This window comes from Adiantum capillus-veneris, chromosome 7 (assembly GCF_014529385.1).
Source record: "Adiantum capillus-veneris isolate H3 chromosome 7, ASM1452938v2, whole genome shotgun sequence".
NCBI lineage: Eukaryota > Viridiplantae > Streptophyta > Polypodiopsida > Polypodiales > Pteridaceae > Adiantum > Adiantum capillus-veneris.
In genome coordinates, this window is record NC_140937.1 from 41,898,335 (window position 1) to 41,970,423 (window position 72,089).

General features: G+C 42.8%; 2 protein-coding genes across 4 annotated transcripts; both read right to left on the reverse strand.

Moving 5' to 3' along the window:
* Positions 1–6,021: 6,021 nt before the first annotated feature.
* Positions 6,022–47,858, reverse strand: LOC147453739 (protein ZINC INDUCED FACILITATOR-LIKE 1-like). 3 transcript variants are annotated; one of them, XM_086515836.1, is made up of 15 exons: positions 47,725–47,856; positions 35,992–36,094; positions 35,778–35,880; positions 35,641–35,694; positions 35,485–35,547; positions 15,329–15,378; positions 15,180–15,255; positions 13,413–13,559; positions 13,244–13,331; positions 13,071–13,156; positions 12,731–12,838; positions 8,165–8,209; positions 7,279–7,367; positions 6,518–6,561; positions 6,023–6,438 (listed from the first exon to the last, which is right to left on the reverse strand). In XM_086515836.1, exons 2-15 carry the CDS (start codon positions 36,081–36,083, stop codon positions 6,266–6,268), a joined length of 1,218 nt encoding a protein of 405 aa, XP_086371962.1. In that variant the 5' UTR covers positions 36,084–36,094; positions 47,725–47,856; the 3' UTR covers positions 6,023–6,265. The 3 variants fall into 3 exon arrangements, with proteins under 3 accessions (XP_086371964.1, XP_086371962.1, XP_086371963.1); XM_086515838.1 differs by lacking the exon at positions 7,279–7,367 and having other exon boundaries at positions 6,022–6,438; XM_086515837.1 differs by lacking the exon at positions 35,992–36,094 and having other exon boundaries at positions 47,725–47,858.
* A 4,633-nt stretch (positions 47,859–52,491) lies between these two features.
* LOC147453740 (uncharacterized) lies at positions 52,492–53,613 on the reverse strand. The gene is made up of 2 exons (XM_086517184.1): positions 53,064–53,613; positions 52,492–52,751 (listed from the first exon to the last, which is right to left on the reverse strand). The coding sequence occupies exons 1-2, from the start codon at positions 53,611–53,613 to the stop codon at positions 52,492–52,494; spliced, it is 810 nt and encodes a 269-aa protein (XP_086373310.1).
* Positions 53,614–72,089: the final 18,476 nt, after the last annotated feature.

Sequence of the window (72,089 nt, forward strand, 5' to 3'; positions counted from 1 at the left end):
CGAGGGAGAGAGAGGGGGTGGGTAGGGGCGAGTGAGTGTGAGGGGGAGTGTAGGGGCGAGGGAAGGAGTGTAAGGGTGAGGAGGTGGGTAATGACGAGGAGGGACGCAGGGGGTAGTGAGGGGAGATGCCACTGAAGCAAAGAGATATCATGATCAAGGAGCTCATCAAGCTTGAGATCAACATTGTTTTTGTTGTATCCCATCTTGAGGAAGCTTTGTGAAGGGAGTTTGCTAGACATAGAGGAGAGCTTTGTTCTGGTCGGAGAAGCAAACACAGATGGGGATGATGTTGAAGGGGGGTGAACTCCTATAAAGGAGATTTCTTTCTATGATTCTACATAGGCTCACCAAATCCAAAGGCTACCACTAAGGGCGCACGAGGAGTAGCGTCTGTGACCTTCAACCTTTGTGTTGGCTCAGGTGGCCTATTAGGTTTAGTTACTGTGGAAACATTGGAAGAGGGTGTACCTCCAGGCAAAGAGTGAATAGAGACTCCATAACAAGGCATAGATTTGGTAGCGTCCAACCACTCCAACAGATCCTCATCTGAACCGTCAGGTGGAGTAGGCTGTTCCAATTCAAGGTTGGTTTCTAGTGACAAAGAACTATATTGTACGATGGGATCCATGCCTCCTTCTAAGAAAATGGGTTGCATCAGGGAGCCAGGAGTATGTATCCACATGGCATCTTTCCCCAATCATGAAGTACTTTAGTGTGTCGCAGCCATGGTCTACTGATGAGCAAGGGAAATCCGCCCTCAACCTAGGGAAGACGAACCACTACAAAACCCAAGTCAAAAGTAAAGTCTTGTACCTGCAGAGGGACTTTGTCTACTATTCCCACAGGGTAGTCAGTTCTCTGGTCTGCCAAAGTCACTGTAAAGGGAGAGGGCCGGGTAGGCTGGAGACCCAATGCCAACATAGTGAATTCGGGCATCAAGTTGATACCCGACCCACCATCCACTATGACACCGGAGAAGTCGCACCCTAGAATAGACGTGGTGAGACAAGGACTCCTATAATCAGTGAGCAGAGCAGCGGGAAATAAAATCATGTAGGACTCTAAGGGCTCCACTGGTAGGTGCCCGCCACTAGACCCTGCACTAGGATACAAAGATTGAATGATGGAAAGGGTGTCACTTGGAAAATTTGCATCAAGTCGAAGCATGTCGTACAATGACACTTGCTGAAAGGTGTTTTTCAAGATAGTCTCTATTGTAAGATTTTCTTTTTCTACCAGTGGTTTCTCTGGTACCTTGCTCTTTTGTAGATCGGAAACTGCTTCCAAGATAGATTCATCAATATCGGAGAGCAAAGATTTGGATTCTTCCTTGGAACTAGGGGATGGCCTGTCAACAGCTGAAGGCAGGGTATCCATTGTTGTGAGAATGTGTGGGAAAATCCCTCTGACCCCTTGCTTTCTCTAAGCAGGGAGTTAGAAGCACTGAAGTTACAAAGAGCACTTCAAGAGGAGAGGTCCTAATCTCTTAGACCAGAAAAATCTCCACATCACGAGGCATTGGAACATATCAAGCGCGAGCTAGAGAGCTCAAGTCTCAATAGGAGACTAAGGCTATGGTTTGGTGTAGCTCATGCCGCTCTCCAGGGCACCCTCCACATGAAGGCCCCCTTTGGGTTTACTGTCACTTCTGTGAAAAGTATGAACATGAGGACAAGGACTGCTACTACCTCAAGGGATTGTGACAAATACAACAAAGTCTGGGTCCTACTATTCAACAAGGGCCAACACTTGCATCCAACATGGTTTCTCCTTGTGGCCATCCACACCATATGCCACCTTTATTGACAGCCCCTCCTATACAAGGTATACAAAGTACTTTTTGTCTCCTCTGGCTAGAGCACCATGTTGGCCAACTCATCCAAAACCTTTTCCAGGAAGTCACCTGGCCTGAATGTTGCACAGAATTGTTGTCTTAAAGTTGCCCAAGTTGGAAAGTGATTCTCTACAAACTGACTGTACCACTTGTCTGCTAAACCATCCAAGGTTCATGGAAGCAACACCAAATAAGCATCTTCTCTATTAAGACCACGACCTCTACAAAGAGATACAAACCTCCTTGCATGGTCGTCTGCATCTTCTGAGGAGAGTCCCTTGAAAGTAGGAAACTTGATGTTTGCCTTGGCCAAAACAATAGTCAACTCCTCCATGGCCTCTTTCTCATGTTGCTCAATAGCTTGCTGTAACAAAATGGGAGAGGGCTTAATTGGGGAAGGTGACCTAGAAGATGTAGAACCGGATGGAGGAATGGATGATGCCATATGTGGAGGTATGTGTGATGGGGTTGGTGGGCTTCTACTAGGTACCACGGGTTGATGCCTTCTGTGGTAGTACTTCAGAGGCTTAGTGGTGCGCTTTGATGCTCTAATGACCGCCTTCTATGTGTCATGCAGTAACCACAAACCCAACCAAGCTTTGGCAAGAAGACCTTTAACTAGTTGAACACCGATCTAGACTCTACTAGACCAGGACGAGTGACTAGACCACCTGGCTGGACCAGGGACGAGGAAGGACTAGACCAGGACAAGAGCTGGTGGGACAAGGGCGACCAGACCAGCAAGGCGAGAGACTAGGTCAGCTAGACTAAGCTGTCTAGGGTGAAACTGGATCAAACCAGCAGGCTGCACTGGGCAAGGCGAAGTAGGCGAGGCTAGGTAAACCAGCTAGCTCCTCAATTTGTACCTCAACAGAGAGTGAGACTTCATTTGAGGTCCCACCGGGCATGCCAAAAATGAGAGCACCTATAGCGTGAATAGTGTGTCGTGCTCTCTACAGTGGGTGCTCCTCAGTGCAATGTGCATGACATCTCACTCATAATAGAATGAAAACACAGGAAACAATAGATAATAGCAAATCAACACCGAGACACAACAGCAGACCAGAACATATGGACTTGACTATCTCAAAGGAACCAGTACAGACTCTAGCATGGCAGCACACTCAGATCTAGCCCAGAACTCACGGGTACAATGGGGGTGTCGACGAGGCTCAGATGTGCAGGGATGGTACAGACGTGCTGTGTGTATAGACTCACTACTCTAGACGATGACACTCGACCATATATGAAGAAGATGATATGTATGACCCAATAGCTACTACTCATAGGTCCCACCATAAAGGCCACCAACCGCTCATAAATGTCAGCCATCTAAGTCTATCTCCAAACTGAGTGGTGGTGGTGGTGACCTGATGTCCACTAGACCACCGTCCGTATCCCTGCCACGTGTCACTGACCAGCCCAAAGAGTCCGTCTAGTGTAAACCAGACTAGACCAAATGTACTAATTGTGTGTCATGTGAAAGTGACATTGTAGCCTGATATAGCAAGTGCGTGGGTTCTTAAGGATGCGACGGTGTCACTAGTTGATGTCTTAGTAGATTGACTAACTCGCTAGGTACTATGTATCTTCTCTACTCTAATGCTCATATCCATTCTCTCTCTCTCTCTCTCTCTCTCTCTCTCTCTCTCTCTCTCTCTCTCTCTCTCTCTCTCTCTCTCTCTCTCTCTCTCTCTCTCTCTCTCAATCAATCAATCAATCATTTTCCACCTTGATAATAGGTCTTGACTTCAACACAGCTTGTTGGATAGCTCTTGAGGTCTCTTGGGACTATTATTATGAGTTGGAAATTTCCCCTCTTCTTCTTCCTCTTCTTTCTCTTTTGCCATATCTACTTTTTCATGTGACTATATACTAGTTGGCCTCTCACAAAGAGAAGATTCATGCTACCTCCGTTATTGTCATTCGCACACACCAAGAGAAGATTAATTATTTTCTCTAGTTTCAGGTTCCCACGTTGATGGCAATGGTAAAGTGATGCTATTGGTAAATATTTGGTAACAAAATCCCATCATTTGTAAAGGTAGAGCTCATGTGTTATATTGTCATCACTCTAGGTCCGACTTGCACATTGCCACAGGGCCAAATTGAAGTTTGCTACAAGTTTTAGAAATTTCAAAGCTAATATATATTAATTTGTGTCTAGGTTGAGCCTCTGTTGGGAGAAAGAGTTCTGATCAAGGAATTTTTTTGAATGGCTATACATTGAACTTTGTTCATTCTTGGTGCTTTCTAGCCTTGTTATGGTTTGATGTGGTTGTATTTTTCTAATGCTTTGGATTGTAGGCTTAAGTGAACTGAAGATTCTTGATAGCTTTTCCTATTTTAGCAAGTTAAATATGATATAAACATTCTCCACCAAGATCACTTGAGAAATCACTCATAACTAGTAAACGTGCTTTGCTATTACAACTACTTCAATCAATTCCACTACCTAAGTTGGCTTTCTTTTTACATTAGTTATTTGATCAAACAATGAAGAAATGACCACATATATGTCTACTCTTCTTGTCCTCTACCTCCTTTTCTCATCATCCCCCCCGCCCCCCCCCCCCCCCCCCCCCCCCTCCGACAAGCCCCTCAGTGCCGTGAAAAACATCTTAGAACTTTTTATTACTCCTTAGGACTAAAAAATTTTCAAGAATCAATGGCACAATTACGTAATCACAAAGAGCTTGTTTTAGTTGATGACACTAATAGATATGTTCTTACAAAGTTTTTCATTTTTAAAAAAAGAACAAGTACTCAATCATAGCTTAAATGCTGACTGAACTATCAAATTTTATTTGCAATGATTGGCTAATTATTTTAAGAACTTAAGTGCAACAATTAACATAGCTATCTTTAAAGGCATCATTATGGATCGTTGTCTACGAATAAGATAGTTTATGTCATAGACATATTTTGAGCTTGAATGGTAAGTAAGTTTTTCAAGTCTCATTATGATTCTATAATCATGCATCATTACTACTCTCTCTATATACTATTGATTTTCAACAAGGTGTGTGGATGTGTCATGACTAGAGGGATTTTATCATATTAGAATGATGTGGATCATACTCATGAATGAGTCCACATTAGGTCAATATAAAATCCGATTCCCAACCATTGCAACGCACTCATGGGGTGCATGAGAGAGTGGGTAATAATGATACATGTATTTTGAAGAAGAATTTACCAGCACCCGTGAAATTGTGGAAATCTCAAAATACAACTCAAATTTCCAAAATTCCCAAATCACCATTGTACCGGTTTTGGATAAATTTTTACATTTTTGCATCATTTATTATTTTTAACAATAGAGATTGGTCTTTAAGAATCTTAACTAGGGAATTTCACCAAAATAAGCTGAGAAATAGCGGCATCTTGTCCAAGTATCATGAAGCATGTCATCTCAACAACCCATAATACCATTAAATCCCGGTTCTGTCATTTGCTATTGAGGGAGAACCACTCTTCCTTTGAAGAGTTGGCCAAAAAGAAGCCTCTAGAGATGTTCATAAGATTAACAAGTGGTAATTTTGGAATTTTGAAAAAAAGAAAAAGGCCATTATGAAAATTACTGGAAAAATGGGGTGCTTTGGGAATTTTTAAAATTCCAAGATACTTTGGAAAATTTGAAATTTTAAGGTACTTTGAGAATTTTAATTGCTTTGGGATCTTCAAATTCCAAAGTACTTTGGGAATTTCAAGGGTATTTTAGCAATTTGTCCTATTTTCATCATGAGTTACGTTGACATAGCTATCGTGCATAAAAAGGTAATTCGCAAATTTCCATATGTAGTGGGTGTTGCTTTTGTAAATGATAACATCTCCTTGGAATGCTATTATCCTTCACTTGTCCAATGTCAAGTGCTTGTACATGTTTGTGATAGTATGGCAAAGACTTGCATGCTAAATGTATGGTGCTAAATGAATGCACAAATACTAGTTGTCAATGAACACCTACTCTCACCACAAGAAGTTTCGGACAAATTCTCACAATAATTCCCACATTGTGAGTTACCTCAACATCATGAGCTTCTGTGAGGGAGGAACCGCATACCTAGCTAGGTACAATTGGGGGCAAGGGACCGCCAACCCGATGGGGGGGGCGGTGGTCCCCTACCCCCAATCATACCTAGCTAGGTATGCGGTGCCTCTCGAGCAGAAGCTCATGATGTTATTCATTGTATGAAAAACACTGAAAAAGACTCCATTTTCCTACATGAGAAAATTTCTAAATCTTCTTGTGCACCAGTTGATTTCTGATAGGCACACTAGCCCTTCAAATTTTCAAGATTACTGATTTTTTTTTGGACATGTTAATGTATTTTTTGAAGGGTAGCTCACATTGTCACTCAGATCATTCTTTCTTTCTTTCTTTCGTCCAATAGAAGGAAGCTTTTGAGTAATGTCTTGAATTGCAGGTCAATACGTAAAAGAGGAGAAGCGCTCTAGTTTTGCATCCTTCGTTAATGGTTCCGACCTCTCCAACTCTTCTTGGACAGGTTTTAGTAGAGACCTCGGTAGCAGAGGCTCAAACGTTGCAACAAGTACCATCACAACAACGATGTCTAGCAGAAAGAAGATCATCCACATGCCTGCACATGCAAGCAGTGGCATCAGAGAATTTTTTTAAGTGTACATCTCCTCCAAAGGAAAGATGAACCACTAAGAAACCTGGAAGGAAGGATGCATCCATTCGCCCTTCCGCCCATGAAAACCTGCCATTGGATGAAATGTTAGCTAGATGACATCTAAAGGTGACATGAAACGTTACATGGTTTTGGCTATTTAGGGGTTTTCACGTTTTGAAGCGTTTTGTTCATCAACAAGCTTCGTGATATGTTCAAATAAATTTATAAGAACAAATATATCTATATATATATTTATTTATACGTGTGTGTGTGTGTGTGAGTGTGTGTGTGTGTACAAATGTATGTATGTATGCATGTATATTTAGATTATGTATGAGTGCATCCATTTATGTGTATTATATATATGTATGTACATATGCATGCTTATGTGTGTGTGTGTATTCATTTACTTGTGCGCATGTGCATGCGAAAACGGCATCCATGTGATTCTAGACTCCCACAGAGCGACGTTTTTCATTCTCAACGAGGTTGCGCGTTTTGGAAGTTTCACCAAAACGGTTCACAAGTTTTGAGGTTTTGGAGTTTCATACCCATGAAGCGGGTTTTTGTGTCACACTGTGACATCTGCACACATCTGGCAAAGGGAAAACCACACACAATTGTAATGACATGGATAATGTGGTTGATCACCTACATATATTCACCGCACAGACGCAATGGAAATTGGAAACAAAGAAAATGCAAACAAATATATTGGGATGCAAAATGAGGTAATAATATGCACCAAAAAACAAAATTGAAATTCATTGATTGTGCTTCTATTTGAGTCATGGAAAAACCTACAAGACCCCTGCAGACGCAGGTCCTATTGCCTTGAATAGTGAGATGCAGCTCATAGAGATTCCATTCACAAATCCTCGCTGTTTGATCGGCTGAAAAATATGAGTTCAATCAGCCTTCTAGACTACACATACTTCACCCTCTGCCGTCAGGGTCATTTTGGCCTCTTTAAGAAGTAATTCAACACAAAAAAACATAGAAAGGATACAGGCTTAAACATTTGTACACAAAGAATTACATTGATCTAAGTGGACGTATGCTTAAAGCAATACACAAGTAATTAAAGAGGGAGGGAGCTTGGATCAAATCATCACACAGAGGCGGAAGTAAAAGGAAGCCATGTTAATGAATGTTACGAGAGCCTTGCTTGCAACAACAGATGGAGAATGGAAAAGAGAGGGAGATGGATAATGGAGTATGAAGAGAGCTAAAGTTATGTTAATGAATTGACATTGGAACCTTCCTTGCGATGATGGATGGAGAAATGAAAAGACAGGGTGTTGGACAATGGAGTATGAAGAGAGCTAAGATGGATAATTGAGAAGGAGAGGGAGAGACTAGAGCATGGAAGATAGAAGGGCACTTAGATAGCTCTCTTTGAGACTTCACGATGAAAAGTTGATACAAATTTGGAAGGATCACACAATTTGCTCGCTTTCTTGGTAATGACCGACGGACATGTCCTTTGGCTTTTCCTAATGATCTGAAAGGAATTGAATGCATGCTTTTCCTAAGCTTTAACACACACGCACATTTGGATCTAGCACTAAATTGTTTATCTGCATTAAATATCTTCATTGGTATGCTTTTCAGAAGACAGTTACAAATGAGAGAGAGAGCGCCAAAAAAAGGGGCATAATTAACATGTATTCTGAAGTAGAAAACCTACCACCGAGTTGTTCATCAAAATGAATGTTCCAGTGATTATGCAAAGCTGCAGGAAATAAACAACAAGAATACTTCAGGTCCTGGAAGTAAACAAATTCAACCACACTTTGCACTACAAAAGAACTTAAGGATAGCCGTCCTAAATTTACATTATCTTTCTCTCGTTTAGACATACTTTAGTGCTATCTTGTGAATAAGTACTCAACTTGCCATTGTGGAGAACAGTCCAAGCAGGAACATGGTTGAACTAGTCTAGACAGCCATTGAGATGCCAACTAAATTGCATCATATGAGTTCACAAACGAAAGTTATCAAGATAACAAACTAGATTTAAAGAGATGCTTTGATCATGGTTAATATTTAAGCATGAAATGCATTTTGTGTAGCACAATCACGGCAGAAGGTAATTTGGCTATGGATGTCTCTATGCACCCACAGCATAATATAGTTGCCCATCTACAATACATGTTCTTCATCTCCCCAAGAAAGTAAGTGTTGAATATTGAAGCAGCCCTCCTTTGCCTTCAAAGATAGAACTAGAACGACCAAATATTCCCGCCCCCGTCCTTAATGCATCAATAGTTATCTCCATATCTCCACATAAATTCCTTGTCTAAAAAAGTGCAAACCTTGGCACATCATATGGAACACCCCATCCAAGCGGCTGGCATTTAAAAAGTTTTGCGCTGCAAAGCATGGCTGGCACATCTACGAAATGATGTTCTGATTGGTGCTAAACCACATCCAAGTGTCTGGTGGAATGCCTCCAGGGAAGGAAGCACCTTTTTATATGTTATGACGTGTGTGGAATCAGCATCACAGGTCTTGGTGAAGCCAACAACAAGCTCCCTACATATATATTCTAGCCTTACACCATGACTTGAGGGTCTTTGTGACGAGTTTTAGGGTTGGGGTTTCTACGTCGAGATCATAGACGCAACTGATCATTTTGTCCGTTTGGCCAGTCACAAACTCTCTCTCCTCCCCCCCCCCCCCCCCCCCCCCCCCCCCCCCCCCCCCCCCCCCCCCCTCTCTCTCTCTCTCTCTCTCTATCTCTCACAGCTGTGGATACCCACAGGGCAGTAGGTAGTTTACGCAAGCAAGGGAATTGACGCGAGGCAGTAACTAAATCGTACGAGGCAACGAGCAGTTCATGCGAGACAAAGGTAGTACTCGCCAAGGCAATTGCAGTACGCTTAGAGAAACTAGGCTCGCTAAGGCTCTCTCTCTCTCTCTCTCTCTCTCTCTCTCTCTCTCTATATATATATATATATTATATATATATATATATATATATATATATATATATATATATATATATATATATATATATATATATATATATATATATATATATATATATATATATATATATATATATATATATATTATTTTTTTATTTTTTTTTATAAAGCTGAGGCGTAGCTTAAGCACAGGGGGTGCTTAAGCAAGGGGGCTCCTTAGGCACAGGCACAGGGGACTCTCCTTTGATGGACCAACCAGACATCCCCGAAGATCTAGATACATATCAAACCCCGCCCAAAACAAAGGTTACATTTAGGCAGAAAAGTCAGGAGAGCACATTGTCACCCGGTTCTCTCAGAGAAGGGAAACTATCCAAGGTAAAGGATGACCTAATATTTGAGAAGGTGGAAGTGATGATTAAGACGGAGTTGAACCTTATGAGAGGAGGCATTGAGAAAGAGATGTATGCAACTGTGGGTAATTATAGAGAATGCTATGTATGCATATATGAGGAAAGAGTTGGACAAAGAGATGCTCGGTAAGCGTGATGCGATGTACATGGCACTGAGAGGGGCGATGCAAGCTATTGCGAGGATAGAGGTGAAGTGATCGAAGCTGTGACGCAAAAAAAGTTAGATGATGCTATTGCTGCTAGTGAGTTGTGGAAATCGGACATGGAAAAACGCTTAAGTGCAAAAGATACATTGATTGAAGAGCTCAAGGGAGAATTGGCAGTTTGTAAGAGTAAGAGTATTCCCGGAAAGGAGGGATAAATTCAGCCGTTGAGGATGAAGGAGCTCGATAAGATCAAAGAACAAATGGAAACTCTCCGGGAAGAGGAAGAGCAGAAGTTGAAAACAGTCACTTCATGGGCGGATGTCCTCAACCAGACGCAAAAGAAGGTTGTTGAAGCTGAAGAGTGGATTGAGGTTGCAAAGAAGGGAAAAGCCAAGATGGTTGAAGCTACACCGATAGCCACCATTATCAATATGACCATTGAGGAAGAGCAAAAGAGGAAAACTAGAGCCCTTCACATGCGTGTCACAGGCCTTAAGGACATTGGAAACGTGGAAGAAGAAGTGAAAGAACTCTTGAAGCGCATGGGCATTTCAGAAGCCACACACACAGGTCCATGGAGAGTGGGGAAGAAACGAAACGGCGGGGAAGGAAATTCTAAGGAAAGAGCACTCATTTTATGTTTCCCTACTGTGGAAACTAGGAGAGAGCTCTTGAAGAAGAAAGCAACTCTTAATGGGCGATGACCTCACTTTAATGCAAATTGCACACATGCAAGAGCTGATGCCAGAAATCGAGGCTGCGAGGGAGAAGGGAAAAATTACTTTCTATAGAGGGGGGAGAGTAGTGATCTTGGAAAGACGCGCTACATGACAAACTACAGTACCAGACCTATGGGACCAGCCTTAAAATGGCAGTATGGAACTGTAATTGATCAATGAAGCTAGATGTTGGTGCATTTGAGGATAGATTCAAGGGAAGAGACAATATTTTTTACTCTCTGACATCAAACTCCCGGTGTCACACTTCCAAGAGTGACGGGATACCATTGGAGACCACATGTAGACAGGACGTGAGATCAGAGCATAGAGGACGTGGGTTGGGAGGTGTGGCAGTTTTATTCAAGGAAGAGTTGCACCCTTTCATTCGTATTGTTTAGAGAGATGGGCATGCTAGATATATGTGGGTCAAGGTGAGAGCAGAGACGTGCAATATGCTATTTCCCCCCGAGCACATCTCTCTATGCATCATCCAAGGGGCAATCACCATACATGATTTTAGATGAGGACATATATGAGTTCTCTAGGGATGGGGATGTCATCCTCGTAGGGGAGTGGCTTACCCCTCTGGAGACAGCAACTTCCAGATGGATGGGGACCTTCACGCAACTGGAGGTCCTCATCGCAATTTGGGCTTGCTCGGAGTCCGTACCTCACATGTTCTTTGAGCTCCAGGGAGAGGGGCACCTTCACAGAGTCTCAGTAGAGGCTCCTTAGGTTGCAGAGTGTTGCTTTCAGAGGATACGAGTCTTGGGCATCAGTGGGCGGACTTGTGTCATAGATCCTGACCCTGCAGATCTTGAGACACGCCATTGGCGACTTTGAGCTTGGGAGAGCTGCCCTCTGGCTCGAGTGCAGTGGGACCTTGGAGAGTGGTTCTGGAGAGACCCCTTCTCTGCAGGCGATCACCCTGGATCCCATTCTTTTAGTACATAATGCAAGTAGGGCGCCACATACTGCCAGCACGGAGGGAGGCTCGCCTTGCTGCAGCACTTCATTGGCAGGCGGAAGCCAGTTCAAAATGGAGCGCAGGGCCCATGAGGGTGGACCAGGTTGCGCGACACCCCAAGTGTACTGTCTAGCTGTGGAAAGAGCCCGCATCAGCCAAAGAACCCGAAGCCAAACCTGCTGTGCCATGGGGCAGTCCCACAGACAGTGTCGCTGACTCTCCAAAGGATGGCCACAAGCTGCACAGGCTGCCGAAAAGCCACTGTGTACTAGCCAGCTCCCAACTGCTATAGCTCTGTGTGCAACTAGCCACTGGAACAAAGTGACTCTCCTTGGCTGTCCGGAACCCCACAACCGCTCCCAGAAACCTGAAAAGAACTCAGTTGTGAGACCCTCCTAGCAGGATAATAGTGATCCAGGGGAGTCGACCTACACTCCAGCTTGCCACAGAGCTTACCCCCCAGGAATGGTGCAGTAAGAGAGAGGTGTGTTGGGAGCTCATCTGTGGCCTGACACTCTGGTTCATTTGGCAGGCCCGCTGCTTCTGCATCTTCGAGGCTTGCCCAATCCTCCGACAGAGACGGTTCGTGATTTTTGGTTGGAGCAGGTTCACACTCTCAGGGGCCAGTTCGAGAGACTCTAGGGCAGCTCCGACCGCATGCGGGAGCCGCAGAGAGGCTTTCCTACGACTTTGGCGCCCAGGGCCCTTCTTCACCATGGTCCAGGGTGCACCCAGATGGCACTACCGTCCACCTGTGTGGCTCTTTCCTCCTCCCATCTCATGATTTAACCCCATTGTACGTTTATGTTTGCTCACTGGGAGAGTCTCCCCCTTCTCTTGATGTAGCCCTCTCTAGTAGAAGTGGTTTGTAGCCCTTTGGCCAGTTTGATTAACTAATAGAAGGATCTTTTCCTCGGGAAAAAAAACAGACTGCATGTAACGATTTAATCAGAAGCAACTTACCTAGTGCCATCTCCAATTTGAAAATTTTCACAAAATGAGATATTACGCAGTGTTGGCTATTCTCTAGCAACCACCATTCACGAAAACAAAACAAAGTGGAGGAGGAAATACGCACAGAAAGCACATTCTTCATGGAAGCTGCAGGAATGACTGTAATCCATAGACTGACACCATCAAGTCTCGCAATCAAGGGATAGACTGCAATCAAAGCTAGAGTCACAACCTGTTCAAGGGAAAACCAGAATAAGAAATTGTTCCATATAAATAGAAACTCTCAAATCTTGTGACCTCTGCATCATACATGCCCTCTTTTTTCATACACCTCCAATTCTGAGAATCTAACCAAGTGTCTAACATTGAAATAGCCATCAAGACAAATGGAATGTTCATCCTAGGACCTAGATATTTACAACTTGCTTCTGGAAATAATTTCTTGCTGAAGTTGATATTCTTACAGTTGGCACACGAATCATTTGAATAGCTCCAAATTTGTTGGCCAATGGAGCAAAAACTAAAAGCTGAAACATAAGCAGCACAGCTCCTTAAAACAAGCACCCAGATAGGTCAGTCTAGACACATCATGTTGACAAAACTTGTCTGGGTAACAAATGTACAACGCGCCACTCACCAGAAGCAGAAAGAATGTTACCCAGATCTGATGTAGTAAGCCCTAGCCCTCCATAAGTTTCTGGACTTACGCACCATAAAGAAAATATCTGGAAAAAGAAAATGTTATGAAAAGCAACAGCTCATCATGAAAAGTCCGAAACCTATGGCATATTGACTGTAAATCTTACTTCAGAGTATGCCATATCATGTAGACCCCACAGGGAATAAACAGAAATGGCAGCCACCATACCCCAATTCCTCCAAAGGCTCTTATCGAAGGTCTGTTTCTCCTTTCCACTACTATTAGAAACACAATTGTGTGTGTGAATAGTTTCCTGTTCATAAAAAACAGTCAGTTTTCTATCCCCAGATCCTGCAGCACCCAGGTATTGCCACATGGCACATGACTGGTTCTTAGATTTCCCATGAAAATCTCTAAAGTAATATACAAGCTGGATGCTCTGCAATGTCCGGCTTTCACGAAAAACCCTCAAACCACTTAAGAATGTCTTTTCCTTTAAAAAAAAGACATGATTGCAAAAGTTACTGTAAATTACCAGAAGTCAATAAGAGAGTGTAGGGATTGCAGCCCGTTTTTTACATTAGAATCAACAAGGGGACGGACTACTCATGTGTGAGTGATAAAAACTACGGTGGAAAATATAAAATGCTCTTCTTGAGCCTTTTTGCGCTTCAGCCTGCTCAAGGGGAGATAATAACAATCTTGAAAGCACGCTCTACTAATGAAACCTGAATAAAGTCCTGCACTAACCTGCTTGAGAATGTACTTCCCACCATGTTTTTGACAAAAAAGCAGGAATTAAGCCTAGCTACTGATTCTGGAAGCTGTGCAATATGTATGAAGATAGACTCATGCCAATTGCCCAAACCGAAGTGGACTTAAAATCCAACATTAGGTCCTCCAAATCTCAGTGGCAGCATACCCTCTTGATGCCCTTCTTTCCCCGTCTCAAAAACTATGCATCAGGATCCTGTGCTGCTTACCTGTACCCTGGCCCTCTGCATTCTCATCTTGGCTGACCACTTGCAGACAACCAACAAGCCACGATGGGCAATGCTCCACATAACTGTAATTATCTTCTCAACCTGCATGCTATTAAGCCATCTGAAAACCTTCTCTGCCACGTTCACCTCCTCTAGTGTGCATGCAACAGAACACTGCAATGCTCCCTCATTTTATACCTTTCTGTTTTATCCATGATGCGCATAGATTCCAATTTTGCACAAGGAACCGGCATCATTAATCTCATAGGCCAATTTGGCTTTAAGGCAAAGCTCCCCAACCACCAGGGTATCTTTAGCGGTCTGATGAATTATCACTGATATATTTGACATCTCAACGGACTGTCAGACTATCACTATTATAGCTACCTAAAGATCTCAAATACACAGTGATACAGCCCTCATTAGCTGCCACATTCTTTAAAAACATATGTAGAATGCGACTATCTAATCCCCCTCCCATGGAAAGAAGAACTTTCAGAGACTTTGTTTACACGACGTTTTTAGTGAGTTGCGGAAATGCAACACCTCAGCGGCTTCTCTCTCACATTCTTCTTTCTGGAATTGGTGTTTGTGTGATCGGTTTATTATCTATCATCATCTGGCACTCTAGCTTATTTGTTGAACAAAACTCAAGCAGTGTATGTGTATGTGTGTTGGTATTTTTAGCCTTTTTTGTTTTTTTTTTTCAAAAAACAATGTGCCAGTTGGGAATGTGTATGAGTGTTGGTATTTTTAGCCTTTTTTGTTTTTTTTTTTCAAAAAACAATGTGCCAGTTGGGAAACAAAATCTCAATACTCACTAAGTAAAACATACATGAACAGGAGCCAAACAGAGTGCCAATTGGGAAACAAAATCTCAAGACTCACTAAGTAAAACATTCATGGGCAGGAGCCAACCACTTTCAGAGAATAGAATTAGAACTGCTTACTGGAAGCAAAAAGCTCAAGGCAAGTCCAAGAAAAGAGATTGCTGAAATACATAGACATGGTAGTGCATAGGGAAACCTGACCACATTACATAGGTCAAATCCATTGGGAATTCCAGCAAGAGTGATTGCTCCACATAATTAATAAATACCGGTCAAAAAGAGATCCACTTGGAAATAATGATGGATACTTGTCAGAAGGCTGCAGAAAAAGGTTGATAGAAAATGTGTTAGATACTGTTATTGCATGCAGATTATAACAAAAAAGATGCATTAACCTACATCTCCTGCTTACACATCCCATACAACAAAAATCGGTTTTGACAAAACACGTTTATAGAGCATTGATGTGGAGTCTATCTTGAAATAAAACGGAACACACACACACACACAGCCGCACACACATAAATCAACATTCCTTTCAAATTCTGCACTAGGTCTCTCCTTAAGAAAAATTTGGGGTGAAACGCCCTTTTCCATAGGTGAGATGTTTTGGAGCTGCAAAGTTTCCCAATGACATCGCATGACAAGCATGAATACATAGACACACTCTTTCTCTGAGACACACACACAAATTTGGCCCTTCTTTTCTCACAATCACACAAGCTTGTCCCATGCTCTCACCAGTTTTTGCCAACACGCAAGCATCTTCTCTGACTCACACTCCCTCTTAGTTGCATTTGTTGCCACTTCCATTCCAGTCTGATTGCCACTTCCACAGCCTGGTTAAGGGTTTTTTCCTCATCATTCTTCTCTCTCTGCATTGTTTTGCCCCTCCAACAATGAGCACGGCCCACGGGTAAAGTCCTTTATTCCATCTTAGAGAGGATTTTCAAAAGGTCCCCTTGATCTGTTACCATATTATGGTAGTATTGTGTGTGAACGTGTACACCTAGGACCCGCCAAGGCACTTTTTCTCACCTCGAGGTTTTTTTACCCCAGCTTGGATACGCACTCATCATTCTAAGGCAAGCCTTCTCTTTATATTCGCACACTCAATGATACAACTTCCTATCTTGTGTGATCTTGAGTTTCTCCTTCATCTCCATCTTCATGTTTATTCCTGCAGCCATATATCCAACAATTGGTATCAGAGCATGCTTCGGCATTTGAGGCAGCGTCCCTAGCACACCCCTTGCTCGCTTTTTCTTAGATTGATTTAATTTTTGGTGAGTGTTTGCACAATGACATAACCTCGGGTCGGCTAGTAGAGCTTGGTGGCATCATAATTTTGGTTCAGGCTCATTTGGAGCTCCGTTTCCACTACTGGCAATACTACTCAGGCAATTTCTTCTTTTGTGCACATTGTTCAAGAATGCACATGTCGCAAATGGGAGCGCATAACAATATAGAATACATTCGGATAAATAGGATTTATCACTTAATACTACAGCCAAAGGATATAGAGAGAAATAAATAGAGAGAGAGAGAGAGAAGATCGACACAGTACTGGGACCAGAAGATGGGCTGGTCCCCCCCCTTAAAGAGAATTCTTTATTAGGGAGAATCTTTTTACAAGCACAAGAACCGGAGAAAACCCCTCCGTTCTAAATCTCTGACTCGATGGTCGTTCCTTCCCGTAAGGGAGATCCGAGAGACGAGCTCTCAATCCTTTTTCCGTCTGTACTCTGAGTCGAGACTCCGCAGACAATTTCCGAATTCTGTTCCCGGAACTCCCAAGCGTAGGCCGAAGCCTTCTTGCTTCTCCTTCGCGATGAAGCACCTGCAAACACACACGCAAACACGCGACAACAATTCGTATGGCGAATCCACAATAGATACCTGTCGCTCTTGCGCGGGAAAAGCGACTTCCGTGCTTCGTAGTCTCGCGATCTCTTGCATTATCTGGCGGCAGAGTCTTCTCTTGCTGACGTTGGTAACTCCTCTTTCAGTGAGGGCATGTGGTGCTTTTATAGCTCCTTGGCCACGGGACGAATAGCTGCTCGCATAGAGATCGCGACTGTTTTTTTTTTTTTTTTTCTATTCTACTCGAAATAGGGAGAGAGAATTCGCTGGCTGGTTTTGTTGCTTTATTTTTTAAGTGGCTGCCCACTTATTAAGTAGACGGCCGGCATATTTTAAAATCGGTCTGAACCTACCCAAAAACTCAATAAAACCTTATAAGTTTAAAACAATGCTTTTCACAACACTTCCCAGGCGTCCCTGGAAATGCAATGCAGACATAGTTTCCTCGCGAGAAAGCGTTTGCTCTTCTTGAAAAACTCGTTAAAATTTTCCGCTTTTTTTTTTTTTTTAAAAGCTTCTCAAAACCCATCTTTATTCTTGTGCTTGCGTCTTTACGCGTATTCCTCTTTTCCAGTTCGGATTTCCTCTCGACTATGGATATCCCCTTTCCGATGCACCCGTCACCCACCTTGTGACGCATCAGGAATACCCATCACCTAGTCCTTTCCTACCGAACTTACGGTACAATCTCCTTCACCATGCTCTGTCACCCATCCTATGACGCATTAGAGATGTCCGCTCCTGGATGGTCGGATACTTCTTCTTGATGCTCCCTGTCACCCATCGGATGTGACGCATCAGAAGTACCCGTTCTTGGTGGCCTTACAAATATTCCCGTTCACAGTGCTCCCGTCATTACTTTGAATGACACACTAGGAATACTCTGTACTCGGATGTCTCCAGTGAGAAAAACCCTCTCACTTAAAATTCCAATAATTCATTTAGAATTATTTTTCCGGGTGTTCTAAGCGAGAAAACCCTCACTTATAAATCCAATAATTCAATTAGAATTATTTTTATGTCAGATAAAGCCAATTTAGCAACATCCCTCTCACTTATAAACAGTTGTCCTCAACTGTAGAGGTCCAACTGAACTGCCAGGGAGAAACCGGAAAGATTCCAAATCTTGCTCAATGGTGAGTTGAGCTGGTCCTTTCTCAGTACAGAACTTAAAAAGTAAATTAAACAAAAATTTCATAATTCAATACTTACCTTACCAGTTCATGTCCTTCCTCTAGTACTTCGCCCGAGAAGAATAATCCTCCTAAAAATCAATTTAGGTCTATGTCCTCGCGCATAACCTTGCGCTATTAGTCATGAGGATATTAAACCTCTTGTGTCCTCCCACATAGGGAATGCCCAAATCATAGAGCATTAAGCTCGATGTCTTTCTTTCACAAACAAAGTTTGCGATCACCTTAAAGAAGGTTCTTGTTCCGGGCTATTGCTCAACGTAGGCGGACAGTTCCAATCCGAAGATTCCTTGTGCACGGCGGCACTTCCTTCCAATCTTTTTCCTCCTGCGAGTTATTACCACCAGCAATGTTTTCCCGACGCCCATTAGCGTCTCTTACTTACCAAAACCATAAAAAATGATTCACCTTGCGAGCATCAATGACGTCTTGCGAAATCTCGGGCAGATAGAATTCTAGCCATAGCATTTTCTGAACGTATGTTCAAACCCAGTTCACAATAGAGCGAACCCTCTTTGATTCTCAGGGATATTCTCCCATATGTAATTCTTACCATTTTGAAACGGTTGGCAAACTATATTCTTACGAACAGAATAGTTCAAATTTATTCCAGCAGCGTGTAAATGCTACTTGACCTGCTCATGGAGAAACATATACCGCAACCAAAAGTTGCTACTGTAATGGTAAAAGCACATAGCGTACTCAATGATCAACGACCATCAGAAAACCTCTTCTCCGTAGAGAAACTCAAATTCCTTCTACCGAACACATCTCAAATAGAGATTCTCGTGTCGGAATATCCTTGCACGCAAAAAGCGCTCAAGAGAGTATAACAAACTCTCATCCAATTCCTTGGCATAGGTCTGCATCTTCGTGTGTTATCCATGTACCCAAAGTTGTACATAAGTTTCAGCGAGCCTCGAAAGTTACCTTCCCTTCGTAAGATCCTTAGAGCGAAGACGCTCAACCTAACGATCCCTTGGCTCAATCTTAGAGCAAAACCCACTCATCAAATAATCTAGAATTTCAATCCTTGGATTCCTTGATCATAGGGCGTAGTAATCGCTTGTTCCTTCCCTCGTAAAGAGAGTATTCCTTCACTTGTGCGAAAAGCACTACCATATCTTCCCTTACCGGGTAGGGGGTGTGGGCTTAAAGAGTACTCAAGCTTCATGAAAGCTTTTCTTTGCTTGAAAGCTCAGAATGGTTCCTTCATGATTTCCTACCCACAATAGCAGGTAATTTGTTGGAGAACTAGCGGATACCAGATCAATCATGGACCTTCCGGATGGTTAAGCAAAGCAATTCATCATATAAAACAATGTTCTGACTCAACCTTACTCTCATAAACACTCGAGAGTGATTGTCCTAGTTAGACACGTGCATATCTCGTGCATAAAAGCAATACGCAGTTGATGAGTTCCTCAAAGATTTAACTTTGATCAAAGACCTGCCCTCTCACTTAGAGTTTGAGGGTCTTCTATTCAAAAACTCAGGAGTTAGATTGAATTCCCTTACTCCAAATTTTCTCCGGATAGCAACGTATCCTTCGAGGAGAGAGAACAAAAATTTGACGTTTCTATGTTCAATGGTTCTCGTCCCACTGCGAGGATTAGATTCTATGTACACAGAGGTGTACACTTTCAACTTGTATTGTTGACCCCACCATCCGCTGTAAAGTATCTTGCGGATGCGTTCACAAAATTCAGGTAAAAGTCCTTCATTGAATTTCTTCATCTTTCCTTCCTCAGAGAGGATCAAGAATGGAGCTACCTTGGCAAGAGTGAACCACTACTTGCTTTGACTCGCTCGTCTTGAATGCCTTCCTCAAAGCGTAGAGGAAAAAAATTTGTGCGAAAATTCAGCCTTGAATTAAATCCAAGTCTTGTAAGTCCCTTGCAAAGCTTTGGTATACCACCAAGTACTTGCAATCCCCCTTGAGGTGTTTGGTGACATGCCTCACCTTCGACGCTTTTCAGAAATTACCGCTTGCAAAGGCAACTTCAAACTGTCAAATGAAAGCGTTAGCTTTTGGGACATCTTCCCATCCGTCAAAAGTATCAAATTTGACCGGAGTGTACTGAGGTCTAGAGACCTTCTTCATATCCTTCCCAGAATGACGGGATTTCTTGGCTATGGTTATGGATTGATGTTCATGGATATTTTCTGGATTCTGAAGGATCTCGAGCATTCCGCTCCTTGGATTCTCTAGGTTCTTGAGCATCATGCTCTTGTTGCCTTCTCAGAGAATCCCAAGTCTTGTGTCGACTTCTTGCAGAGAGAAAAAAAAATTCCAACTCTACGAGCTTTTTCCTGCAGGACTTAGGTTTCCGCCTGCTTACTTCTCTCTTGGCTTGTCATGGCTTCTTCCCGTATCTTCCCAGAGTCGTCCTCCTTTACAGAGAAAGAGAGGAGACCATGCTCTGATACCACTGTCACAAACGGGAGAGCATAACAATATAGAATACATTCGGATAAATAGGATTTATCACTTAATACTGAAGCCAAAGGATTTAGAGAGAAATAAATAGAGAGAGAGAGAGAGAAGATCGACACAGTACTGGGGACCAAAAGATGGGCTGGTCCCCCCCCTTAAAGAGAATTCTTTATTAGGGAGAATCTTTTTACAAGCACAAGAACCGGAGAAAACCCCTCCGTTCTAAATCTGTGACTCGATGGTCGTTCCTTCCCGTAAGGGAGATCCAAGAGACGAGCTCTCAATTCTTTTTCCGTCTGTACTCTGAGTCGAGACTCCGCAGACAATTTCCAAATTCCGTTCCCGGAACTCCCAAGCGTAAGCCGAAGCCTTCTTGCTTCTCCTTCACGATGAAGTACCTGCAAACACACACGCAAACACGCGACAACAATTCGTATGGTGAATCCACAATAGATACCTGTCGCTCTTGCGCGGGAAAAGCGACTCCCGTGCTTCATAGTCTCGCGATCTCTTGCGTTATCTGGTGGCAAAGTCTTCTCTTGCTGACATTGGTAACTCCTCTTTCAGTGAGGGCATGTGGTGCTTTTATAGCTCCTTGGCCACTGCACGAATAGCTGCTCGCATAGAGATCGCGGCTATTTTCTTTTTCTTTTTTTTTCAAAAAAAAAATTCAAATTTTTTTTTTTCGTTTTTTTGTTTTTTCTATTCTACCCAAAATAGGGAGAGAGAATTCACTGGCTGGTTTTGTTGCTTTATTTTTTAAGTGGGCTGTCCACTTATTAAGTGGACAGCTGGCATATTTTAAAATTGGTCTGAACCTGCCCAAAAACTCAATAAAACCTTATAAGTTTAAAACAATGCTTTTCACAACACTTCCCAAGTGTCCCTGGATGCAACCACATGCACAAATACAATGCAGACATAAATTCCTCGCGGGAAAGCGTTTGCTCTTTTTGAAAAACTCGTTAAAATTTTCCGCTTTTTTTTTTTTTTAAGCTTCTCAGAACCCATCTTTATTCTTGTGCTTGCGTCTTTACGCGTATTCCTCTTTTCCAGTTCGGATTTCCTCTCACATGGATATCCCCTTTCCGATGCACCCGTCACCCACCTTGTGACGCATCAGGAATACCCATCACCTAGTCCTTTCCTACCGAACTTACGGTACAATCTCCCTCACGATGCTCTGTCACCCATCCTATGACGCATCAGAGATGTCCATTCCTAGATGGTCGGATACTTCTTCCTGATGCACCCTGTCACCCATCCGATGTGACGCATCAGAAGTACCCGTTCTTGGTGGCCTTACAGATATTCCCGTTCACAGTGCTCCCGTCATTACTTTGAATGACGCACTAGGAATACTCTATACTCAGATGTCTCCACTGAGAAAAACCCTCTCACTTAAAATTCCAATAATTCATTTAGAATTATTTTTCCGGGTGTTCCAAGCGAGAAAACCCTCTCACTTATAAATCCAATAATTCAATTAGAATTATTTTTATGTCAGATAAAGCCAATTTAGCAACAACACCTTTCTACATAACAGGGACATTGTAGTCTATTGTGGGTTGTGCTAAATAGCACAGGTTGGTATTGTGCAGTTTTCCTCTATGTAGCCAACTTTTCTATCAGGTGCAATCACTGGCCATGGCTGACAACAATAATGTTTTCCACATGTTGTCTCCTAAGGATGAACTCGATGGGGAAAACTACGCACTTTGGATATACATGATGCAACATCTCATCGTTGCGAAGGATGTTTGGAACATCTTGCATATAATGTAAGACCAAGTTATGTGGACTTAGGTACTATAGATGATGGTGCAGGTTTTAGCATATTAAGAAAAATATAGACTTTGCATAGACCTTGTAAGAAAGCCTAATTTTTAGGAATTAAAGCTAATGTTGTGTAGGGTTAAGGGGACAAGGACATCCAAGAAGCTAGTTCTGCATAAGCTTTTCTAGTTTTTTTTAAGGCACATGTAGGATGTGGACCTAAAAGAGGTCCCTTTCTCTCTCTAGCTTTTTGAAAGTGAAAGGAGTAAAGGAGTGTGGCCACATCATCAAAAACGTGCATAGCAAAAAAACCCCATAAATGTACACGGTCATCTGAGAAGCCCAACTAGAGGGGCATTACCATATGTGCAAAGGGGAGAGAGAGATACGCGAGAGCAAATCGTCGCGCTACATAGAGCAAAGGAGAAGGCAAGTTTTCCATTAAAGTTATGAGTACCTGCACCCACTACTCACACACACTGTAGCACTTTTAAGCTGAAATCAGCCCCCTCTCTTGCAATGGGCGCCCCCTATTGCCGATGCTTCTGGAAAATGCATCCGGAGCCGCCATGTGTCCCTTATGACTCTTTTGAGTTAATTGCCTAGTATCCACTAGCTTATAAGTGTCGCGAGGGGCCTAAATGACTTTGAACTAAGCCTAGACACCCTTTTACTGATCGGATTCCAGTGCCGACAGGCCCGACCATCTCGTGGCGACCTGTCCTTCCCGACTGCGGGTGAAACTCTCGGCCGTTGGCCATTTCACATTGGCAATGCAATGTGCGGTCATTTGCAACTTCAAAAAGAGGGTCCCAAAAATTAAACAAAAATCATCGGAAAGAAATCAACAACTCAAGTTAGCAATTGCCACGTCCTCGTGACATACCGCCCTCTTAAAATCGCAAACGTCCTCGATTGCGTGCCATATATACATGATTTAGTGTGGTAAGCACCCTTTTATCATCGCATGTATCCGCAAGAAAAACTATCAAAACATGTGTACAAATGACTTAATGAGACCTTCATACTTCTGTCAAACAATGTACACAGCTATTGCACTGAATCCATGAGTACATTTGATATGCTAGTTCTATCAATACCCCCTCCTTTGCAGACGTTGGGTTGGGGTATACACAGGCTGTAACCCAAAGGCCTCAAGGTAAAGCTGCAATACATTTGGTGACTCTGACAGTTCATGCTCTTCCATCCGGTGGATAGTTCTTGAACTTCACCAAATAGCATCTTGCAACATGTCCCTTAACTTTTACTTGTGCAAGAGGCTCTTGACTCTACAAACGAGCATAATTCCACAACATTGTAGCGTACTACCCACGACGAAGTAAGCTACAACACTCGCGGCTGTACTCTGCATCTCCAACAAAAGAATGCCAAAGAGTGAGCCCATAGCACATATCTACAGGTCCTTAACCAGCCAAAAGCAGTAACATGAAAATCATCTAGTTCAAAAAGCTAGCGCCCAGAGGGTTGTCCACATAGCATTGCCATGTCAGCAGCAACCAACGCGGAAATCCATGTAACTACCATGTCACCAGTCTTTTACCCAAATTGTGTGTGTGTGTGTGTGTGTGTGTGATCTTATGCTTTAATTTAGGCCCATCGGAAGGGGTGCAGTAAGTTGGATTGGGTTAGGATTTAATAATCCTAACCCCTTGTATTTTCTGGCCACTCGACAAGACTTTATAAGTTGGTGAGGACTTATTCTTCTACTTCTGCTAGGGTTTAGGCCCCTTGGCCGGGATCTGTAGGTTGGCTAGGGTTAAGATGTCACATGACACATCCAACCCTATGTATCCGTGGACAAGCTACAGCATGATCAGGGTTCAGTCAGTCTAGATTAGAAGTGATCTGTGTCACAAAGTGATGACGTGGCGGATAGCAAAAACCCTAAAATTCCTGCAAACCCTAATTCCTGGCAAAAACCCTAATTTCCAGAAATCGCGGGTTTTTTTTTTTTTAATGATGAGCGTCGCGAATCTTGCTTTTTCTCTACGCAATGAGAAAGAGAGAGAGAATGCTTTTGCTTTCAAGTTTTGACTCTCTGTGAGAGAGAGAGAGAGCAGTTGCTTTTGATTTGAAGCTTTTGGGGCTCTGCTTTTGGGCATCCCTTGTAACCTTTAAATTAGTGGTGAGGGCCTCACTTCTCAGAGCATCTGAACGCAGAGTCTGAGAGTGAATCCGGACCCACTCTCTTGTACTTTGAACTGATTAATATAAGAAATACCAAAAGGAGCGCCAGTCTTTGGGGCCAATATCTCTAGGCACGGAACTCCGTCGGGCCAATGCAAATCTATTGTGATCGGTGAATTGTTTTGAAGTGGTTATTTGGTGCTGTCGCGATTGATTCTTGACTTGGAGTCTCCAAGTCTGTTACAGTGGTATCAGAGCACGGCCGATTTCTCTTCTACGCGAAATCCGATCCCCAATTTTTTTTTTCGCGGCACCTATGGCTTCACGCAAGGATCAATCGACTCCCTCTGCATCTGGGGATGCGGGCTTGGATCACAACGAAGATTCAAACAGAGAGTATGGCCCGCCTCAGCCTACTCAGGCGGAGCAAAGAGAGATGAAGCGTCGTCAATTGATCGGCGATGCAACAAAGATGATGCTCAGTTTTGCGAAGGATCGAAATTGGCAAAATATATGAGCGAGACTTCTTTTCAAGAAGTGCATGAGCAGTGGCAGAAAACCACTACACCCATTCTCAAGAAACCTTCTCCTCACAAGAAATATTCAGAGAAGGAACTAGAAGAGGTGGTTTGTCACCAAGAGGTGTATTTTTCCTGTTGCCTTTCGTAAATAAGTACTATATATTTTTTATTTATTTTTATTTTTACTTGTTTTCCCCGGGACCCTTGAAAAGGTGCAAGTGGACATTGCATGGCCAGTGTGAAACGGCTGCGGCCGAATAGGTTTCTCACAGCGGGAGTCTGGGTCGGTCAGTCTGGGACTGGTCGGGCCAGTTAGCACTGAATTCTGATGAGTATGGAAGCCTGTGTGCGCCAAATGAACTCTGGGCCACTCGAAAAGTCACTTATAACTTTATAAGTCAGTGGGAACTAGGGAATTAACTCAAAGGGACAAACTGGACACTTGGCAATTGTAGAGCCATCTGCAGGACACCTCAGCTGGAGGAGGCACCCAAGAGAGAGAGGGGGCTGATTTTTCACTCAGAAGTGACCTACAGTGTGTGTGTGAGTAGTGGGTGCCGGTCTACAGCTTTAATGGAAATCTTGCCTTCTCCTCTGTCTCATGTAGCACGATGACTTGCTCTCGTGCATCTCTCTCTCCCCTTTGGCACATATGGTAATGCCCCACTAGATGGGCTACTCAGATGAACATGTACAGTTCTGGGGGTTTATGCGTGTTTGCCAAGGCAAGAGCCTTCTGAACAGGAACCGGATTAGCTAATTGCTAATCCCCCATAGGTACGCACAGCTCCATCGCGAAAGATTGCAAGTTCGGAGAGTTTTCTCGCGTGAAAACTCGTCCAATTCACAGGGGAACTGTCCCATTGCGTGCGGGAGCCCTTGGGACACGCGTAGGCGTGTTCGCTCCGCTAAAAACGATCCGAAACAGCGAATTACAGCCTGCTGTGTTTTTCTGCAGGTTTAGGGTTTCGCACCTAAACTGCAAGGGAACACCGGGGGAGCCTCGTGAGAGCCTTGGGATGCGTATACAGGCTTTTGGGCACCGGCAGTGAAAAACAGGGAATTACAGCCCGCTGAAATTCTGTGACAGCTCACCAGAAAGCTTCCAGATAGCAAGGGAATCCGTCCTAGACAGGTGCTTTTGACCTACAGGGGTTTTTGCGCCGTTATGCTGCCAAAATCAGGTCAAAAACCTACGTTTTCAGCCCTCGCCAGGTTTGGACAGCTTTGTGAAAGCTTGTGCGAAGTGGTCGGATCGTCTACCTTAATTTGAATAAAGAAATACCGAAAGGGGCGCCAGTCTTTGGGGCCTACAAGGTGTCGGTCTCATGTGCGCAGTGACATTCTAGTCGCTGGACGCAACTATGTTCTCTTCCCTTCTCAGTGCTCTGTGTAAAGTTAACAGGTAATTGAAATAGTACCGCCCTCTACGTTTTACAGGTCAATTATATGGTTCCATCGACGGGATAGTCACTTTTTCTTCAAAAAGTGCAGCGTGGATTGTTGTGGGTGAGAGCAACGCAGAGCTTGTCGATATGGCAGAGAAGAGAGACCAAGTACCTGAAGAGGGATCTTCCTCACATGGCACGGAGAAAATTCCTTCAACTCTTCAAGAAGAGGACAGGTTGTTTAGAACTCAACTGCGTTGCTGCATGGACATGTTTCAACAGTTGGCTAACAACCCAAGGATGCAGGAGTTCTTACAGGCTCCGACACAGGGTTTTCAGCCTCCTACACAGGGCATGACTGAGCCGTTGCAGGAAAAGGAGATTTCCAATGCACAGAAGACTCATGATGCTCGAGGGAAAGCCCATGTGGTTGAGCAACTAGCGGTGTCCAATGATCCAAAGCAACTTGCTTTAGCTGGACAGGAACCGTTTGTGAATGGTCAAGGGAGTAATGAACACGCTATGCGTCAGACCCTTCCATTACCTAATACTTATCCTGGTTATTTTGGAGGTGGTTCAGTGTTTCAAGCCATGGCTGGACCTTCCACAGGTTATATGCCAGGGAATGTGTTCGGGACAATGCAAACAGGCATGGGTAACCCTATGTACACGAACATGGGTGTCCAACCAGGTTTTCAGGGTGCCTACAGCCAGTTTCGAGTGCCTGGAACACAATTTGGTATGGCTGGTTTTTCGCAGCCATACGTACAAAATGCAGATATGACAGGTAAAACAGTTGATGCGAGTGCTGGAATGAACAATCATGGAGCACCACTGTTACAGGCACTTGTTTATGATAATGTGGCTCCTTTGAGTCAGCTGAAGGATTACAAGGAAGGTGGGCAGGGAGTGAAGTTTGAAACTTTCAGAGGAACTGAGGATCAATTGAAGGCTTTGACCTTCATACAGCAGTTCGATGCAGCTTATGCTGGAGGAAACTTCACGGAATCTTCAAAGATACGCAAGGCTGCCACTTTCTTGAAAGGGAATGCGCTTCAATGGTGGACCGCATTGTTGAACCAGGGTCAAAGCCCCAACAACGTGGGTCCAATTCAAACAGCTTTTTGCGCCTGCATGGTTGACAAACACTTTTGAAGTGGATGTGATGACAGAATGGCACAAGTTGAATGCTAAACAGTGTGCGAATCTAGAAGAGTACAATAAACAGTTTTGGGCCGCACTATTGCCAGTCACCTCTTACAGGTTTGTGCTATTGTCAGAACAGATTGAGAAGTACTGTTGCGGATTGCCCAAGAAAATCAGGGACTATTGCACAAAGACTACTGTCATGAATATGTTTCAGTTGATAGAGAATGCAAGAGTGGCCAATAATCTATCGAAGGGAGATTCCGATGGATTTAATAGCCACAAGAAAGGGTCCCAGGGCAAACGGTTTTCAGCCAAAGGCAATGTTGTAGCAAAGCCTTCTGAGCCTCCCACAAAGAAGCCCTCCACTGAAGAAGGTGATACGTCCAAGAAGCAGTCTAAGTCTTCTTCACGACAAGGAGAAGGACAAAAGAGGCATTTTTCTGGCAAAACTTTTGAAGAAAGGAAAGCTCTTAGGGAGGCCACGAAATGCTACATTTGTGAACAAGAAGGACATTTTGCGAATGAATGCCCACAGAAGAAGTCACAGGATAAGGATGACAAGTCATACCATAAAGGGAAGAAGCCAAAGCCAAGTGCAGGACTTGTTCCAGATTTGGTTGGAGACCAGCCAAACACAGATGCCACAGAGTTGTGCAGAGCTTGGGGCAAAGTTAGAGACCAGACAGTGCTGGTTTTCTTTGATCCAGGAGCCCGTGCAAATTTCATATCACCAAAATTGGCATCAAAGTTCGGCATTCGTACAGAGGAGATGGGTATGACAGGGGAAGCAGGTTTGGCATGCCCAGGTCATTCAGAGCCTGTTACGCCCATTTTGGGAAAGCTTCGTATGCACATTCAGAGCTATGTGGATGCGGAAGAATTTCATATTATGCCACTTGAGGGCTGTGATGTGTTACTGGGTATCCCATGGTGTTACAGGTTGCATGCTATGGTGGATACTTACAACAAAATAATTACCCTTGTACATAGAGGAAAGACTCATTCCTTGATGTAAAGCTTAAAGGCGAGTCTATTCCGTTGTTTCTGCTTCTGCTATTTCATCTATAATAAAGAATCATCTTTCTGCGTACTTGATCTTTGCAAAAGAAGTACCTCAAGTTGTATCTAAATTGTCTACCTTAGATAAAGACAGGTCAACTTTTTTGAGTGGTTTCAGTGATTGTTTTCGGACTCTTTGCCAGGGGAGTTACCTCCTGAGAGACCTGAGGATCATACCATAGATCTTGTGCCAGGTTCTAGTCCACCGAATAGACCACCATACAGGGTTAGTGCAGCCCAGCAGAAAGAGATTATGAGTCAGGTCAACGAGCTTTTAGAGAAGGGGCTGATTCAACCCAGTTCATCCCCTTTTTGTTCACCTGTACTCTTAGTGCAGAAGAAGGATGGTTCATGGCGCATGTGCATTGACTATCGCGCCTTGAATAAGAATACCATCAAGAACAGGTTCCCCATACCGAGGATAGATGAAATTCTTGATCGGCTTGAGGGAGCGTCATTGTTTACAAGGATAGACCTAAAGAGGGGCTACCATCAGATACGCATTAGGCCAGAAGATGTCCATAAGACTGCGTTCAGGACAACATTTGGTCTCTATGAGTTTCTTGTTATGCCATTTGGTCTCACAAATGCTCCGGCCACGTTTAATAGAATGATGGACAGAATTTTTAGACCACATAGAAACTTCGTGGGTACCTTCTTTGATGACATGATTGTCTATTCGAAGTCTGAAGAGGAGCATAGGGATCACTTGACTGCAGTTTTCAACGAGTTACGTAAGAACAGGCTACTCATTAATGCGAAGAAGAGTGAATTCTTTTTGCAAGAGATTCACTTCCTTGGGCACATTGTTTCAAAGGATGGGGTACGCATGGATCCTGCTAAAGTGGAAGCAATTAGGTCATGGCCAGACTTGAAGTCCGTACATGACATTCGAAGCTTTCTAGGCTTATGTTCCTACTACAGGAGGTTCATCCGAAATTTTGTTGAGATTGCTTCTCCACTCCATGCACTACAAGGAAAAGGAGTTACTTTCAAGTGGACAGCCAAGGAAATTTTAGCGTTCAAACACTTGAAAGAGAAGCTGACTTCAAATCCCGTAATCATTTTGCCAGATCTTTCAAAACCTTTTGTGGTTCAGTGTGATGCGTGTGGCCATAGTCTTGGTGCAGTTCTAATGCAGAATGGCCGAGTAGTCGCATATGAGAGCAAAATTCTTTTGAAGACTGAAAGGAACTTGCAAGTCTATGAAAAAGAATTGCTGGCAGTAATTCATGCTCTCACTAGTTGGAACCACTATCTGCTAGGGGCTGATTTTGTTGTCCAAACGGATCATCAAACCTTGCGATATTTTCTCACACAGACGAAGTTGTCTGAGAAGCACATGCGATGGGCAAACATCTTGTCAATGTTCCATTTTCAGATTGTGCATGTGCAAGGGAAAAAGAACGTGGTGGCTGATGCGTTGTCACGAAAGCCCCAAATTTCAGCAGTGTCAATTCCGTACCATTGTGAACTAGACGAAATGAAGACACAATATGCTGAAGATTCAGATTTTGCAAGGATCTATGACCAGCTTGTTGATGGGCAACATCATCAGCATTATATGCTTAAGAATGATTTTCTCATGATGCATGGAAAGTTATGCGTTATTAAACAGTTACGGCCAAAGATTTTGATGGAAAGTCATGCTCCACCTTATGCTGGGCATCGTGGAATTGATGTGACGGTGAAAGGGGTTGAGGCATTCTTCTATTGGCCAACTTTACGTCAAGATGTTGACACATTTGTAAGATCATGCTTAGTATGCCAAAAAGTCAAATTTGACAGGCAAAAGCAACCGGGATTGTTGCAGCCATTGCCGATCCCTGATAGGCCATGGGAAAGCATAGCAATGGACTTTATCTTTGATCTTCCAAGAACGCAAACAGGCAATGATGGGATTTGGACTATCATTTGTAGGTTCAGTAAGCAGGCCCATTTCATTCCTATGAGGAAGAAGATAAAGCCAGAACACGTGGTCAAGATATTCATGAGCAATATCTTTAAATATTTTCACTTGGTGATTGGGTGCTTTTGCGCTTTGAAAAGGCCAGGTTAAGGAAAAGGAAAGGGAAGGAACGCTTGTTTCCTAAGCTCAGTATGCGATATTATGGTCCTTTTCAGATTTCAGAAAAGATCAGCGATGTAGCTTACAGGTTAAAGCTACCAGAAGGCTGGAAAATACATAATGCTTTTCATGTCAGCCTTCTAAGACCCTTTGTTGGTGATGTGCCAGAGAATATTGATGAGGAACAACCCGAAGTGGAATAATTGGATGAAATCCTTGTTCTTGAACAGATATTGGCACATAAAGAAAGAAAGGTTAGAGGAAAGGTTGCAAGACGCTATTTGGTGAAGTTCAAGAACTATCCATCGTTGGATGCCAAATGGATGGAAGAGTCTGAATTGGTTGATTCACTTCAGCTATTGCAATTGTATCTTGAAGCCTTAGTATTCCTAGTACGTAGGTACTAACAGTCAGTGTCTGCTAAGACGGTTTATTGCTTTTGTCGGTTTTGCAGGCGTGATCGCGGTCGATTACAATGCTTTCAAGAGGGGGGTATGTCACAAAGTGATGATGTGGCGGATAGCAGAAACCCTAAAATTCCTGCAAACCCATATTTCTGCCAGAAACCCAATTTCCGGAAATCGCGGAGGCTTTTTTTTATCTTTTTTTTTTTATATAATGATGAGCGACGCGAATCTTGCTTTTTCTCTACGCAATGAGAAAGAGAGAGAGAGAGAGAGAGAATGCTTTTGCTTTCAAGTTTTGACTCTCTGTGAGAGAGAGAGAGAGAGAGAGAGCAGTTGCTTTTGATTTGAAGCTTTTGGGACTCTGCTTTTGGGCATCCCTTGTAACCTTTAAATTAGTGGTGAGGGCCTCACTTCTTAGAGCATCTGGACTCAGAGTCTGAGAGTGAATCCCGACCCACTCTCTTGTACTTTGAACTGACTAATATAAAAAGAAATACCGAAAGGGGCGCGAGTCTTTGGGGCCAATATCTCTAGGCACGGAACTCCGTCGGGCCAGTGCAAATCTATTGTGATCTGTGAATTGTTTTGAAGTGGTTATTTGTTGCTGTCGCGGTTGATTCTTGACTTGGAGTGTCCAAGTCTGTTACAATCTGGCACTTTTGTGAGCCTATTCGTAGACCGTGCATGCCCAGTCATTTAGTGTAGATGCATATCCTCTGGTTGCACACACCATGATCATAAGCATTCCCATCAGAATCAGTTAGGGAAATTTTCCAGTGCATTTAGCCTATTTTACCTATTTTTGGTATTTTTCACTTATTAATTTAAGTGACTTTCCAACAAAAGTAGGTAGGGCAATTTGGGTAAGAAAATATATAAGCAAACCAAAGCTAGCACTATTTGGCAGAAGAGGCAACAGGAGCCAAGCTCAGCAGGCAACTTCTCACAAGAACCTTGGTGGACTTTCCCCTCCAAGCAGCAGATTCCCTCGCCTAGCGTTTTTGCAAGGATCAACCACTGCTAGCGTTTTTGGTCGTCAGCTCCATTGGCGTTTTTGGATTTCAGCAGCAGATTAAAACCGGCAATATTCACCTAAATTGTAGCAGATTTAGCCCGGTAAAGAGCTCAGTTTTCAGCCCTAAACCTGCAGATTTTCAGTGACAGAGACCCACAGAAAACAGCCCCCCAAATCAGCGTTTTGGACTAATTGCAGATTTCAGCCCATAGCATTTTTGGACGCAGTAGCAAGATTGCAAATTTCAGCCCTTAGGTCGACTTCGTCATCACCGTCGTCATCGTGGACATAGCCTAGACTTGCATCAGTCCATGCATAGCTTTTGTACCAGATTGTGCATCATAAGTAGACCACTCTCGCTGACGAGAGTGGGGCCTTCGGAGGAGGGTTTTACAACGTCTCTGGTGTCGTATCTCTCTTCTCTCTCTATCTCTCAGTCTCATACACTTGCACGCGTAGTGTCCATTCACTTTGTTTGTGATCATAGCACTCTCTCATTAAGAACGGAAGGCTCTCCCTTCCATAAGGACAAAAGGAACCTTGAGCACAGTTCGGAGCAAAGCGCAAACATTCATTCCGCTGCACCTAACATAAGATTAGGGAGTCCTAAACCTCCGGGTCTTCACTGGCTTGACACGTCAACAGTTTATGACACCACAAGCCATAAACCAAATCACTGCAGTTTGCACCATTGTCTCTGGGAAAGTCAATAGGTATGTCTCGGTCATGCCAGCTCTTCTTCCAAACACAAACTAAGCCGGAAGTAGCAGCATGATCAACACTCACACTATCGCTTGAGTAGCATGGTCATCTAAATATGCAAGGGGCTACCTGCCCTGCACCCTCCTCTGAATTCTTTTATGCAAGCTTGACTGAGGATCAGCCTCATCCTCTTGTTCATTTTGAAAGCTTGCTGCTTTCATATGGCTCAAAAAAGTTCACACTCTAAGAGACCAGTAATGTTCTGAGCAACTTTGGCCACATGAGTCAGCACAACAACGTCTTCATCAGTCTTTGGTAAGTAGGGTCTTTCTTTGTCATTGAGTGTGGCTCTGTTTACCGGAGCCTAGGCCTACATTTGACCCATTTGGCTGCTCCTTCACTGATGTATGATATAGTCCTTCGATTTTCTCCTTTCTATTTGGAGGGGTCTCCCAATTATATCCTCGAATACAGGATATCTATTGCCTAAGGTAGATTATTTAGCAATGATAAGGACACTTTTTCTTTTAGAGGTGTGTGTGTGTGTGTGTGTGTGTGTGTGTGTGCGCGCGCGCGCGTGCGTGCGTGCATGCGCTACTTGTTTATGGGTTGGCTAAAGGTCTGCAAACAAGTGAATTTCCAAAAATCTAAATTGTTGCCATTGCATCAAATGGATTGGCACTCTGTATTATGGTCAAGTGAGATAGTGAAGCCTGATCAAATTGTGAGGCATCTTGGTTATCCGTTGGCTTGGTCGGTTAACAATGCAAAGTTATTGGATTGGGTTGAGAATAAATTGAGGTCTAAATTGCACTATTGGAAATTGTCTACCTGGCCGCTACATATAAAACTCAAAGTAGTGCAATTTATTTTGGTGGCATACATGCAATTTTTCCTCCCATTGTTGCATTGGCCACCCTGTCATCTTTCGGTTTTCATGTCTTGGATTCTAGAGCACTTGTGGTCTACTTCCTCCCAGAAAAAGGGCCTGCGATTGCTCGCGATCGATAAGTTGTGTACTTCAAAGCGTTGTGGTGGTCTGAATATTCTACATATCTGTTCTCATGTTACAGCAAGGAAGGCTACTTTGTTATTGGTGTTGGTTGAGCAAAAACAATCCTTGACACAAATGTTTGCGTTTTTGTGCTCTCATGCGTTTTCTATGCCAGCTTTCGGCCATTGGCCGTCATATCGGGATGTGGTTTTTGGCAAGTTTGATGCTACGATACCTCCATGCCCTATTGCTTCCAATCTTGTGGTGGATTGGAAGCTGGCCACGCGGGAATCGTTGTGGCATGGTAGAGATGACGCCTATGGAAATTCACATCAATTGGAGAGTTTGCATTGGAGTCGAGTTTTTGATCAAACTCTTGTTCAGCGCTCTCCTAGACATGCTTACTTTCTCTCCTAGAAAATCTTTGTCCCCAAGATTCCCCTTGGTAAGAGATGTATTATTCTTTTGACATGCTCCATGGCTCCTTACAAATGTGATAGACGCTGATGGACGGGTGCTCTCGTTTAGACAGGCTGCTCTTACCTTTGGGCTTGGGTTGCACTACAGGTGCATGTGGGACACCATTACGGAGCTAGTTGACTCGATATCTCCCATTCCACCCCTGGTTGAGGAGAATTGAATTTGTGATCGGCTCTACGCTGGTTCTTCTATTAGTTCGATATCTGCAAAGAAAGTGTACCGTCATTTGCAGTCATCTTCCTGGATCCAAGAACACTGTAACAAGGTATGGAATATGAATAAGAGTGTTACTTGGTGGCGGAGTAAAGTTATGAAAGTGTAGCATGCTAAGCTACCTCTGCAGAAGCGATTATTTATGTGGAGATGCATCGTTGGGGTTCTCCCAACTGGTAAATTTCTGCGCTCTAGAAGATTGGCCTCTTCGCAATGTGTTCGCTGTGGTGTAGACATTAAGAATATTTCACATTTACTGTGGTCTTGTTCTCGTACGCAACAGTTTGTGGATTGTATCTCTATAGCTCTTCGCTCGCGTTTCCTTGGCATACATTTTGGTAGATTTTTTTGGATCTTTGGAGTGCTTCCACCATTGCTTCGGCCGTATGCATACTTTTTCGGCTGGGTTAGATTCCGGGTGCTATGGACAGTGTGGAGAGCACGGAATTCCCTCATGTTTCAACAGATTCAAGTTGTAATATGTTTCCTTCTTCAAGATATCTCTTACACGGTCTCTTCAAGTGGACGAGCTCCCCGTTAGTCATTAGGAGCTCTACGGCTGTTTCTGATTACTGTTTGTAATATTTTCAATGGGTTTTCCTTGTTTTGAGGTTTCCCATTGGTAATTCGATTCAAAATTACTATAAAAAAAGAGTGTGTGTGTGTGTGTGGTGGTGGGGAGGGGGAGGTATATGGAGATTGAAGAATATCAAAAACTTCGAGAAATGAAAGAACATTCTTAGAGAGTTTTCGGCTAAGACAATTGAAGACAAATTGCTCTAGGTTTAGATGCTATGAGTTTTATTGTAACATCTCTAACGTTTCTGGGAACCAAATTCAAGCCTTTTTATGTCGTCTCACAGGATCCTTTATCTATCTTTTAGATACATCATGAGCGAGAGACTTTGGATCTGGTCTTAATCAATAACTAGATACACATCCATTATTGATTACTAATACACAGTACAGAAAGCAGTTTATGAGTTACTTAATGTTGATCAAATGCAAGCACCTGTGCTAAATATCCTCCGATAGCTGGACCAATAATCAAACCAAGTCCCCACATTGTGCCCACCTGTTAGAAAGAAAGGATAAAGCCACCGAAACTGCCCTGATTAGAAATAATAATTAAGAAGCCAAATCTATTCAAGGAAACACTCTCATTTACCATTGACAACCCTAATGCCTGATATTCTTCAGTGCATATCTCTGAAGCATATGCCTACAAATCGTAGAAGAAGAAGGGCTTGCTGCATTACAGGAAACCTTTTGACCTTAAGCTCAGCATACACCAAATCAACCTACCCGAACAGGTCCTAGCATCCCATTGACAAGCCCCCGTAAAAATCTAGATGTGATAGTGATCCAAAAGTTCGTACTGAAGCCAAACATTGTGTTGAACACAACTCTGAATTATTCACAAAACCAAAACAACGATTACTTAATCAAATGTTAAAAATGTGAAATTCAAAGTAAAAGGTATCCACCAAAACTTGAAAATCGACATTCATAAAATTACATTGAAGCAGTGCCTACTATCATGGTAGGCTTTCGTCCATATCTGTCAGCTATTATTCCCCATGGTGTCGAGGTAAGAAACCGCCCAACCATAAGGGATGCCCCTGCAAACCCGTTTTCAGATGCAAGGCCAACTTTGAGAATCTTTTGCCACAAATGCTTCGTCTAGTACCAGTAAACATGATGTACTAGGTGCTCAAAACTCGGTGATCACCCACCTCATTGTTCCAAAGACAGATCAAAGAAACTTTGCAGCTTGCGAAGCAGAGTTATGAAAGTATAAGAAGACAAATTTTTCAATACTGTTGTCATCTACCACAAGAATAATATCTTCAGGATTCCAGTTTTAGGATATTTTTTTGTAGCTTAGTTTTCATAATGTAAAGCAGTCATATCTTTTTATACTACAAAATCTTGAGTATCACAGCTGGAGCTATGGAGGTCCAATCTAGGTGACCTAACCCGTCCAATCGACCACTGTGCCTTCAAAACAAAAATTAAAACATCAGCTTGTAAATGTTCCACCAAGGTTTAAAGCACCTGTATAAGCAGGATGCTACAAAAAATACGAAAAATGTTAGGTAGCTGGAGCATTGTAATTTCTTAGGTTAAAAGCATTAACTTACGAGTTACAAAAACTATAACTCCACGAGAGAAACATCATCTTCATCCATGATGATCTTTAGTTGTGCCGGAGAGAGAAACGTATTTGCGGGTTACCTTGACTTGCGGGAGGTTGGCTCCACCAGCACATTCATGGGCCTCCACCTTGGGTTGCGATCTAGAGGTGGCCAAAGCCACAGTGTAGCCCCACCACTCTGCTTCTATCATCCGTTGAAGGGTATCGTGTGAATACACTTTCATGCTCTTCCAAAGTGCCCCCGATGTCATAATACACAATATATCTACAAAAATATAGTGCTCCTCCATTTACGGCTTTCTCTTGCACAGCTGACAAACTCTATCCTATCTGCCTGTCAGCTGCTGTATTGGGGCGTGGATTTGCGAGAGCTGAGTATCCATACAACTCGACCGGGCAATGAAGCCGTAGGGAGAGAGAGGTGGGGAAAGCCCGAGCCATGAGGAAGAGTGGGTGTGCCACCTTCATATGTCAGCTTTGATGATACTGTCCAGGTCTGTTCGATTGAACTTAAGTGTGGGAAAATCTAGACTATACTTAAAGGAGGTAGTTTATCAATCTGCATGTTATATAGACTCATACAAATGCTAACATGGGCATACTAGCAATGTGTCATCCTCAACCATTGATTGCATGAATGAGGCCATTGCTTCTCACAGCTATTTTACTCAAAGGGAGCTCCCATAATCTGTGGAGGAAGATCATTACTTGAAACAAATGTTTGATCACCATGTCACCGATCTCTGCACAGATGATCTCCCATGGAATTGAGGCCTTCGCCCTTATCATGCATGATAGCATCACGACCAATGGTCTCTCCGTATGCTCTCAACCATTGTAATTCCTTTTCTGGCCCATCAATATCCATCAATGGATGTCTCCGTGTATGGTAAGAGGCTTAACAGACCCAGATAGCTGCATGTTAGAGAAGTGTGGGGGCAACTATCGTATTGAAAAGCCATAGCTTGGTGCATGGCTCATGAAACTGTATATGTGCACACTACCTCTCCAACGCACCATGCCTTGCACAATGCATACGCTCTCGTCCAAGTTGAGCCTATGATGTGTCTTACCAAGAAAAAGTGTCCCTTTGAAAGTAATCCCCCAATATACATATTCTCTGACATACTTAACTGGCTCCACACCAAAAGTGACCAATATGTAGAACTTGTCACCCATGCTGCTGAGGTATTGAAGACCATGACAGTGCATGACTTTGGTTTTTTGCAAGTTCACCTAATGAGATGCTATAGCATCCTCCTCTTATAGCGCTCAAGAAGAGTCCTGATCCGATGGAAATAGGGGTTTCTAGAATTGAACACAACTGTTAGGTGCAGCGGAATGAATGTTGTTCTTTCTCAAGATGAGTGATCCATATTTGCTCAAGGTTCCTTTTAGTTCTTATGGAAGGGAGATCCTTCCGTTCTTAATGGAGAGTGCTATGATCACGAACAAAGTGAGTGGACACAGTGCGTGCAAGAGTATGAGATTGAGAGATAGAGAGAAGAGAGATACGACACCAGAGACATTGTAAAACCCTCCTCCGAAGGCCCCACTCTCGTTGGCGAGAGTGGTCTATGATTGATTGCACAAACGGGTACAATGATGATGCATGGACTAATGCAGATTTAGTCTATGTCGACGATGATAACCGGGATGGCGATGATGACAAAGGGGCTGAAAACTGAATGAAACTAACTACTGTCCAAAATCGCTATCTGCTGAATTATGCTACGACGGGATTGCTGAAATTCGCGGCTGATCTTGTGTTGCTGAAAAACGCAGGTTGGGCTGAGAAAAACGCTGAGTTTGGCTGCATTTTTTATGCTGAATTTGCTGTTTTGCTGCTGCGTTTTGGATGGTGGAAACGCTGAGATGGCAGCCTGCTGGTGATCATGAAAACGCTAGGTGTGAGGGGCTGAAATCGTCATCTGCTGGAAAAACGCCAAGGGGAAGGGAGAGGTTGGCGATGAAGCAGAAACACTAGGTGGCTGTGTGGGTGTAATCGCCAAGGGGGTCCTTGGAGAGTCTTGCTAAGAGAGGGGGGAACCTGTCGCCAATGGCCTACTGTTCTCCTTGCTCATCTGCCATTTAGTGCTAACTTTGGTTTGCTTATATATTTTCTTACCCAAATCGCCCTACCTACTTTTGTTGGAAAGTCACTTAAATTAATAAGTAAAAAATGTCAAAATTAGGGAAAATAGGCTAAATGCACTGGAAAATTCTCCTGATAGAATCTGATGGATTCTGGCGGGAATACTGATGATCATGTTGTGTGCAACCAGAGGATATGCATCTATAATAAGTGACTGGGCATGCACGGTCTACGAATAGACTCACGAAAAGTGCCAGATCACTTCTAATCTAGACTGATTGGACTAACGGAAACCCTGTTATGTGTAGCTTGTCCACGGACACATAGGGTTGGACGTGTCACGTGACATCCCCTCCTTTTCAAAGTGAAGTATTGGTACCGAACTATATGGCGTCGAGGGAGATCGCCAATAGCATCCGGAATCCTGGAAAGGACTCTTTGTCGGCCCACTCTGATGTGTGGGTCGTGCGGTACTTGAACTTCATAAAGGTCTGCAAGGCTTGCTTCTATGGGCCTCGCCGAAAGCAACACAAAGTCTTTTGTAGCTCCTTCAATGCTTCAACTTCGTCTAGAGTCATGCTTCTTTCTTCTTCAAGAATCTCTATGGCTGAAAATTCATGAAACCACTTCCAACACAAAACCATGAACATACCTATTCATGTAAAGTGAGTGGAAAAAATCTCTTCTTCCTAAAAGACTGTGCATGCAATGTAGATGAACCAATAGACGGAGTGCTAAACCGTTCACCACACACGCAAACAATGAGATCGAATCTTTCTCTTCTGGTCTAGAGCAATCAACTGTAGCAATTCACAACGGAAATGCGCATGCTTGGTGCTCGTACTTTCATGTGCTCTTTCTACAAATGTGTCATGCCAAGGAAGAGTCATGGAATGTGACTTCCTTTGAATGCATACTTTTCAGCTTTGCATAAACAATCCGCATACATTCGTGCTCATTCATGAGTGAAACGTGCTCAACGTACAATATGTCATGCCTAGTAAAAGGAATCACATAAAGACGCTGACTAAAATACAGGAAACGACCACAAATGAAACACTCGAACAATGCGTGCGTATCAATCATGTGAACACATAATACTTCCTGCGAGGGTTCTTTGGACCTAAGCTCGAGAGCCAAGATCGATCCTTTGTGATTGATCGAATCTGCAACGAGGTTAGCTTCGCTAGAAAAAGCATCCACTAACACATCATCCTTGTGAACAATCACATCTTCTTCATGCAACTCACCATGCTTGTGAGAAATCACATCTTGATCATGCAAATCATCATGCTTGTCTTTATCATCCAAATCATCATGTTGACCATTGTTAATCAAATCATCATGCTGCTCACAATCATGCAAATCCTGTGTGTCATGCTTTGGAGAAAAAGAAACTGACAGAGTCTCCTTCTCATGAATTCGTTCAATCTTGTCCTGCATATTAGCAATGAGAGATGGAGAATGAACAATGTCCTCTCCATGAATGACAATGGGAGAATCAGTTTTGGCATTGAGAGTGAAAGTGTTAGCCTCCCAATCAATGAGAGGGTTAGCATCACGAAACCATCGAATGCCCAAAATCATATCACATCCTGAGAGAGGAGAGACAACAAATCTTCTAGTGAAGGCAGCTTGTTCAATTGCAAACAACACATCAAGGCACTCCTCCGTGATGAGAGCGTCCATACCGGGAACAAAGCCAGAGACCTCGATAGGAGATCTTTCACTAACTTCTAGGCGGGCTCTCTCAACAAGAGAGGGACTGATCACATCATGCATACTACCTGGGTCAAATAATAGGACAAAACACTGTCCCCGTCATATGACCATAACATTTAATGAGAGAATCATCAATGGGAGGGTCATGAGAAACGTGGGGCACACTCGTGTTATCATTAATTGCATTGACAGACGAAGTGGGTTATGTGGATTCCTTAGATTCATTCGATTCAAGCTTAGGACATGTTCTTTTTATGTGACCCTTAATGTGGCAATGAAAACAACGACCTTCCTTAGAATAAGTGTTTTGCTCTTCTGACGTGATGTATCCTCCTACAATTCCTTGTGCTACCTTTTCATCTAGAGTAAGCTTAGGTTTAGCAATTGTGTTAGCCTTACCCTTAGATTCATTGGAAGAATTCTTTTCTGAGAGACTGTTGGAAGATTGGTTAGAAGAGTTACCATTCTTACCGTTCTGAGGGTTCTGAGAAGTCTGCGAGGTACTTGTGGACGTCTTGTTCTCCTTGGGCTTTCCCTTCTTGTGCTTCATCTCCTGTGCGAGAGCAATCGCTACCGCCTTATTGAGATCGATTGGATCAAGCACTTCGACATCGTACTTGATATACTCATCCAATCCATAAAGGACTGCCTCTTTGCGTTCATCATCCGACTTGTGTAATTGGGTACCTAGCTACAAAACACGATTAGAAAAAGACATAACCAGCATACCATTTTGCTTGAGAGCTCGCCAATCGTACGAGGTACTGAGGTGGCATAAACCGCGCCTTGAGCTTGTCTTGGAAATCAGCCCAATTGAAGGAAAGGGGCGTGAGTTCGTCGGCTTCCTCTAGGTGCGCGGCTAACTATGCCTCTTGCCATGCGTGGTATCAATTAATGGCATCACCGGCAAGGTACATAGCTACCGTCAAAACTTTGTTATTTCCTGTCTTCTTAGTTGTCCCAAAATAAGCATTAAATTGATGCAACCAAGAATGAATAACCGTAGCATCCATCTTACCATCATACTTTCTAAAAGTCAACTTCTATGTGACTGGATGGTTGGAATCCGCATCGTGGCTTGCGCTACTTGAGGAACTCCCACGATCTTTGGCTGGTTCGGATTTCGAGGCAAGTACTTGTCGAATCAACTCTTGAGTGCGTAGTTCTCTTTGAGCCTCTCGCTCGATCTCCAAGGCCACTCTTTGAGCGGCACGCTCGGCCTCCAAGGCCGCGCTTCGTGCTGCCGCTTCCTCCTTTCTTTGTTCTTTTCTTTCTTTTCGTTCGTCGCGTTCGCGTTCTAAAGCAATGCGATTTGCTTCTTGTTGTGCGGCAAGTCTTTCGTTTCTTTCGTCGCGCTCGCAGCCCTTAGCTTCCTGTTGTTCTGCTTTGCTTGCTAGTTGTGCCAACGCAATTCGATTCGTTTCTTGTTGTTGTGCCATCATGTCCAACATCAACTTGACCATCGCCTCCATAGAAGTTGGTACAACTCGTGGCGTAGATGGCGAAGGGGGAGGGTCGGAAAAATCTCTTGGTGGGGAGAACTCTTCGTCGCCTCTCTCATGCTCATCACCTGTATGCGAAGTATCCATTCCGCTTCGGGTGACGACCATGCACTATGATCTTTGGTTCTTAAGTTCACGAGGAACTTGGGTTCTTGAGGGTCTTGGGTTCTTGAGGTTCTTGAGGGTCTTGAGGTTCTTGAGGTTTTCTTTCGCTTGCAAACCGTGTTTGAGAAGGATCTTCTCTTGACTCGAGTTCTACTCCTTTCCGCGGGCGCACCCCTTGGCAAGGTTGCTTTTTCCCACCTCACGTCGATTGGCCGGCCGCTAAGTGCACGGTCCGCTCTCAATGAGTGAAAAGAGACACAAGGGGAGGCTGGACAAGCCCTTCTTTCTTGGGATTCCTGTCACTCTTCAAAAAACACGATTAGGAATCGACACGCCCAAGCGAACTTGGGTTCGTGCGACCGCAACAAGCAAAAAAATTTCTTGTGATTTTTGTGGTTCTTTCCTTGAGTGATACAGAACACTGCCAAAGCTCTGATACCAATGTTAGGTGCAGCGGAATGAATGTTGTTCTTTCTCAAGATGAGTGATCCATATTTGCTCAAGGTTCCTTTTAGTTCTTATGGAAGGGAGAGCCTTCCGTTCTTAATGGAGAGTGCTATGATCACGAACAAAGTGAGTGGACACTGTGCGTGCAAGAGTATGAGACTGAGAGATAGAGAAAAGAGAGATACGACACCAGAGACGTTGTAAAACTCTCCTCCGAAGGCCCCACTCTCGTTGGCGACAGTGGTCTATGATTGATTGCACAAACGGGTACAATGATGATGCATGGACTGATGCAGATCTAGTAGTCTATGTCGACGATGATAACCGGGATGGCAATGATGACAAAGGCTGAAAACTGAATGAAACTAACTGCTGTCCAAAATCGCTATCTGCTGAATACTGCTACGACGGGACTGCTGAAATTCGGGGCTGATCTTGTGTTGCTGAAAAATGCAGGTTGGCCTGAGAAAAATGCTGAGTTTGGCTGCGTTTTTTATGCTGAATTTGCTGTTTTGCTGCTGCGTTTTGGATGGTGGAAACGCTGAGATGGCAGCCTGCTGGTGATCATGAAAACGCTAGGTGTGAGGGGCTGAAATCGTCATCTGCTGGAAAAACGCCAGGGGGAAGGGAGAGGTTGGCGATGAAGCAAAAACGCTAGGTGGTTGTGTGGGTGTAATCGCCAAGGGGGTCCTTAGAGAGTCTTGCTGAGAGGGGGGAACCTGTCGCCAATGGCCTACTGTTCTCCTTGCTCATCTGCCATTTAGTGCTAACTTTGGTTTGCTTATATATTTTCTTACCCAAATCACCCTACCTACTTTTGTTGGAAAGTCACTTAAATTAATAAGTGAAAAATGTCAAAAATAGGGAAAATAGGCTAAATGCACTGAAAAATTCTCCTGATGGAATCTGATGGATTCTGGCGAGAATACTGATGATCATGCTGTGTGCAACCAGAGGATATGCATCTATACTAAGTGACTGGGCATGCACGGTCTACGAACAACAACCATCAAAGCTGACATATAGAGGCAGGACATAGAGATGAGTTGGATCAAACCCCCTCTTCCTTATGGCACAAGGATGTCACGCTACCACAGAAACTTTCTCCAGCTCTGTCTAAATGGAGCTATATGGATACTCAACTCTCACATGGTTTACAAATGGCGATTGTGCAAATCCACACTCCATCACACCAGCTGAGGATAGAGATAGGAAAATGGGAGGGTATAAAGGCACAGGATAGAGTCTGCCAGCTGTTGAGAGAGCTGCCATTGATCCTGTTTGAATAATGTGTTCCTCCCATTGTGTGAGAGCTCGATAACAGGTGAGTCCGGGTCGTACTGGAAGGGTGGTAATCTATCCATGTCTAGTCTATGTGCTTCAAACGACTCTCTCACTTGCAAGTATGAAGAATCCTACTCGCCTACCTCTGAAAATCTATCTAGAGCCCTTGAAGACTCTACATGTGAGTCTATCTGATGGCATCTCTCTCATCCTTTGAATGAGGAAAATGTTTGGAAAATAGCCTCAACTAGCATGGGTGGAGTGGCTAATTCTTCTCTAATAATGTTGAGTGATATTCAGGGCTTGTTGCGGAACAAGCATGATATCGTACATATTTGTGGTCTCTATGTCCATGAGGTGGCTGATAGTCCAAGAGCCCATACTACTGCAGCATACATCAAAGTTGGGGTGACCAGAGTTACCAGGGAACGCCCCCTAGCCCCCGTTCCGGCGTTCCGGGGGGCAGTTTCCTTCCCGAACGTTCCGAAACGTCCCGAAATGTCTGACGTTCCGGGTGGCCAGTGCAAGCCGGAACGTTCCAGAATGCCCCTGGAAAGGCCAACGGCTACAAACAAATTTGGCAAAAAATTGAAAAAGTTGAAGTAAATGTTTGGGCTTCTTTTTGAAGTGTGCAAGGCCTCAAGGACTCATAAAATGCACCCCCCTCCCCCTTTCTCTCCACAAGCTAATCCTCAAGGCTCAAGCTCTCTCTCCCTCTCACACTCTCAAGATCTCTCCCTCTCAAGACTCACTCTCTCAAGGCTCAAGGCTTCAAGCCTTCAAGCTCTCTTCCTCTCCCTCCCACTCTCTCAAATCTCTCCCTCTCTCTCTCTCTCTCTCTCTCTCTCTCTCTCTCTCTCTCTCTCATTCATCATCTAGTCATAGCAAGGTTGAATGGTCTTCAAGACGAGTTTTTTGTGAGTATTAGAGTCAAAGCACTCTAATACTCCTTGTATTTAAACACAAGGAGCTAAAAAATGCACTATTTGGGTGTTTCTTATACCTCCCGTTCCGCGCCGTTCCCGTTCCAGACCCCTAGCCGTTCCCCCGTTCCGCGAGGATCCCGTCGCCGTTCCCGTTCCGCGTTCCGGGTAACTATGGGGGTGACCAAGTGTCGAAGAGCCACCCCTTAGTCCAGGGCTCCTGAAAGTGTGCCTGAAGACATCTCCTCTCTAGCATAGCCAAAGCCACATATCCCCTGGTACCAGAGTCTTTCCGTAGTCAGCTTTGCCATGGTGAAGCGCCCAGGTGGGTTGGCAAAGGTGACTCCCAAGTATACATTAGACTCCACCACCTCTATCTATTCACCTGCAGCTATAAAGACTGTTGCACTTCTGGCTGCCCTGGAAGTATGAAAGATCATAACCTTGGTTTTCCCAAGGTTCACTCACAGTCCTCTCTATGAAAAACAGTCATCAAGCGCCTCGAGATGTCGCTGTAAGCCATCCTATGATTTGGAGATCAAAACAATGTCGTCAACATAAAGCATGATATGTACTAGGGTACCTCCAAGGCCTGCACCTTCACCACCAGCTCACAGTATATAATATGAGATCTCATCAATGTAGATCCCGAAGAGGGTCGGGAAGAGAAAGGCATCCTTTCTTCACACCAATGGTGCTAGTAATGGGGTCTGATAAGCCTCCCGAGTATCGTACCCTCGTCACTTTTTCATAAAAAACATATACAACCCAAGTCATCTATGAAGATACACCCAAGCTTTGGAGGTTCTGAAAGAGCCTCTCACGCTGAATTGTATAAAAGGCTTTGCGAAAGTCCACAAAGTAACAGAGTAGTCTCTTCTTCCGCTTTTGCCCCATGAGGCAATGCAGAACAAAGATGTGATCTATAGTAGAGAAGGCTCGTCTGAAACCTACTTGGCCGGAAGCTCGGAGTCTTTCCCTCTATGCATATGAGCTGAGCTCTGCCTCAAGTATTGCTCTGTAGAGTTTGGCCATGGTGTGGCCAATCATGATGGCCTGTATTTCTTGGTCTCGGGTGTCGCCAAACTTGAGAATATGCGCAACAGTGTGTCTGGTCCACTCCTCTCGAAAGCCCTCTGTCAAAGCCTTGTTGAAGGCATGCGCAATCAACGCGGCCATGATGAGGTGCTCACTCTGTAGTCCTGTGTGCTCAGCAGATCTAAGGTGTTGTAGTCGGCATATGCCTGAAGTTACCATATCTGTGGTAAAGAAAGTGGATATGGTAGATAGTGGCTCGAGTGGCTCTGGGATCGGAGTCTGCACAGGTCCCAAGGACCTCATTGTAGTAGGGCTACAGTGTCACCTGCACTAGACAGGCAGTTATAGTTGGTCTTTGTTTCACACTCGGTGGACTCTCGCCTAGGCAATGACACATGGTAGACACATGGGTGGTGGTCTAGTGGACACCGTGGCCACTTCATCACCACCACAATTCGGAGATAGATGTAGCTAGACTGTCAAGGATATTTTGTTAGCAGTTGTCTATTCTTTATGGTTGTACATATACCCAATCGGTTTTAGTCGTCACAAGCATTATACTTTCTATGAGTCTAGAGTCTTGTGTCCTGTGTTCACTCTAGCACCGCCCTGCACAGTTGGAGTCTCGACGCCCCCATTGTACCTATGAGTCTTGAGCTTGGAGCTAAGTGTACTGCCAACCAAATGTATTGGTTTCATGAGTTAGTCGAGTTCCATCGAGTTATGAGTCTGATGTTGTGTCTTTTAAAGTTTGCTTGTTCCATTGCTCTATAGTGTTTACATTCTGTTGGAGTGAGGCTTCATGGATATTACACAGAAGAGCACCCACAATAGAGAGCATGATACACTTTTTGCGCTCTCCTAGACAGGCTTATTTTCTACCCCAGAAGGTACTGACAGGATAACACATGTGATAACGCTGATGGACGGGTGCTTTCGTTTAGACACGCTGCTCTTACTTTTGGGCTTGGGATGCACTACAGGCGCATTTGGAACACCATTAAGGATTTGGTCGACTCCGTATCTCCCATTCCGATGCTGGTTGCGGAGGATCGAATCTGTGATTGGCATTACATTGGTTCTTCGATCCGCTCAATATCTGCAAAGGTGTACTGTCATTTGCACTCATCCTCTTGGATCCAAGAACACTGTAACAAGGTATGGAATATGAATAAGAGTGTTACTTGGTGGCGGAGTAAAGTTATGAAAGTGTTGCATGCTAAGCTACCTTTGAAGGAGCGATTACTTATGTGGAGATGCATCGTTGGGGGTTCTCCCGACTCGGAAATTTCTGCGCTCCAAAATATTGGCCTCTTTGCAATGTGTTCGCTGTGGTGCAAGCATTGAGAATATTCCACATTTATTGTAGTCTTGTTCTCGTACGCAACAGTTTGTGGATTGTATCTCTATAGCTCGTCGCTCGTGTTTCACTGGGATACATTTTGGTTGCTTAATTGGATTTTTGGAGTGCTTCCGCTTTTACTTCAGCCGTATGCATACTTTTTCGGTTGGGTTAGATTCTAGGTGCCATGGATAGTGTGGAAAGCACGTAATTTCCTCATGTTTCAGCAGATTAAGTGGAGTATGTTTCCTTCTTCAAAACATCTCTTTGAGAGTCTCTTTAGTGTTGCCTATGACTTGAAAGAGCTCCCCTTCAGTCATTTCGAGCTCTACTCTGATTTTTAGCTTGTAATATTTTCTATGAGTTTTCCTCGTTTCAGGTTTTCCATTGGTAATTCAATCTGACATTATTAAAAAAAAAAAGTGTGTGTGTGTGTGTGTGTGTTTTTTCTTGTTTGGGAGAAGGGGGGAGCTTGTGGGTTGTATCAAGCAAGATCCTGCTATCAAGCAAGGTCTTGCTTAAGCAAGACACTTACTTTGTAAACGATCAAGCACAAGCTCCATGGCAACCCCCTTGCTTCCTTCAAAAAATTAACGCATGCTTGATATGCTGAGTTGGGGTCTAGCGAAACCTTACGAATCACTACAGAGCTGGAAATTGACGAACGTTGAACCTTTCGGGCTGACGAGCACTGACGAAATGTAATAACGCTCGCATCGAAATGTATTCTCCGGCGTGGCTTCTCTCCGATACTGTCAGCTACCTTCTGCTCGCATAGAGAGCAGATTATGCGCACAGAGAGAGAGAGAGAGAGAGAGAGAGAGAGAGAGAGAGAACTTGATATACCTTCATGAGTTCAAAATAGTCTGAACTCACGAATGATAAGATAAGAGGGAATAAAGTACTCATAAAACTTAAAAAGCAAGGGACATAAGAAAAGAAAAAAATACTAAATCACTTTATTTGCTACGAAACAAAACTAAATAAAACAAAATATTATTAGCTTAAAAATGTTTTTAGAAAAAGCATGCGCAAAATAAGTTGACGCAACTTACTTGACTAAAACTTCAGACAAAAATTCAACTTTAAACAAAAAAGGATGAACATCTTAAAAACTTAATCCTAGAAATCAAACTTCACACAACAACTTCTAAAGGAACAAATTCTTAACTCCTAACATAAGCTAAATACGCAATCGAAGAATACTACTACAAACCTACAAAGAAGAGGCTTCAAATAACCAAAGGAGTACAAAGATCCAAACTTGACAATATGTGACCTCAACTCCTTGCTATCCTCCTTTGGCCTGCAATTTGGAGACATCATTTTCATTTAAGATCTGACCATGCTGTTGTTCCAGCTCTGAACTCTCTCTCAATCAAGTGCAAGCAGCTCTTATGAACATAAGACCAGCAAGCAGCAAGCAGCAGCTTGCTGGTCTTATCTTATGTTCATAAGAGCCCCTCACTCATTGAATGAGGATTTTTGTGGAGCTTCTATACTATCATAGAAAAATCTGAACTTCAGAACTCACACATTCCACAAAAAATCTTTCAAATGTTGATGTGAAAGATGGTACAACATGCTTTAAAGGTTGATCACTGACTTGCTCAGACAAAGGGAGATGGAGATGCAAGGGGACTGAACTAGACGCAAAATATTCGAGGTTTTTGGGCAATATTTAGAGACTTGTTGGACTGCAAGTCACATGGGGAGCTTTTGGTTGGCTTTCACTTGTATCTGTATGCAGCTCGTGCACGAGGATGATGCTGCAAACATCGTGCTTTATATACAGGGTTGCACCAGAGGATGTGGATAGCATTCCACTGTCAGTTTGGATAAACATTTATCATTCATAACCCTGGATCTGTTATGAGATGAGGAATGGGTATCCTAGATGGGGACCATGCATCCCCTTGCAAGCTCCTACCTCCTTCCCACCACTCATCAGTGGCTTGCGTACTCTTATCTTTCTTTGTTTGCATAATGACATACTTTTCTAAATGGAAAAAGAAAATAGACCTGCTAGAGATATTAAACACCTCAAATAAGAAACTTATCAGGACTCAACAGTGGTTCAATGTTGCCCACACAAAAAAATCGACAAAGCTCCCTTCTTTGCTTCCCTTTCCTCAAAGAAATTAGTTTCCCTCTCTCCCAATATGGCAACAATCATCCTCCATATCTTCCCTACAATGCTTTGATACAGAAACAAAACAATCTACAAAAGGACACCTCCTATATCGAAGAAAAATGCAATTAATTATGAGATACTTTGCAATTAAAATAATGAGAATGTCTTTGACCTTCTCACCTACGTAGCCTGCATATGTACCAATTTGTGTATCAGCCTTTGCTATACCAAAGTCTCTAATCTGTAGGAAGACATGATCATAATCAAATACAAATAAAACAGTCCTAGCTCTTCTTTCAACCTTAAAGTGCACGCATATTAAGTCGAAAGACAAGATGCTTCAAATACTGACCATAAAATAGATGAATGGAAATATCGATGAGATTGGCAATGTTGTACAAAACAAAGAATCAATCATTCAGCCCCAGGTACCTAATGGCTACAATGTACAGCTTGTTTGAAAGATACCGTGATAGATTTGGAAAAATGTAGTTTCGTACAAAACAGTTCATCAACCTTAACCACAACCCCCACTCCTAAAAATGTAATCGGGGTAATGAAGCCAATAAAGCAGAAAATAAAGTCGGCAACCGAGTAAGTGGGCTTGATATATAGGAAAACAGGACAATTTAGAGCTCATTTGCTTTTGGCTAGGGCTCCACCCCTACCCCAACTGCAACATCAAAACTGTTATTTACTGCTCTAGTAATCTTTCTATATATTCATGGCGTCGCCTGCCATTTTTGATCTGCACCTCGAGGCGCTCGCTGCAGTTTGAGAGTGGTGGATATTCCCGCGCCAACACGCATTTTGGTCCCAAGTGCAAAGGCAAGTCTGGATCCACGAGGAGGATTACACAGATGACATTTTCATGAAAAGGTATCGTATGCCTAAACCGGTCTTTCAAATTCTTTTACAAGCTATTGTGCCTTTTCTTCCATCGACCGATCGAGATAATTTCGTTCGTCCTCCGATAGACCCAGAACTGGCTCTTAGTTTTACTCTCCTTAGGCTTGCCCACAACGATTCCACCACTCACATTAGTGATACCTTCGGTGTCGGAGAATCAACTGTGCGTAAGTACTGTAACATCATGGTGGACATCCTTGCCACACGCTTACGTCCTCAATACATCAGTGTGCCATCCGTTGAGCGGCTACATCAAATTATAGCTGAATTTTTTACCATCACTATGTTACCGAATGTGTGTGGTGCGATAGATGGCACTCACATAAGGTTGGCTAGGAGACCGAAACGTCGTGACACTCCAGCACAGTATTGGTGTAGACACCATTTCCATTCAATCCTATTGCAGGCAGTGTGCGATGCCAGGAAAAAATTGTGGGATGTGTGCGTGAGCGTGCCCGGAGGCACTAACGATGCTGCGCACTGGAAGAGCTCTGCGTTGTATAGGCGCATGCGGTCCCGACAAGTCCTCTTTGCTCCAGTAATTACGTTGGAGCGTTTGCGCATACAACCATACCTCCTCGCAGACAAAGGCTACGGTTCTTCCTCTTTGATGATCACTCCATTTGGAGAGGGCACCGCTCCTAGTCAGGGACCTTGGGATGAATTTAACCGTCACATTTCCAGAGGACGCGTTGTAATTGAAAATGTTTTTGGCATCATGAAGAACAGGTGGCGAATTTTGCAAAATATGCCGGTGGACCTTAGTCGAGCTCCAGCTTATGTGATTGCATGTTGTGTGCTTCATAAATTTTTTGGCTGAGCATGGTGTGCATGCTGTGGACAGAGAAGAGCAATTTGATCCCCATCCAAATATTTTGCCCGCTCCAAGAAGTGCTAGGAGAGAGCGTATTCTAGGTCAGAGAATGCGCAACATTCTATACAGGGACTAGGTTGCCAGATATCAATTAGCAAATAACAATGCCAGATGAGACTCACGGGAGTGCTAGGCATTTGTCCATTGCAATGATCCACATAGTTGGTATGTGCACTCTACCACCCTGTCTCCATGTCTCCACTCTAACTACCAGTCTCTATAACTGTAACGTTGACGCATATTTTTTACTTCTCTAACTCTAACAATAACGCTTAGTCTTTCTCTAACTCACAGCTCTAACTACCCAATCACTGTAACTACCTATCTCTCTAACTCTAACTTCTACGCATAGTTGATCTAACTCTCCTAACTCTAACTATAATGGTAACTCTTTCTCGTAGTCACAATAACTACCCAACCACTGTAACTACCTGTCTCTCTAACTCTAACTTTTACGCATAGTTGACCTAACTCAATAACTCCAACTATAACGCTAAGTCTTTCTCGTAATCATGCTAACTCCCCAACCACTCTAACTACTTGTCTCTGTAACTCTAACTTTTACGCATAGTTGATCTATCTCTCCTAACTCTAACTATAACGCTAACTCTTCCTCGTAGTCACAATAACTACCCAACCATTGTAACTACCTGTCTCTCTAACTCTAACTTTTACGCATAGTTGACCTAACTCAATAACTCCAACTATAACGCTACATCTTTCTCGTAATCACGCTAACTCCCCAACCACTCTAACTACCTGTCTCTGTAACTCTAACTTTTATGCATAATGTGATCTAACTCTCTAACTCTAACTATAACTCTAAGTACCTGTCTCCCTAACTCTGTAATGTTTACGCATAACGTTTCCGCCTATCTCTAACTCTAACGTTAACTATCTATCTATCTTACTCTAGCTGTAATGCTAACCATCTGTACATATATCGTTCTAACTCTAACCATAATGCCAAATTACGTTGTAACTTTTTTACTACCTCCCTCTCTCCCGTAACCCCTTTATCTGTAACTCTAACGTTAACTATCTATCTCTCTTACTCTCGTTATAATGCTAACCACCTGTACATATATCTTTCTAACTCTAACCATAACGCTAAATTATTCTCTAACTTTTTTACTAAATCCCTCTCTCTCGTAACCCCTTATCTCCAACTCTCTTCTCTCTTTCTGAAGAATCTATTTTTTTGTCATACTATAAATGATCACTAAGCCAAATGTTGCTACTGTTATTGAAAACGAGAACACCATGAATATTTAGTGGTAGGTAGGCAAATAAACAAACAATAGGTACTTATTCTCTAACTTGTCAGACTCCAAATTGCATTAACTCTACAAAGAGACACAACAGTGTCAGGCAGGAGAGACTCAGAGAGAAAGAGAGAGACCATGTTTGAAGAAATGACGTAGGCATTGCTATATTTTATTGCTGGGTTACATCAATATTCTGCCTAACAAGATGCAATCTTACGTCAAGCATCACGTCCACTAGCCAAAATTCTTGCTATCTGCAACTGTATCTCTCCAGCTTTCTCTGCACGCCTTTCATCTGCTTCAATTCGACGCACTTCGGCCTCAATCCTGCGGAGCTCGACCTCCTTCATGGTTTCTGCAAAACTGGATAGTCCTTCTTTCAGCTCAACACCCAAGGAGGAGCCAACTTCGGATAGACGAAGTTTCTTCTTGCATCGTTGGCCCCGAACGGAGTCGGCAACCCTACCAATAGAAAATTCTCCAGCACCAGCACTGCTTGGCGCACTGGTAATTGGTGAGGTTGGTGGTCCCTCTCGGGAGGGGGTTGCTACATTCTGATCCTCGTCATTGTTAGGGATGTGGACGTCTTCATTGTCTGCATCACTGTTGTCGTCGTCTTCATCCGCCTCTGGTGCCCCAGGCAAAAAGTCCTCCCCATTGAAGCCACCGGCCAAACCACGCACCTTGGGTGTTCTCCCGAGAACCTGAGACATCCTATCAAAAAACTCCCAAGTAGACGGGGATGCACCAGTACCTTCTTCAGCCCTTTTCTCTCTCTAGTAGGTCTTGCGAAGAGAGTCCCATTTATTTTTGCATTGTTGTGCCGAGTAGGTAGACGAAAACTTTGAGTTCATTTGTAGCGCAAGACCGGACCAATGCTTCTGCTTGAAGTTTCCTTTGCCTAGGCTAATCCACTTCTCCTGGAAGAATTCGATCAAGCACAAGACCCTTATGGTTGACCACTCCAAACCTTTCTTCGGGTTGGAAAGCGTTTTAGCCTTGCTCTTAGGGTCTCTTTGCGCCAGAACTGCTGAAGACATAGTATTTGTGACTGAGCTTACTTCATTTCCTTGTAGAGCGGTTGCCTTGACCGTTGGAAACTCTAGCAGAGGTTTGTTCTCCTCTATGGCAGGAAGGAGAGCAGGAATAGATGGCAAGGAGCAATCGGCACTTTGAGGAATTGAATGTTCAAGTGATCGAAAGCTTGGCAGGAACACCAGCATCGATCCAGGTGGAGCCGTTGCAGTAATGCCTACCATTCTGTTGTGTTCTGTAGGGTTTGGCGATAGGTAGTGGGTCCCCGAAGGAAGAGGTAATTGCAAATTGACTTGATCGTGCATAATGTAGTCGCTAGATTGTAGAAGTTGACGGAATCCACCGGCTGGCGGCGGTGATGGCACCGTCTCTGTGGATTGAAATTGTGGCTGAATTCGATGGGGTGGTTGTTGCCCGTGGACGGAACGTGGAGGACGATATGTTGTGAACGCACTCACCATTGGAGAGCCTAGTCGCAAGCTAGGTGAGCGTTGCTGGTCCATTGTGTTTCCCTGCAAGCATTAGGACCCGCACCATTAGCTAAAACGCTAGGCAAAGAGTGTTACTTCAACACAAAACGTATGTTTTGCATTGTCATTAAGTACTAGTAGTTTCTATAACTGCTCTGCAACTCCCCGAGAGAGAGAGAGAGATAGATAGAGAGAGAGAGAAAGAGAGAGGGAAGGACAAAAGGAGAGAGGGAGAGAGAGAGGATACACACAACCTACACACCGTGTTGGTTTCTCTCTTCCACTTCCTTCTGCACAACTCCTTGCTCTCTTGATGTGGAGAATAATGCAGCCTTCTGACGTAGGCTTTTCTAATGCCATGTCTGGCGCAGTAGCATAGTGAAGCGCACGACAGTGGGGAAGATGAGTCGCTTACCCTTCTCACTCAAAATCAGAACGCCGAGTAAGTGATTCTCGACACAGGCTTTCTTACCGAGCGATATTTCACTGCCTAACAAGTGCCTTTAAGTATTTTTTTTGTGGCGCAGTACAGCAAGTGGTAATTCTATCGCTTTGGAAGGCACTAATTATGGTGCAATTTCATCAACCGCTAACGACTGTTGTAGCGAGAGTGCAGCAGGTCTCGGACCTCGGTTGGTGTAGCTGTATACTACCCTCGAGCAGTGGCATGTGGAGGTTGCTACCAAACTGTGGTTAGCTAATGCCCTGTGATGGCGCTGCAGCAGGAGGCAGACGCTGGTAAACAGCTCGCATGGTGGGTCCTCCAAAAAAGTGCCGCAAAAGTAGTGAACGCAGCGGTCAACTACGTTCACTGCCCTACTTTCACGCGGAAAACGCTACGGCTATAGATTCATTGCCACGTCGGACGCACAAGCCGCAGCGGCATTAAAATCTGCTCATGTGCGCACCTCTTGAGGGACACTTTTTCCCATTTGTCTTCAGGTATGTGTGGTTTCCATCTTGCTCTCGAATCGTCTACATAGACCAATGTGGGTCCAAGACATGGGATCAATCATCAAGGGCTCTCGTGAAATCGGTCGTCGATTTTTTTTAATGCTTTGAAATCGAAATTGCCAGGCCTTTTGGGGTGCACATAGCGACACGAAAAAAGAAAAATCGTAAGAGAGTGGAAAGAAGAGTAGCAAAGATAGAGAAAAAAATTAAACGCAGATACAAACCTCGCACTTATGGGGTTCCACATGATGTTGACATCCCTTGAGAGAAAAATGAGAGTGTCAATGAAGAAAACATTCAAGATTACGAGGATGAGTCTTTCATTGTAAGTTTTTTCATATTAACTATACACTATTGTTCTCTTTTATAACGGCAATTTTAGGCTTTCTAAATGAAGCTTTAAAGTTTAGAGGAGAGTTGAGTTAGACATATTTTCAATGTTTTTAGTGATGATTGAGACGTGCCTTAAATGTCCTCTTGGATTTACTATATTAAATGGGTCTTTTTTGCTTGCTTATAAAGCCCTTAAAGAACAAGAAATTAAGGAGTGTATTAATAGGAGTTTGATCTCCTTGAATCTTGATGTGAAGTATTGATTTAATGAATTTTTTATTATATTTTTGTTTGTGAAAAAGTAAGGGTCTCATAAAAATCTATTTCATTAAATTATCTTATTATTTTGTATTTTTATAGACTTACCTTTTCTTATGCACTCAATTAAACATTCTTTGGTCTTTTTATTTTGTTGTTTTTATTTGATTTCTTTTTCAATCTATTTTGCATATTTTCTTGTTTAAGTGGGACCCGTAATATATAAGAAATTTGTGATTGTGTGTATAAAATGGACAATATGATTTTATATAAAACACAATAAAAATGTCTTGTGATTGTAAGCATTGATTTTAATATACTCTCCAATTCCCATAAATCTCTTCCCCTCTTAAATTCAGCAACCTTCATGACTCTCATCACCTTGTTATTTCACATTTCACTTCACAACTTGATTCGGCTTTGTCTATGTGGCCTTATCTCTTTATGATAATGACAAATTGGTCAAGATGATGCGTACCACAAGGGGACCAAATATGCGGGTAAAAATAATAGGAAAAAAAGATTAAAAATAGTATTTGTTAACAAATTGAACGTTTTTCTTTTCTGCTATAAATTGAACAGTCATACTCACACTTTGGGTATAAAGATTGCATCTATAATGTTCACGAAATGCTACCACTTCTCTTGGAGAGAAGGCTTTCACAAACCACTAAGAGAAAAAAAACTCTAGTGGATTCGTAAGGTATGTATTAGTTAAGCATTTTATTAGCATTAGAAAGGATGTGTGTGTGTTCTCTCTTACTCTAATCTCTCTATGCATTAGGAAGATTCAATTAGCTTTGGAAAGGATGTGTGTATGTTTTCCTGTACTCTAATCTCTCTAGTAGATTAGCAAAGTTTAATTAGCTTTAGAAAAGGATGTGTGTGTGTTCTATTTACTCTAATTTCTCTAATGGATAAGTAAGATTCAACTAATTTTAGAAAAGATGTGTGATTGTTTTCTTTTACTCTAATCTCTCTAATAGATTAGTAAAATTCAATTAGCTTTAGAAAGGATGTGTATATGTTCTCTCTTACTCTAATCTCTCTAACGAATTAGTAAGATTCAATTAGCTTTAGAAAGGATGTGTATGTGTTCTCTCTTACTCTAATCTCTTTAATGGATTAGTAAGATTCCATTAGCTTTAGAAAGGATGTGTATGTGTTCTCTTATTTTAATCTCTCTAATTATACCTACTCTCTCTAGTTAGTATAGCTTAACTATTAACTTATGCATAGTTAATTAAAAGTTAATACATAAGAGTACTCATCACACTCTTATTATGCATGATAAAATTCTCATTCACCAATTTTATTATCAATTAGATTAACTAGTATTTTGAATAATACTTAAATTTGATTTAATTGAAGTATAGAAATTGAAGTTAGAATTGACATAGAAATGTCATGCATAAGAGTAATGCATTTCTAAACTTTTAATTTCCTAATTTATACACTTATTTTTTATTAACTAAGATTAGAAAAAATTTGATATATAGGAATTAGGTGTAGCGTAGCAACACTAAGTGCAAATCCAAATTGGCGAGGGTTTAAATTATAGTCTCTCTTTGAAAAATTTTAGTAGAGTAATATTTAAGAAAAATAACAAGGTGACTTATATGTAAAAATGGCCTTAGTTCTCAAGAAAATTACTAGGAAAATTGATCAATTTATAGTTCTAAGTATATAACCTAAGTGTAGTACAAAAAAATGGCTCCAAAGCGTGCTCGAACCCAAGATACTAATGATCATGAAGCTGGTACAAGTAACGTGGGAACTCCTGCGGAATATGCTTTCAGTATGGTTTCTCTCAAGACTTTCTAGTTATTAGTGATAGCATTATGTGGAAGTTGCCGAAAAGTGAGGTGACGCCCAAGGTGGTGTTACCATATACATGTGGTAGTGATGTGTGTGAACACACTAGGACCACCGGGGCGTTTTTTTCCTCTTTAGGAGGTTTTTTCCCCCGAGCATTGTATATACGTCCATCACTCTAGGGCTATCAATCTTTCCATTGCATACTAAGTAACACACTCTCTATTGTGTGCCTTGAGCTTCCTTCGTCTTCTCTAAGCTGTGTGTGTCTCTCTGCAACCCTAATTCCAAAATTTGGTATCAGAGCAGGTTACGTCCTCCCGAGCTTAGTCGCCAGCTGCTCCAGTACACACCTGCTCATTTTCTCCTATTACAGTGAGGTTTGGTGAGCGTTCGAAGTCCACAAACATTTCGGGTAAGCTCGTAGAGCTCAGTTTGCTCAGATTTTTTATTCGGACTCATTTTGGCCTCCGTTTCCACTACAGGCAGGTCTACACAGGCAATTTTGTCATTTTGTGCAGAATTTCTATGAGTGTCGTTTTCTACATAACAGGTGCCTTATAGTCTTCTACGGTTTGTGCTATATAGCACATGTTGTTCCCGCTCCGTTTTTCCTATTTTCGGGCAGTTTTCACATCAAGTGCAGCATTTACCATGGCTAACAACAACAACACAGATGTGTTCAAGATGTTTGCTGCTGAGGACAGGTTGGATGGGGACAATTACCCTATGTGGGCTTATATGATGCAATACGTTCTTGTGTCAAAGGGCGTCTGAATATTGTGCAGGGCATTGATGTACGTCCTAGTTCTGAGGATGCAGACAATGTTGAGGATGTTGCATGTCTTGCTGCTATTAGAGCTTTTTTTCCTACGACAGAACAAGCTCGTTGGGATGTAAAGGATGCGCAAGCTCATGCATTGATTGCGTTGTCTGTGAAGTGCACCATTGTTCCTCACATCCGTTCAGCAAAATCTGCAAAACAGGCTTGGGATATTCTAGCAGGTCTTTATGCAAGCCGCAATGAGGCTAAAATTGCTTTGTTGCGTAAAGAGCTGGAGTCGAAGATTATGCATGAGGAAGATGATATGGACACTTTCCTTGCTAGTGTCAAGGATATCAATGAGCAACTTATTTCTGCAAGTGAAGTCATTTCAGACAGTTCCCTTGTGCAGACTGTTCTTGATGCCTTACCAGATTCCTACCAGACTTTTGCTAGTACTTGGAGACTGATGACCCAAGGAAATCATGAAGTTGTCAAGTTTGATGCATTATGCACATTGTTGTTGCAAGAGTCACTTTCTAAAAAAAACAGGACTAGGCAGCGTGCAGTTGAATAGGCTTTTATTGCTCCTCAAAGAAAGGGTGGTAATAGTAATGTAGCCACTTCTTATGGTTCTGCTGCGAGGGGAAAAAATTATGTTCCTAATGCTTCTGCTGGTAGAAATTCGTCTGGAAATTCTCGTGATAAGGGCAAAAAGAAGATGCGTTGCCATTATTGTAAAGCTAATGATCACTTTATCAAGTCGTGTCCTAAGTTGAAGGCCAAAGAGGCTAAGAAGAAAGAGGGTGGTTCCACTACAAATGCTGGTTCCACTACGAATGTAGCCATTGTTGAGTCTTCTGTGAAAGGAGACTGTGATGCTGATGTTGATACAGAATGGGCTTTTAGCGCAGAGTGCACATACAATCCTGCTGTCCATAATGCATGCTTGTCAGTTGCTGCAGATTCACATGTGTGGTATTTTGACAGTGGTGCTACAAAGCACATTAACTCACATCGTGAATTGTTCACCTCTCTCGAGTCTGTCCCTCATGGGAATTCAATCACTTGTGCCAACAATGCCTCTTATCCGGTTCAGGGAGTTGGAAAGATTGTGCTTACTGCTGCAAATGGCAGTTCTTTCACACTTGTTGATGCACTTTATGTACCTGTGATCAAGAAGAATCTCTTGTCTGTATCCGCACTTGCTAGACTTGGACTTGTAGTCAAATTTGTGGATGACAGATGTACAGTTCATGATCTCAGTTTTGGTGATGAAATTGTTGCATCTGGCCTTTTTTGTCGTGGCTGTATAAGCTCACTTTGTATGACAAGTGTGGATAAAATTTTGCAAATGTTGTTGCAGATTCAAGGGCTACTTCAGATGCAAACTTTGGCATGCACGTTTTGGTCATCTGAATTTTGCCAGTTTGCTGTGTTTGCAGAAATCTGATATGGTTGCTTCTTTTCCGCCTCTTAAAGCACCTGTCAAACATGTTTGGGATGGCTGTATTTTGGGTAAGATGCAGCGCATCATTCTAAGTTTCCAAAGGATGGTTCCGTTCGGGCCACATGCAAGTTGCAGCTTATGCATAGTGATGTTTGTGGGCCCATGCAAACTCCGTCCTTGGGCAATTACCTTTACTTCGTGACTTTCATTGTTAATTACTCTAGGCATGCATGGGTATTTCCGCTTAAAGCAAAGTCCGAAGTTTTTATGTGCTTCAAACAAATTTTGGCTATGGCTGAAAATGTCTCGAAATGTACTATGGGCACCCTCCGTTCCGATCGAGGGGGGGAGTATATGTCTCATGAATTCAATGCATTTCTGGCTAGTCATGGGATAAAACACGAATGTCCACTGCTTTATACACCTCAGCAAAATGGTGTTGCTGAGAGGAAAAACAGGTCACTTATGGAAATGGCACGATGTATGGTCAAAGTCAAGCTTTGTCGCATTCTTTTTGGCTTGAGGCCATCATGTGTGCCACTTATGTACTAAACAGGTGTCCTACGAAAGCTTTGCAGTCTATTACTCCATATGAAGCATGGCATGATAGAAAGCCTTCTATTGAGCACATGCGTGTTTTTGGCTATTTGGCGTATGCTTTGGTGCCACAAACACAACGCAGAAAATTGGATGATAAGGCTATCAAATGTATTTTTGTTGGTTATAGTGTTGAAAGCAAAGGTTACAGGTTGTATCATCTGCAAACAAAACGTATTCTGGTTTCACGGGATGTAGTGTTTGTGGAAGATTCTGTTCAGCCCTTGCTGTCATGTACTAGAGACAGTAATGTAAGCTCATAGGACATTTATGACACTTTGTTGCCTCTTTTCAGTGGTGGAAATACGAATGTAAGTTCCAATGAGGCAAATGTACAGCCTATGGGGGTTTCTGAAAATGTTTTGGATCAGCCTATTACTGATGCAGATGTACATGATGTACTTGATGAGGAAAGGGCTGAAAATGAGAAGGCTAGAGGTATGCCAAAATGGCTAGTGCACACTTTGCGTGACAGTAAATTGGATGCACCTTTGTCTAGTCGTACTTGTTGGGGTATAAAGCCCAATGTGGTCGCCCAGGTAAGTGGGCGGGCCGCCAGGTATGTACACATATTCTTTTGTAAAAACCTAATAAGAACTCACTATGATCTACACATTACAGTAGAGCGAGTTCACCATATCGTCGTGCTCTTCTTCTCGCACTCTCTCTCTCGCGTCACACTTCCGCTCGTACTCCTTCAACTGGTATTAGAGCTCAGATCGAGGCTCGGGGCAACATTTGCAGGTAGCCAAAGTCACCTGCTCAGATTGGAGTGAGATTCGACAGGCGAAGACACGGCCCCAAATCCTGTGGGTGAGCCCCAAAGGCTCGGTGTTCTCAGAATTTCATTCTGAGGTCATCTCGGCCACCGTTCGGCTTCCACAAAGTTTTGCGCATGCCATTTTCGACTACATGGTCTCGGTGGGTGCATATCTGACTCTGCAAATTTGGGGTTTCGGCCTACGACTGCAGGTGCTGAGGATATCGGCACTCCCAAAGTGCTGATTTGTGGCTGTCTACACATCGAAGGACGGCTCACAGTTCTTGGAGGCGTGTCACATACGACACGGGCGCATCTACACAGACTGTAGGCGACATCCACTAGTTCATCAGGGAGCTTGTGTTTGCTGCTTGATATTCCAAATTTCATCCTGACATTGCAGGTACTTCCACATGGGATGTATTGTCAGAGATGATGTATGTCTGTTGAGGGTTTGCTGGCTGTGAGTCACGCAGCAAACAACCGCCGCAGCGGTTACAACATATAGTGGGAAATTTTTGGATGTATGACTTTGTGGGAAGTCTATGTACTGTCAAATTTACTGCAGCCTTTGTTGAGGGTCGAGTGAGGTTTTATTGAGCTGGGGGATTCTCGAATGTTGAGATCCTTTCGGTGATACAGGTCTTGGAGCGATCCCTCGAGCACCCTTAGATAGGCAGCTATGATGTATTGACTGTGAGTTAGACAGTTCGGATTGCATCTTTGCTTTACTGCCATTGAGGCATTGTCGCAGTCTATGCTTACAGGACAGTGACAGGACAGTGAGAGACAATACAGCTGCAGGACAGGTTTACCCACAGCTTACAGTGTTAGAGAGACAGTGGTTTTTTGAGCTGTTTTTTGGTCTGTTTTTGAGTACACCAGAGCCATTTTAAAAAGGAGACTCTCCCGAAATTTCTGCAGAATCTGAAGCTTTCTTGGTTCATTTGACAGGTTGATATTGGTTCAGAGGTCAGTTTACAGGGGAAACTCTGCCGAATTTTTCCCAGGAAAGTAAACTACTGTGAAGCGTAGCTATGGCTGGATCACAGGACACTACTCTTTACAATATCAAGAAGCTGGATGGAACCAATTTCCCATTGTGGAAGAAGCAGATTTGGCACGTGTTGGTACAAAAGAAGCAGATAAAACCTATAAAGCTCAAGGGGATAAAACCACAAGATATGGACGAAGATGAATGGAGCGAAATGGATGAATTGGCACTTTCTACCATTATGCTGACTTTGGCAGAAAGCGTTTACTTCAATGTAGCAGACGAGATGTCAGCTTATGAAGCATGGACAAAGCTAAGTGATCTTTTTGAGAAGCAGAGTGCAGCTTCATAGGTATACTGGCTTAAGAATCTTGTTGACTTGGAGATGAAAGAAGGGACACCTATGTCCAATCATCTGAATGAATTCAACACCATCTACAGTCAGTTGTCAATTCAAGGTGTCAAGTTTGATGAACCTGTTAGAGCTATGTTCCTGTTGATCACATTGCCGGAAAGTTGGGACACTTTTCGCATAGCTTTGAGTAAATCTGCACCTCCATATGGTTTGAACATAGCAGGTGTAGAAGGAAGTCTGCTTACTGAAGAAACCAATAGAAAGACAATGGACAAAGGCAAAGGAACAGCCTTAGTTGTCAGGGGAAGGACCAAAGAAAAGTACAAAGGTGGAAAGAGGAATCAGTCTCGTAGCAAGTCCAGTGCTAAAGGCAAGAGTGACATAGAATGCTACCATTGTGGCAAGAAGGGTCACATGAAAAGAGACTGCAGAGAATGGAAAGCAAAAAAAGGCAAAGAGAAAGCTGAAGACCATGGTGAGAAGAACAAGTCCTCATTGAAGATTCAAGAAATAAATGTGACAAACACTGTTGCAGAGGATAACAGTCTAGTGTCAGGAGACATCTACTTCTTGAAGAATACAATGGACTCAGCTCTTCTTACAACATCTGATGGAAATGCACCGAGTGACTGGATTATAGACTCAGGGGCATCACTTCATGTGTCTCCAAACAAGGAGTGGTTTACCTCTTATGTGATCACTAAAGATCATGTTCGGCTAGGCAATGGGCAGACATGTGAGATCTTAGGTGTTGGAGATGTTCAATTGAAGTTTTAGAATAGCTCTTCTTTCACGCTGAAGAATGTGAGACATGTTCCCGCAATTACAAAGAGCTTGATCAGCACAGGTTTACTTGATGATGTTGGCTACGTCACCACTTTTGGACAGAACATGTGGAAGATATCCAAGGGTTCGATGACAGTAGCACATGGAGTAAATTCTAGAGGACTTTACATGATTTATGTATCAAATGTCTCTAAAAATGTAATCAATGTAACCGAGCAGCCGAACGTTTCTTTGTGGCATAGCCGGTTAGGACATATGTCCAAGAAGGGAATGGAAATCTTTTCTCGTTCTGGTTATTTGCCTGGCGTTTCATTTAATGATTTTGAATTCAGTGAACATTGTCTGTATGGTAAGCAAACACAGTAGCCACATAAGCATAGAAGCAGTAGAAGAGATACACAGTTGGCACTTGTTCATAGTGATTTGTGTGGACCTATGCCTAACCTATCTCTAGGGGGAGCTTCTTACTTTATGGCATTTATAGATGATTACTCGAGGAAAGTGTGGGTTTACTTTCTCAAGCACAAGGATGAAGCGTTTAGTGTTTTCAAAACGTTTGTGACACTTGTCGAGAATCAGAGTGGCAAGAAGCTTATATGCTTACGCACTGACAATGGTGGAGAGTATGTTTCAAAGGCCTTTCAGGTCTTTTGTGAGTCAAAAGGTATAAAATGTGAACTTACTGCTCCATACAATCCTCCTCAAAATGGTGTTGCTGAGAGGATGAATAGGACCATACAAGAGAAGGTCAGAAGTATGTTGTCTAATGCACAGCTGCCAAATGGGTTTTGGGCTGAAGCTGTACCAACAACTGTTCATCTTATAAATAGATCTCCTAGCAAGGTTTTACAGAAGGATTCAGTGCCAGAGATGGTATGGTCAGGCAAAATGCCCTCATACAAGCATCTCAGAGTCTTTGGCTGTGAGGCATATACTCACGTTCCAAAGGAATTTAGGAACAAACTTGAGCCAAAGAGTAGAAAGTGCATCTTTCTAGGCTATGGTAATTCTGGTGAGATGGGGTACAGACTTTGGGATCCCGAATCCAGCAAGGTTATCCGCAGCAATGATGTTCACTTTAATGAATCCAAATATCATTCTAAACCAGAGAGGGTTGAGGAGATTAGAAGAGTTGTCTTCCAAGAAGATGGACCTGCACGTGCAAGACAAAATGTCAGGGCTCAAGAGGAGCAAGGACAGGATAGATTGGAACCACAAGTTGTGGCTGAGCCTGAGCCACCTATTTTGCATAGATCTGGACGTATCACGCGACCTCCTGATACGTTTTTTCCATCTATGAACTATGTCATGTTGATTGATTGCAATGAGCCTTCATGTTACAAGGAAGCAGTGCAAATGAAGGACTCCGGGAATTGGCAATTGGCCATGCAGTCAGAGATGACAGCTCTGCATAAAAACCAGACATGGAAGCTAGTTAAATTACCACAGGGCAAAAAGGCTCTACCTTGTAAATGGGTTTACAGGTATAAGATCACCGCTCATGATAGTCAGTCAAAGTACAAAGCAAGGCTTGTTGCCAAGGGCTTTAAGCAAGAACAAGGCATTGACTTTGATGAAGTCTTCTCTCCGGTGGTCAAGATGACTACATTGAGATGCTTTCTTGCATTGGTTGCCATATTAGATTTGGTGTTGCACCAAATGGATGTCAAGACAGTGTTCTTGCATGGTGATTTAGATGTGGAAATTTACATGCAGCAGCCAGAAGGGTTTGTTGAGAAAGGCAAGGAAGATTTGGTATGCCAGTTGTTAAAGAGTCTTTATGGCTTAAAACAATCACCGAGGGCATGGTACCATAAGTTCCACAAGTTTATGCTTTCTCAAGGCTACAAACGTAGTGAGTTCGATCACTGTCTATATACAAAGAAGGCTAAGGATGGCAGTTGGCTGATCCTTATTTTGTATGTGGATGACATGTTGATTGCTGGCAAGCAGTTGGAAGAAATTTCAGCTTTGAAGTCAAAGATGGCAAAACCGTTTGACATGAAAGACATGGGTGAGGCAAGTCATATACTTGGTATGCACATTGAGAGAGACAGATCAAAGAAGTTGATTTGGTTATCTCAAACAGAGTATATTGACAAGGTTTTGCAACGTTTCAATATGGAGAAGGGAAAGGCATTGAGTGTTCCATTGCCACCATATGTGAAACTTAGCAAACAAGATTTTCCTGTGTCTGAGAAAGAACATGCTGAAATGGATAAGATTCCATATGTGTCTGCAGTGGGTAGTTTAATGTATGCAATGATTGCTACTCGCCCAGACATTGCATTTGCAGTGGGAGTAGTAAGTCAATACATGTCAAACCCAGGCAAGAAACATTGGGAGGCAATGAAAGGAATATTGAGATATGCGTATATGCTATGGGAGTCAGGAGCTAAGTGTAAAGGGTTTTACAGACTCAGATTATGCAGGTGACTTAGACAACCGAAGGTCTACGTCAGGGTATGTCTTTACATTGGCTGGTGGAGCAGTATCATGGCGTTCTAGATTACAAGATTGTGTTACTCAGTCTACTACAGAGGCTGAATATGTTGCAGCATCAGAGGCATGCAAAGAATCAATTTGGCTTAATCGACTAGTAACAGATTTGGGAATCAAAGAAGAGATGCCTGTGTTATATTGTGATAGTCAAAGTGGTATACAATTGGCTCGCAATCCAGTTTATCACTCAAAGACAAAGCATGTGGATGTAAAGTATCATTTCATCAGGGAAATGCTCGAGGATAAGCAACTTCAGCTTGTCAAAGTTCACACCACAGAAAATCCTGCTGATCTACTTACAAAAGGACTTCCCTCAGAGAGCTTTGCGCATTTTCGCAAGCAGTTAGGTGTAGGGTAGTACATCACTTCTCTACATCTCTTGTATATTAGCTTGTATAGTAGCTTCTCTCACACTTAAAGTACCACATTGGACTTTAAGTGGGAGGTTGTTGGGGTATAAAGCCCAATGTGGTCGCCCAGGTATGTGGGCGGGCCGCCAGGTATGTACACATATTCTTTTGTAAAAACCTAATAAGAACTCACTATGCTCTACACATTACAGTAGAGCGAGTTCACCATATCGTCGTGCTCTTCTTCTCGCACTCTCTCTCGTGTCACACTTTCGCTCGTACTCATTCAACGCCCAATGTAGTCGCCCAGGTAAGTGGGCGGGCCGCCAGGTATGTACACATATTCTTTTGTAAAAACCTAATAAGAACTCACTATGCTCTACACATTACAGTAGAGTGAGTTCACCATATCGTCGTGCTCTTCTTCTCGCACTCTCTCTCGCGTCACACTTTCGCTCGTACTCCTTCAGTACTCATTCAGGCTCTTGCCATGCATCTTATGCATTAGATTGTTATGCTTTGGCTGTGTCTAGCTTACATGATGTTGAGGAGCCTCTGTCTTTTGATGAAGCACAGAATTCAGAAAATTGGATGGCTGCCATGCAATCAGAATATGATGCACTTATAGAAAATGACACATGGACTTTATGTGATTTGCCTCCTAGCAAAAAGGCCATTGGTACGAAGTGGGTTTACAAGTTGAAACGCAAGCCGAATGGTGAGATCGATCGCCATAAGGCTCGACTTGTTGCAAAGGGTTATGCACAACAAAAATGCATAGATTATGAAGAGACTTTTGCTCCCACTTGTCGTATGACTACTGTGCGTTTTCTATGTGCATTGGCAGCTCATTTTGGCCGGGATGTACATCAATCAGACATTGTTACTAGTGACATATTTGAGAAAGTTTATGTAGCACAGCCTCGCGGTTTTGTCATAAAAGGACAAGAGGACAAAGTGTGCAGATGTAAGAAGGCTTTGTATGGGTTGAAGCAATCTCCTCGTGCTTGGTATGAGAAAGTTGACACTCATTTGGTGAAACGAGGCTTTCGTAACAGTCCAATAAAAAGCACATTGTATGTAAAGCGTGAGGGTGATGTACTTCTCATTGTGGTTCTTTATGTCGATGATTTGCTGATCACTGGACCAAATGAGAGACATATTGCTGAATTTAAGGCTGATTTGAATGCTACTTTCAAGATGAAAGATTTGGGGATGTTGCATCATTACTTGGGTATACAGTTTCAGCAATGTGATGGTGGTATTGCCTTGTGTCAGAAAAGTTACATAGAGACATTGCTATGTAAGTTTGTACTTGAGGATTGCAAACCTATTGCCACTCCCATGGAAACAGGTTTGAAGTTGAGTCTACATGATGCTGGCAATCCTTGTGATGTCACTCTTTCTCAAACTGCTGTTGGCAGCCTCATTTATGTATGCAACAGGAGGCCGGATATTCAGTTTGTAGTCTCACAGGTTAGCAAATTTATGCATAGCCCAGGGTCTAAGCATTGGTTGGTTGTCAAGAGGATTTTTCGCTACCTTAGTGGCACTTTACATCTTGGCTTGTTTTATCCCAAGGGGGGATCCTTGTCACCAGACTTACATGCTTTTTCGGACTCATATTGGGCTGGTTGTTTTGACATGCGAGTGTCCACAAGTGGTTTTTGTTTCATGCTTGGCAGTTCATGTATATCATGGTTGAGCAAGAAGCAACCTACTGTGGCCACTTCGAGTTGTGAGGATGAGTACAGGGCAGTCTTCACAGCTACGATTGAGTGTGTATGGCTTAGACGCTTATGGCTGATCTGGGTGTTGGACAGGACACTGCCAACACTATCTACACTGACAGTCAGAGCGCATTGGCAGTTGCAAGGAACCCAGTTTTTCATGCTCGCACAAAGCACATTGAGGTGCATTACCACTATGTCAGGGAGAGGCTCTCAACAGGAGAGATCAGCTTGGCTTATGTTCCAACACAGGACAACCTTGCAGATCTTTTCACAAAGGCTTTGTCTCGTGAGAAGCTTGAAGCTTTCCGCAAAGCTTTGGGCTTACTTCCCTTTGTGGATTGATCATGTCCTCAGGGCATGGCACTTCCCTTTACTCATGTGCTAGCTCTCGTTCACCGCATCACTCCAGGGGGATTTGTTACCATATACATATGGTAGTGATGTGTGTGAACACACTAGGACCGCTAGGGCATTTTTTCCCTCTTTTCCCCCGAGCATTGTATATACGCCCATCACTCTAGGGCTATTAATCTTTCCATTGCATACTAAGTAACACACTCTCTATTGTGTGCCTTGAGCTTTCTTTGTCTTCTCCAAGTTGTGTGTGTCTCTCTACAACCCCAATTTCAATAGGTGGCACAATTGATGCTGTGGTGGAAATACACCCTAAAAGCCAACTTTTGTAAGTTATTTTCAAGTTTTGGATAATGAAATACACAGCGTGAGCTAATGGCGCTCACTCCTCCCCCTCTCGTGCTTCCTACTCCCTCCCCTATTGTCACATTGCAGTCGCGTTTGTTGCATTGCAATCACAGGTAAGAGCTCTACGCATTGACGTAAGCAGTTCACAGTAATCCGTAGCTTTTAGTGTCGCCGATTTCATCATAACTAGGAGTTTACACTTTCAAATCAAAAAGTAAGCATAGGTGGAGTATTGGGGCATCATTGCTAAGCATTTAGATGCATTCTGGGTCGAAAACGACTAAGTCAAAAATCCACTGCTGTTAATAATGCAATTTTGGAACTTGACCTAAAGTGGGGTTTGAGACCATAAGCATGTCTGCTTAGGTCTTACAAACATATCCTAGAAGTTTCGTTATGTTAAATGTCATTTGATGATGTAACAAATATGATTTTCTCGTGATTTGTTTGCTGATGAGCGATTGCCTTTTGGTGATTTCAGTCACTTGAGTGTAGCTTGAGTTAGATGCGAGTTGTTAGTTGTTTTCAGAGAGATTGACTCCCTCTTGTAGCTTCTATGCACTAGTTGAGTTAGCTTCATGGGTTGACAATTTAATCGTGGTTCTCGCTAATACTGCAATAAGATATGATGGTGAGGTTAGACATGCGTCCCACATTTGGCGCCTCTGCCTGGGATCAAAGAGATCTAAACTAGGGAAAAACACGAGCTCTTGTGAAGTTATCCTTTAACTTCCTCTAGGATCGCTTAGAGTTCAAAACTTTCTTTTAGAAACCACATAACTTAAGATTGTCGTATTTTGCTGTGAAGAGGTAGCTTGGAAGTAATCGTACTTGTTGAGTGCCTTTAGGATTTTAGGGTTGTAGAATTAGATTAGGATTTTGAGAATGATTGGTAGACGAGACAAGTCTTAAGATCAATGCTCAGAAAACCATAAAAGACAAGAAAACAAGTGTTTGTGGATACTTTCCACAACCCCATTGCATGAGAATCTAGGAGTAGGGTAAGTAGGACCCGAGGTGGATTTCAAAACAATGCTCTCTCTCAAAGAATCAAGTATGAGTTGTTATTGGAAGTTGCAGAATTTCAGGTCTACAGCTAGAAATAGCACGAAAAGACTCCAAACCACTCAATCCGAACTGGAGAGTAAGCTTAAAAGTTGTCTGAACCAGTTGGTAAGCTCAAGGACACTTCGAGGTAAAAATTTCAAGAGTTGGCCAAAACTCAGATTCTTTACTTTTTCTTAACATTTTAGGCCAAATTAAGTTTTGACTTGATTTATAGGCTTAAAATAGCTCATGTAGAAACTGTCTTAGAAAAAATTGCAAAAAAGAGTTCATTTCAAGCCTGAAGTTAATAATCGTGATTATTAACTTTTAGCTCAGATTTGACCAAGGTTCATACCATTGACTCATTGCATGTGTACAAATAACTTTTGTAAAGGCCCAAAAGCTTTGGATCACCAAACTGGGTAAAAACTAAAGTTTTTACTGACTTTTTGAAACTTGAGTGTAAATTGGGAAAACATTTGTCCAAACTTGTTGACATTTGATTCATAGGCTTATATTGATGTGATAAACATGTGTACATGCTCAGTTGACAAAAAAGATGCAAAAAGTTGCCAGTTGTAAATAATCGTGATTATTTATATCTGCCCCATTTTTCAACCTTTTTGACCAAGTCAGCATACCACTAGTTTTACCATGTTGTAATAAGACCACAAACCAATTTTGGTAAGATTTGGATCGTTGGATTGAAAATTGTGACTAAATTTGCGAAGTTAGTCTGCGGACAGAAAATTGATGACCATTTGATAAAAAATTGTCCAAACTTGATGAAACTTGGCTAGCGACCTTAACTTGAGGTGCTTAACATATCTGTGTCAGAGTTGGGACAAAAGTTTGCAAAAATTTAGCTGGAGTAAATAATCGCGATTATTTACATCTGCTTCAAAACTTGAAAATTTTGCACATTTGAGTATACCACAAGATCAAGTAGACCTCATAAATCAATTTTGGTGAAATTTGGATCACAAAAGTGAGACTTAAGCCAGATTCTTGAAATCAGAGTGTGCGGACACAAAACAGTTGATACACTTGATGAGATTTTGTCCAAACCTGTTGAAACTTGTCGAGGGACTTTAACAGGTTGTATACTTGCCAAACCAATCCACAAAGTGTAAAAAACAAGCAAAAGTAAATCATCGCGATCATTTACTACTGCTACCCAGGGACATAAGTTTTGACTTTTGAACTTGTAAAGTGTTAGACCAGCATAATACAAAGCCACCGGGAAATTTTGGGTTTAATCGGATCCAAATTGGTGCATGTTCACTCAGTTTCCAAGTTGTAGATTAAACCTTTGATTTTTTGCTAAAGTCGAATCTGAAAGTCAAATTTGGACTCCCATAGCTCGATTTGAAGTGATACACATAGACCAATCATGAGAGTTAGCAAAAACTCTATTGTCTTTATAGAAGAATAGCTAACTTGATCAAATTTGTACAAGAATCAAGTTGCAGACGAGGAATCGGTAGCTTGACAGAAAGTTGCAATCGAATCAAGTGGAAATTGACGATAGGTCAATCCAAAGGTAAGTACTCTAACTAAGGCTTCGTAAGTCTTTATGAACCTTAGATCTGGTCGTGTACTAGGAAATCAGGGCATACTCGGAGAAACCTCCAGTAGAGTATCCACCGAAGAAAGCGTGAATCAAGGCAATTCCTTGCACACAATCCTTGAAGAAGTCTCAGACACTTTTTCAGATTCAACATCTGAAATGTCTTCTTACTCGACACACTCGGAAACCGGAATGACAATGCGCTATAAGCACGGCAAATCTATAGGTGAGAAATTTTAGAGGTAAATTGACTAAATTTGAAGGCTTTCAAAAAGAAATTCTCTAAATTTTGTAGGCTTTCTCACCTTCAAATTGAAAAGTTGGAGGTAAATCTAAGAATTTGAAGATTACACTAAGCCTAGTTTTTTTTTAGCACAATGCGAGAGGCCTCTCTCTCTCTCTTTCTCTCTCTCTCTCTCTCTCTCTCTCTCTCTCTCTAAGCATATACTCTCTTTTTATAAGACTAACCGCCATGGAGCCCAGGTTTACTTGGACTCTAACGAGGAGTATGCTATTCACATTGATGACCATGGTATTGAGTTTGAAGAAGAGATTAGGGCAAACAAACAAGGAAAAATGTACATGGACAAAAACGGAACTATGTATGTACAAGTCGAAAACAATGGTGTGGTAGACAAATGGGAGTTAGAAGTAAACATTATATTCCCAGATCTGTCAGCAAAAGAAGGACCACCAACTTTAGAATTCGAGGGATACGATCAAGTAGATTTGAAGCCTTTGAAACGGCTTAGTCCGGATAATCCTAGGATCGGAGTCTATTGTTGGGAGGATAGAAACATAAAAGATCTTCTGTGGACTTCGCATGCCAAACCAGGAGAACTAACGGCCATGAAGATCATCTATATTTTCAAGATCAAAGATAAGGGATCAACAGACCTACCAACCTACTTGTTTAGGGATTGTTATAACAACAACTTTGTTATGATGACTCCTAAGGCGGTACAACAAACCAAATACCAAGGGTATTCCATAAGGGATTGGATATTAGAACAAGGACCAGAAATAATTCCAAGAGATGAACACCATGAGAGATCATCTAAGAGTAATGTGAAGAAACCAAAAACCACATCATCACGTAGAAAACCGGGTGACACTAAGGCCAGTCCAGGGCTACATGAATCACTATTTCCAACAAACTGGTTTGAGGGACTTGGAACAGGACCAACTGCCAGGAGACCGGGAGTTGAACCAAACAGACGCGTCAGACCAGCTGATTTTCAGAAATGGGTCAAAAAATACAGTGGATCGGGGGATCCACGACCACTTAGCAAGCTTTAAGCAAGTGCTAAGAGCAGAACGTATATTCGATTTCCATACTCAA

What these genes read in the sequence shown, in the direction of transcription:
- LOC147453740 (XM_086517184.1), bottom strand. Translation starts at nt 53,613, where the DNA reads ATGCACGATCAAGTCAATTTGCAATTACCTCTTCCTTCGGGGACCCAC. An exon ending in AAATAAATGGGACTCTCTTC is followed by an intron (nt 52,752 to 53,063) that starts GCAAGACCTACT and finishes CTGGTGCTGGAG; the next exon opens with AATTTTCTATTGGTAGGGTT.
- LOC147453739 (XM_086515836.1), bottom strand. Translation starts at nt 36,083, where the DNA reads ATGGTTGGGCGGTTTCTTACCTCGACACCATGGGGAATAATAGCTGAC. An exon ending in AGGCATTAGGGTTGTCAATG is followed by an intron (nt 35,548 to 35,640) that starts GTAAATGAGAGT and finishes TCTTTCTAACAG; the next exon opens with GTGGGCACAATGTGGGGACT. An exon ending in TAACATTCTTTCTGCTTCTG is followed by an intron (nt 13,157 to 13,243) that starts GTGAGTGGCGCG and finishes GCTTGTTTTAAG; the next exon opens with GAGCTGTGCTGCTTATGTTT.